Here is a 70,771-nt window from a genome sequence, read left to right on the forward strand (position 1 = left end):
TTCACTCTGTTTTTTGTTAGTGATTTTTTTTTTGTTGGATTCATTTTGTAAGGTTTTTTTTTTTTAAATACTGATAATTTTATAATCAGAGTTTTGGTTTCTTTATTATAATTCTGATATACTTTCAAAAGAAAAAATTTCATTGTAATTTTTTACAGCTATTTAACAATTTAAAAGTCACGTATGACTCTTCCGACTCACAACTCCACTGTGTTACTTTCCTTACATATTTTTTAAACTGTTATTTTTCAATTTCTTTTAGCTGTGGCAAAAAAAAGGATCCTATACCTTTCTGTTTCTCTTCAGCTTTAGGATTCTCCACGTCAGCAGACATCTGAGAGAAAACTGTTAGTTTAGAAATCATAAAGTTAGTTTAGAAATTTTTATCCCAAAGACAGTCACGTGTCCACAAGACAAAAAAAAAAATATTAAATTTTTTTTTTCGCCTATCTTTGCTCATTAGCATATATTTATTTTAAGAAAATAATAAAATAACATATTTTAAAAAAATGTTGATGAAATAATATAATTTGTAAATGTTATGATTAAAAAAATATAAAATTCAAACTCGTCATTATTTAAAAATACAACATTTTAAAAAAATTGTCAAATAAACTGCATAAATTATAATGAGAAAAGAGAATAGATAAAAAAAAAAAGTAATAAAGAAAGGTACATCTTCAATTAACAGAGATGCCCTGAGTTATTTTTAATTAGTGCACTCCTATTCTCTAATTGCCCCATTTTATTTCTCTGCTCCAAGATCTCTTACTTAAATGCACTTCGATTAGGGCTCAAGCGCATATTTTTTGGAGGATTCGTATAGAAACAACATATTTGATTACCAGACAAGAGCGCCATATACTCTCTCTCTTGGCGAAAAAGCTTTACCAGCACAACTACTTTTCTAGATATGCAGGAAGAACCATTGTTAGCCACATAGTAAAAAACAAAAAACATACTCGAATAGAACTAAACCGAGACCAGTCTCCCCCTGCCTGGTGGAACTCAGCTTCTTCTTGACTACCTATGTAAGCAAGCAGCTCTTCCTGCCTCATTAAAGCTTCACATCGAGCCTGCTCGGGAAGCATAAGAGATTTAAGCCATCACACAACTTAAGATAAGACTCCCCATGATAACATGCAATAGATGCAAAACAGAAGCAAGAGATGAAACAAAAAAAATGCATGGAATGCTTTGGAGAAGGGGAAAATAACCAAAAAGCAATATGAACAAGACTCCTCTCCCACCTTAAGCATAATAACTAGAATTCACTTCTATATGAACTCCATATATCTATGTCCTCATCACCATCACCAGATTTCAGTGGATCATGGTGGTCTTCAGAAACATTCTTTTCCTGATCTTCCTCAACTCCTACATCCTCATCCTGCTTGGGTTTTGTCATTTCATCCTGCAAGCACATCTATACATATCAGCAGTGATTTTTATATGTGAATATTGGCATGTGTGTGTATTTTTCAAAGGTAAAATCTGAGCCTGCAACCCTCCCCCTTCCTACTGGTGCCACTACTACAGATTAGATTACTGCAACTAAGCAGCAAGGGAAACAAAGGACGAGCCAATGAAAGACATAGTTCTAATTGTAAGAACAGTGATCGTGACCATCTAAGAAAAAGTCACCGAAGGCCATATCCAGGACCCACAGTTGGGCTTCCCTCAACTTCTAAATCAAGTGAAGATAAAGTTCTCACACTGGTACTATCCTATTATGCCTGTATCTCTGTATTGTGCGAAAACATTTAGAAAGCTGGATCCACTCTTCCATTTTTAGCAGGTAAGTCAAGCTCTTCAAAATTTATTGTAAGATATTATGTAACAGAAAACTATAACCCAAACAAAACCATATGATCGTTTCCATGTGTGTGTTTGCAGGTGGGACCTATTATCTTATAGTTGCAAACAACACAACATGCATACACACAGTAACTCCATGATAGAACACCTAGGCCATCTCAGAACTATCTTCACCATCCTACAGACTAACCTGCTGTATACCAAGTCCAATAAGTGTGTATTTTGCAGCTCCCAAGTTGAATATCTAGGCCATGTCATATCAGCAGCAGGAGTGTTGACTAATCCCTATAAGATCAAGGCCATCCTGAATTGGCCTCTCTCTGGCAACATTAAACAACTAAGGGGATTTTTGGGTCTCACTAGATACTATAGGAGGTTTGTTAAGGGTTATGGCATCATTTGCAAACCCTTAACACAGCTGTTAAAAAAGGATGCCTACAGATGGAACGAAAAAGCCACCTCAGCCTCCAATCAACTGAAATTCGTGATGACTCAACCTCCAGTCCTGGCATTGCCAGACCTCACTCAACAATTTATCATCGAGATAGACGCTAGTAGCAAAGGCATGTGGGCAGTTCTCATGCAAGCAGGCCACCTAATTGCTTTCATTAGTAAAGCATTTGGGGTTAAACAACAACCACTTTCCACCTATGAAAGGGAACTCCTTGCTATCCTCCTAGCAGTTACTAAATAGCGACATTACTTATGGGGTCAACACTTTATTATACGTACTGACCATATTAGTCTCAAATATCTGTTGGAACAAAAGGTGACTTGCCCATCACAACATGTGTGGCTCGCCAAACTCCTGGGGTTCGACTATGAGATCGAGTTCAAAAAGGAAAAGGACAATGTGGTTGTTGATGCCCTCTCAAAGGTGTCATGTGGAACTCTCAGTACCATGGCAGTCTCTTCCCTATCCACTACACTCTTGGAGGCTATCAAACAATCTTGGCAAAGTGATAAGGCGGTGTAGCTTCTCATTCAGGAACTCAACCAACAGCCTACCTCTCATCCTCACTACTCATGGGTCAACCAGCTCCTATGCAGGAAGGGTAAGTTAGTGGTAGGCCAACACGAACCTCTTCAAACTCAGATCATTTCCATATATCATGATTCAGCTGCCGGGGGCCATTCAGGCACTATTGTTACAGTCAAACGAGTGGCCAATGGGTTTTATTGGAAGGGCCAGCAAAAGCATGTTCGACAATATATCAGAGAATGCCCCATTTGCCAACAAACCAAGTCTGAAAATATACGTACTCCTGGCCTGCTACAACCCCTCCTTATTCCTACAAATCCTTTCATTGATATTAGTATGGATTTCGTGGAGGGGCTCCCTAAATCTGAAGACAATGAGGTTATATTTGTGGTTGTGGACAGATTTAGCAAGTATGCCCACTTCATGACTATTCCCTACCCCTATACTGCCTGTTCTATAGCTTGAGTGTTCCTCGATAATGTCTACAAATTGCATGGATTTCCAACCACCATTGTTAGTGATAGGGACACTGTTTTTCTCAGTCTTTTCTGGAAGGAGTTATTTGCTAGACAAGGCATCAAATTGTGTTACTCTACAGCCTATCACCCCCAATCCGATGGCCAGACGGAGGTGGTCAACAAGTGTCTTGAAAACTACCTCCGCTGCATGACAGATACTTCTCCCACATATTGGGTTCAGTGGCTTTCCCTAGCCGAATGGTGTTACAACACCAACTACCATACAGCTACCAAATCCACCCCCTATGAAATTCTCTACGGCTACCCTCCCCCTTTACACGTTCTCTATGTTCTAAAAGACTCCCTTGTAGACACCGTGGACAGTTTCTTATGCAAAAGAGAACAGATTCTACATACAGTTAAACGCAACTTACAGCATGCTCAGCATAGGATGATTCAACTTGCAAACAAACACAGAAGTAAAAGATAATTTGCTATTGATGATTTAGTCTACCTCAAACTACAACCCTATCGATAAAAAACTCTAGGCCATAGAAATTCTCAAAAATTAGCTTCAAAATACTATAGACCATATGAAGTCTGAGCAAGAATCGGTACAGTGGCTTACAAATTGCAGTTACCTACCTCTGCCTCCATCCACCCTGTGTTTCATGTGTCACTTCTGAAGAAGAAGGTTGGCAATCGGGTTGTCCACACCACATTACCTGCTTTGCCATCAAAACCTCTTCTTCTTCCACAAGCTATTTTGGAACGCAGGAGGGTCAAGAAAAATCTACAGGCAGCCACTGAACTCTTCATTCATTGGGCTGGTCTCACCCTTGCAGAAGCCACCTGGGAGTTTGCTGATGAGATTGCCTTTTCGTTTTTCCCAATTTGACCTTGAGGACAAGGTGCAATTGTTATAGGCCAATAATTAGCTATAGGTATACACGCGGGGGGGGATTCAAATTAGTCGATTGTAAAACGGTGCGTTACGAATAAGTCACTAAAGTCTTAAACGGTGTGTTTTAGAGTTTATATTTCTATTACAAAATTAGTTACCATCACGTGGAAAGAGAAGAAGCACGAGCCGGTTGTTAGGTTCCACTGTAAATATAATAGCATTCTGTTACAACAGAGGCAGGCATAAAAATAATATTGAATCAGTTCCTTTCTTACAGTCAATTCTTCCCACGCATTCTCTGTGTCCACCATTATTCCTTCTTCTTACACTTTCCTCACCTGCTTCTTCTCCTCCTCCCACCCTGCTTCGTATAGTATCCATTGACAACTTGTGCTCTATATCTTGACAACCAAGTAATTGCTCCACATATCTGCTACTATTCCATTGTTACAAGTCCATCATTGCAGGGCTTGTGCATTTAATCTCACCCTGTTACTCCTGGATTATATAGCTGTAGGACCCATATCATTGTTGCTTGCAACAATATAATAAAAATACAGGTTAAAAACATATATATAAAAAAACATCTTGGAAAAATATAAAAATTATTTTCCTTTCTCCACTTGATAAAAACGCAGTATTTGAACACAAAGTTCTTTTTTCTTATGCCTTTTTCTGTTTTTATTGGAAAAATGGAGTATTTAGGGTATGTTCGGTTCTCTTTCATTAAGCATTTTCCTAATATTCCAGAAACGGCACAACTCAGCTGACAGTATTAATAGCCGCAAAGGAAAAGATGTAATAATATGAGCTATTTGATGATCCCATAAGGAGAATCCTTTATTAATGCTTAAACCGGCTGGATTTCTGTAATATTGTGTTAAAAGTCCCCCAACAGATATATTTTGGATGTTTAATCATTTCAAACTCCTTTTCCTCCTCCCCCTCTGTACCAAACGAGTCTGTGCCACTCTGCATTTTTGCATTCAGCACCAAGTCAATACATACCAATTACCAAGCTGGAGAAAATTGATACATTATGATTGAGATAAATGAAGCTCCATAAGAAGGAAGAAGGGAGTAAAATGATTCAACTAATTGTTGTTTTTAAGAAATACAGGTTGTGGGCTACGGAAAAAAAAAAACAAGAAAAACAGGCAATGACCAAAACCCCGCCGATCATAATGCTGGAGGTAGATGCTAGGGTCTGGCTTTGAATGAAGTTCTACCTTTGACAAAAGTACTAACATTTGCACAAGAATGGAGTAAAAAAGAAATTCATGTTCTGTAACCCAAAAGATACTACAATCAATATAACCTAGCCGGCTTCATTGGATGCATTCAGCCAGAAGCAGCAGGAACTTGGACTTCAGAATATTACTGCTGTGACTATTCAGATAACTGGAGGTAATCTAACAAGAATGTAGCATTCCACCTAATTTGTTTTTCCAGGTTAAATTCTGCTGCATAAAGAAGTAATTTCGGTGAAGCCCAATATCCAACTAGAAACATTTTGTTCAACCACGAACCATCGAGATTGCTAAGATGAGAATTTGCCATCCGAAACAATCTACTAATCGGAAATACTTCACCCGGATATTTAACCAGAAGTCAATACAGAAAAAATCTACCTCATTTCCCCTGATTTGACTGGGTAACTTCCTTCTCATAATTGTTGCTTTCTATGTTGCTTTGCATTTCTAGTAGCTTCTGTTGTTCTTCATCGGTTTGCTCTGCTTTTACTTCAGGCACAGCCTTAGGCTTGCTTGTGGACTGTTGATACATGATGCCACCTAGCATACAAATAAGAAGTCCCACTGTCCCAACGAATGTTGAATGCTTGTCCCAAATAACCAGATTGATTACAACTGTCAACAACTTGTTCACCACACCAAGAACTGTATATCCTGTAGCAGAGATTGCTCTCCGGCAAGAAAACCCAAAGAAAGAGATGGCTAAACCAAACAAACAAGACAAACCAACTGGCAAAACCACCGCAAATGAGTGCCAATCTGACTCATCTGAAATTTCATGCTTTATCTTCTTAAGCTCCCCCATTATAAGCAATTCCAGCGGAAAGAGTAAGAGGGCCTCAAGATTGTTGTACAACACGAGACCCCATGTATTTAAACCAATGGTCATAACAACATGCTTGATATAGACAAAATCTATAGTCATGCTTACCAAGTAAGCTAGAGCCCAGCTGTAAGCCATGACTGTAAACTGAAGATCTGTTAGCACATATAGCACACTTCCACCAAAGATGGTAGAAAGAGACAACCATGTCTTCAATGATGGCCATGGCTGGTGTAGGAACAAGGTCTCTCCCATTGCAACAAAGATGGGGACTAACGAACGGAAGACAATGAAGGTATCAACATTAGCATGCAATAAGAGCTCACTGTTTGTAAAGAGTGACAGGTAGAACATAATAGCTGCAGGTAGGAACCGCCACATGGTCAAAAGGTTGAGTGAATCATGCTCTAAAACCTTGCACCACCCACAGACAAGTACACCTGTAGCGCTAGTGAAATACTGCAATGCAGTTAGTGCCCCAGGATAGGGGAATTTCATGATGGCCCACTTGTTGATGATGGAGAGCAGGGATGCTGAGATGCAATATCCAGCAGCTATGCCATAGATGGATGTTTGCTTGAGTAAGCCACTATACCAGGTTGCCAGGGTTTCATTAGCAGGAGAGGCGGATCCCGTACCTTTCTGCTCCTCTTCAGCTTTAGGGTTCTCCATGTCAGCAGATATCTGAGAGAACACTGATCAAGCAAGTGGAGAAGAAATCATAAAGTTAGTTCAGAATTTTTTATCCCATTCCTTCAAATTCAGGATTTTTATCCCAAAGGCGGCCACATGTTAACAAAACAACAAAAAGAATACCTACACTTTTTTATGGTACATTGCACAAAGAAAAGGTGAACAAGCACCTTCTTTTAACCTCTATCTAGATCCGTCAAGGAAACAAATTCAGTTAAAATCGAGAAAGAGTGGGGAAAATACAAGAGACAGCAAAAAAGGGCTAGGTTTCCGCAAAGAAGCAGCAAATTACTTCAAATTGAGCCATAAAACACAAAAATCCAACTCCAAAAACTTCAATTTGTCAACATGAATAAAACCCAAGTTACATTGAATCAGAAACTGGTTAAGCATACCAAATCAAAATCTACTATCTCCGTAATTAATAACATTTTCTCCAAATCACCAATAGCCAATGAACCCAGAATTCCAATTTGATGAACAACTCGTTTTTTACTTAATGTATTGAATTGCCAAGCTTATAACCAGCCTTCAACAAGCTACGGGCAGGGAGTTAAAGCATATTTCTAAACCCACATTTTCCCGGCAACAAAGCAGATGAGAAAAGGGTGTGCATGATCAGATCAAAGAAGGAAAGGAAGAAAAGATACCTGTGGTGTGGATCTTGCAATCTGTTAGCAGAGAGAGGGACCGCGTGCGCCTGGTTAGCGTTTAGATGGGGCAACAGGCAAGGCACTAGGCAGTGAGAATAAAACTGAATCGGCGACGTTTAATTCGATATTTATAAATTTGAAGTCTCCACTGGCCCAGTATGGAGGGTCGGTGGCTCGGTGGCTCGGTGCAGTGCACAGCTCCAGCTGAGTCCACGCACCACTCTCAAATCTCGATGTTGAAGTATTATTTTGTGCAGTTGCTTGACGTAGTTACAAAAGTAATTTATTTAAATCTCTTCCTTTTCTTATGATTTAATCTCTTTCTTTTGAATGGATGGTTACGTAGAATAATTTTTTTAATCTAAGAGTTTAAATTATTTTTTAATATATTCTCTTATTTATTTATTTTTTTAATTCAAAATCTGTATAGATACATACTATTTTATATTATTAATTAAATTTTAATTGAAAGAGAAACTAAAAGAAACTGACTATAGCAGTAAAATACGCAGAAAGATTAAAAGAAAATAAAAGAAACTTAAATAAATAAATAAATTAAAACCTGCTCTGTTTCCTAAGAGTTGAAATGCTTTTCAAATAATCCAAAAAGTACAAACCGTACTTAATTTTAACAAAAAAAAAATAATAAAATTTGTCCAAAAGCAGGTTCTCAGCCCCAAACGGGCTCTAAACCCAAGATGTATCTCAGCACATGGAAGCTCTATTCACGAGACCGCGCCTTCGGCATTGTGAGAAGATTCAGGCATAGACAACTGGACATGTGTGGACATTTTAATGGACAGGATATTTTTTCAATTATTGAAATACTGAGATATTAAATTATATTTTTAAAACTTTATTGAGATTATTGGGAGGTGGGTTTAAATTGTTGTGATTTGAGTTGATTTCTCATTCCTTTATTCCTTTTTATTTTATTTCAAAATCAATCATAACTTGTTTCAAGGTGACCTTCGAATTATTTCTTTTACATTTTGTACGTATCCTTGTTTAATTGTTTTGTGATTTATGTTTTTTTTTTTTCATTTTAACTCTTATTTATCTTACCTGGGTTATTAAACTTTATAGAGTCTATGGCTTGGTTTGCAAGTTTGGATGGGTAAATTGTCCCAGCTTGCAGGTTTAGCAAGTTTTTTTTTTTTTTTAATTGAACTTGATTATGTGATAATCTATTTTGTAAAAAAAAAAAAAAATGTTATTGAATTTTAAAAAGTTCAAGAGCCTATTAACAGGTATGGCAAGTTTAAATTTTTTATATACATAGAAATTCATTTTTTTTCAATTCATCATTTGATATTTGATTGATTGAGAATTGAGTTTCATAATTTGTTTTGTTAAATTTTTTATGCGGTTATCATAATCTTAAAAAAAAAGTCTTTGTGTTGGTTTGACATTTGATTTTGTGATTGTCTATTTTTATTATTATATAGTTAAATACACAATAATTTTTTAAAAAAGTTATTAACCCCGATGAAATTCTTTACCTAGTTTGCGGGCTTAACATATTAACTCGGGTTATCCAATCACAAATTTAGTGAGTTTACCCATCAAACCTGATTTTTTTTTCTAGTCCTTTAATTTTTTTTTTATTTTACTCTTATTCAATATTTGATTGGTTAAGAAATGAATTTCATGGTTTATTTTTTTATTTTATTTTCTATAGGATTATAACAATATCAAATAGATGTCTTTTTTTCAGGGTTGATACAAGCATCTAGTGTTATCATAAAATTAAATAAAAATAATTTATAAAAACAACAAAGTTATAAAACCCACTGAACTCCATTGTCCAAGTCACATAGTGTTTGACATCAATACAATTTGATATCATCTCAATAAAAAAGTAAAATTGTTGTCTTAAAGTTTTTTAAAAAGTATGATATATTTTTACCATTGGTCATCTAAGTTGTCTTCGAACCCAATAAATTAAATAATTCACTTTAGATTAGCTCACACGTGATTTAACAAAACTTCGAACAGATAAAAAACCAGGTTTATACAGGTTTTAAGATTGAACTATTTTATTGAATTTAATGATAATGGCAAAAAAAAACTCTATACTCTTAATATTATTTTTAAAATTTAGAAAAAAGAATAATTTTAATCGTAGTGGAGTGCAGGTGAATGTACTGTAGTGTGTTTGGTATTGTTATAGTTGTTGTGGTTTGAAAAAAAATTATTTTATAAAAAATACTGTTGGTTGAGATTGATTTGGTATTATGTATGTTTGGTAAAAACTGTGGTTGAAATTGAGATTGAACAAAAAAGTAATTTAATGTGTTTGGTTAATAATGCTTTTGAAATTGAGATTATAAAATAATTTTAAAAAATATTTATTAATATTGATGAGTTTTTAATTTAAATATTATAGATTTAACTATTGTTATTACATTATGAAATAAATAATACTTTATATAAAATATTTTTTATTGTTTCATTAAATTTTTTACAATTCCGTCACGTATGAAATACATCCGACAAGGACTACAGTTTTTTTGGTTTCTTAAGCGGCAACAATATCATGTAAAATATAATCAGAAATAAAATTGGGATTGCGATCAAATTTTACAAATGCTACGTTATCAACGATCTCTGTCTAATTTATATAGTGTCATTGAATAATGTTAAATACTAGTTTTTTGAATCAAAACATAATTGAAAAATAAAAAAAATAATAATTTTTTATTTTATTGGCTCAAACCTGATTCAATGCATTTTTCAATGTATTTTGAGTTTTGGATTGGAACTCAATTTGGCTGGTACCAATCCTACCACAACAGTGTAGTATTGTGCATGCATTCATGAACTGTGCATGCTAATTAATTCATTTATGAACAGTGTAGTACTTAATAATGTAGCATGAACACTGTTTATGCTAATTAATTTCATTAACAGTGCAAAAGAAATAGCCTTAACGCAAAAAACTTATGAGTTCCATAAACAGTAAATTATAGTTTTTATTTTATCAAACAAGTTGTATCTGCGTTTGAGACACAATCTCTTAAATAAACACTCTACATTTTTTTTTTGTATAGTATAGCTACATTAGAGCCGAGAGAAATGGCTGGCTAGAATGTGTCCATGTTTCAGTTCTATTTGGTTTGAGACTTCGACACGTGTTAATAAGACAGTAACTTGAATGTGAAACTGACCCTGACATCATAAAATAATAAAAACTCGTTTACTTGTATTTTTAATTCTTTTATTTCTGCCATCAAGCACCAATTTTTCCATACAGTGATAGTGGTGATTATATTTTATTTGATTTAATTTTTATTAAAAATAAATAATTAAATTGATTTTTTTTAATAAAAAAATTAAAATCAGTTTAAACTGATTAATTAGTTTCAGTTCAATTTTTTTTGAATAAAAATTGGTTTAAACTGGTTTGTCTTAATTTTTTTGATTTTTTCTATTTTGGCTTTGTTTTGACTCTTTTTTTTTTTTTTTTTTATTTGGGTTCGATTGGTTTTTTTTTCAGTTTCAGGCTTATAAAACCGAAACGGTTAGTTTTTTTAAAATTTGAATCAATTTAATCTGTTTTTTTTTATTTTTTTATTTTTTTATTTAATTAATTTTTTAGTTTTTTTCTCCTAGATAAGGGATCGGTTTCTTCATTTTTCTTTCTCCTCTTCTTGCTACCTTTTTCCATCTAACATTAAACATCCTAGATAATTCAACATAAATAGAAGATAATGTTAGGTGATTGTTTTTCTTTTCCGAACAATTAATCATTTATACTTGATTTCTGAATAGATAAGTTATTTATATTTTTTAATTATCTTAATTTCAGGCAAAGACTTTTCTGTATTTTCTTTCTCAAAGCTCGTCTGCTTCTACAACCTCCGGTGTGAGGCATATATAATGCAGACTTCGAGCATGTTAGATTTTGCTGACAATTTTTTTTTTAAATAATTAGTTTAGTATTTTTTTTAATTGTTTTAATATATTGATGTTATAAATAAATTTTTAAAAAATAAAATAAATTTTAATATATTTTTAAATAAAAAATATTTTAAAAAAATAATCATTACCTAATCTACCTACAACAGAATATTTTATATGATACAGTGATGACAACCTACCAATTTAGACCCCACACATAAATTGAAAACTCATGATGCCTCACTTCTTTCTTCTGTTTACTCACCTCCCATCAAATATGATTTACCATTGTTTACAGCAGGTGAAAATTTTATTGAAGAATGCCATGCTTAATCGGTACCAACAGCTCTTACTTGTAGAAATAATTATTTTTTAAAGTATTTTTTTATTTAAAAATATTTAAAATAATATTATTATTTTTTATTTTTTTTATTAATATATTCAAAACTCAAATTAGATAAAAGTTTGGACAGGTTTTCATTTTATTAAATTTAATAATATTAACAAAAAAACTCCATACTCTTAATATTATTTTTAAATTTAGAAAAGGAATAATCGGACTTGAAGTGGCATGTGAATATACTAGTATATATTATATGAATAGCTACATTAGAGCCGAGAGAAAATATAATGTTTCAGTTTATTTGGTTTTTTTTAATTTTGAATATGAATTTTAAATAGAATAAAAAAAAAACTCGTTTAGTTAATGTTTAATTACACAATTGTTTTTTTTTTAAAAGTATTTTTTTTTAAAAAATATTTATTTATTTGTTTTAATTTTAATAATATTAAAAAAATAATTTTTAAAAAATTAAAAAAAATATTACTTTTTAAATAAAAAATTAATTAAAAAAACAATTACAATCACATCCATATCTTTAAACATAATTTTTTTTTATTTGTGGCCACCAAGTTTCCCATGGATAGTTCAACATTTTTCTTTCTCCTCTTCTTGCTACCTTTTTCCATCGAACATTAAACATCCTAGATAATTCAACATAAATAGAAGATAATGTTAGGTGATTGTTATTCTTTTCCGAACAATTAATCATTTACACTTGATTTCTGAACAGATAAGTTATTTATATTTTTTAATTATCTTAATTTCAGGCAAAGACTTTTCTATATTTTCTTTCTCAAATCTCGTCTGCTTCTACAACCGGTGTAAAGCATATATAATGCAGACTTCGAGCATGTTAGATTTCGCTGCTTTAAAAAACAAAAAACTATTTTTTTGTTTTAAAATAATTATTTTAATATATTTTAAAATAAAAAATATTTTAAAAAATAATCATTACCTAATCCTACCTATAACAGAATGTTTTCAATGATACAATGATGACAACCTACCAATTTAGACCCCACACGTAAATTGAAAACTCATGATGCCCTCATTTCTTCCTTTTGTATACTCACCTACATCAAATATGATTTACCATTATTTACAGCAGGTGAAAATTTTATTTTCTCGAAAGGTTCCTGCATTGATGAATGCCATGCTTGGTTGGTCCAAACAGCTCTTGATTTAAAAATATCTCAATAATAATTATTTTTTAAAATATTTTTTATTTAAAAATATATAAATATAATATATATATATTTTATTTTTTTAAAATTTATTTTTAATATTAATACATCAAAACAATTTAAAAACATACAAAATTTAACTTTTAACATATATCTATTTCAACTTAACTTAATTAGTAAAAAACTATTGACCGAATAGAAAAAAAGATAAATTATTTGATAGGTGGTTTTGTAATAAGAATTTGAAATTAAAAAAATTATTTTTTATATAATTTTATATTCAAGTTTTATAATTATTATTATAATAATTATTAAAAATTTATATAATTATTAATTTTAGAATTAGTGAAATTAATCAGATGTATTTTCACGGTAATAAAAAAAAGAACAAAAGAAATGAAAAGATAAGTTTAGTTGACTAATGGATGTACGCGGTTGGCTCCTGGTTAGGCATGGTTTTTTTTTTTTTTTTTTTTTTTTTTTTTTTTTTTTTTTTTCGGGCAGTTGCTTAGACATGCTCCTTTCCTGATTGTGCGACCTTTGCTTTCTTAAAGGTTTCAGCATCTTCACACAGGAGAATTTTCACATTTGACTCTCCACCTAAAACCTAAACTCATAAATATCTCACAAACAAACAACATTCTGAGCTTTCACCAGCAACTACTACAACTGTCTTTGTGTTTCTTGATTCCTCTGCACCCAACAACCTCTTTGTTCAGCTTCATGTACTGCAAGGAAGTTTCTCTAGCACTACCTTGTGCGCCGAATAATGCCCATCTTGTTACATAACTCTGGTCTTTACTACTTTGGTTCTTGTTTACTGATTGCATTGTCTTGATTGATCGTGCTTTGGCTATCTTTTATCTGGATCTGATGACGATGACGATGATTTAAATATGACTAGTAAGTATTACTTTAATGTCATGATGAAGTGTGTGGTTGTCTTTTTGTGCGCTTCTTGTCTTGGATTCTCTCTGTTCTGGTGCTCGCCTACCATTCAACGGATTCTAGTAATATTTATTTGTTTTCATCTTGATTTTTCTTTTCATTTTTCTCTTACTTGTTGAAAATATTGCATTTTCTTTAATCAATTCTCTTCTCAGGGGTTGGAGTACTGTTCTTGTTTTCCTACCCTCCGGCTCTCTCTCTCTTGAAATGAACTGGGAGATTTTTCTTCATTAACTGGCTTTTATTAGTGTTATTATTTGTGGAGGCCCTCTTCGGGGATATGGAGTAATATTATAATTTTGAGTGCATGCATAGGTGGGTCACATATTCTCTAATTAACCTGCAATGTTGAGACCTGCCCACGTTCTCTATGCCGTTCTTTCTTCCTCTCCCATATAAGCTTAACACACCATTTTCTTTCTATTTTTGTTATTTCAAATTCACCCGCATGCATAACATGATTATTTGAAATTGGATTTTGATTTTCTCTTTTTATGTGTGCTTGTTTTGAGGATGTTTGCTGAATTCTGGGTGTTTTTGTGTTGACCTGTAATTGCATAAGGTTTGATCAATGTACAGGTATGTGATTGATTAGACCCGTTAAGAGAAAAACACGTATTCTTCATAAAAAAATGGTTCTTGGGCTTAGATCAAAGAACAGAAAAGGTTCTTCAGTGCAGCTTGATTACCTCATTCTTGTACAAGAAATCAAGCCTTGGCCCCCATCACAGTCTCTCAAATCTGCTCAGTCCTTGATGCTTCAATGGGAAAATGGTGATCAGAGTTCTGGTTCCTTCACTTCTAATGTTGGAGATGGGAAAATTGAATTCAGTGAGTCTTTTAGGCTTTCTGTTACTCTATGCAAGGAGGTATCCAGAAAAGGCACTGCCCGAGACAGTTTCCTGAAGAACTACCTGGAGTTTAACTTGTATGAATCTCGAAAGGACAAAGCAATGAAAGGTCAACTCTTGGGATCTGCAGTCATAAACCTTGCAGATTATGGAATCATCATGGATGCTGTAACCATAAATGCCCCAATTCATTTCAAGAAGTCTTCTAGGAGCATGGTGCCGGCAGTTCTTTTTGTAAATATTCAACCATTTGATAGAGATAGGTCCAGCTTGTCAAAACAAGTGTCACTGGACAAGGATGGAAGTGAAACTGTTTCAGAAGTGACAAATGAAGGGAATGATGATGAAGTTGAGATTGCCTCATTTACTGACGACGACGACGACGACGGTTCCTCACATTCATCACTACCTGTTTCCTCTTCTGCATTGGAGTCTAGAAGAGGTTCAACAGGTCAATCTGACAAGGTACTCTTTAATTTCTATTTAATTTCTTTATTCTTTGATTCCATCTCTATTTAATTTCTTTACAATACTTAAAGTTATGGATACGTGACTGGAAATTAAGATCTTTCGTTTTGTGGGATAAAAATAGAATGGATTTGGAACTCTAATTTATCGATTGTCATTAAATCCCATTTTTTAAATTCATAATATATATAAGAAGGTGGATTTGGTGTATGATAGTGCATAATGTCGCAGGATCCATATGCCAACTAGTTTGGTGTATTATACCACCAAACTGTGACCAAGCTCCATGTGCATTCCCATTCCAATCGCATATCCTCATTTTCTGCTTGTTGAAGATAGCTTTATAGCATTGAATGAATTCAATTTCAATCAGTCATATTTATTTGCAGCTTTTGGTGAGATTAATCAATTTATAGCTCATTCTATACATGTATTTTCACGTTATCCATATTTGTGAAGTGTATTTCCTGTCCTCATGTTTATCACATATTACTGGCATTGATATTTGCCAGCATGAAGCTTTGCATTTCTTTGTAAACTTAATTACCAGTTGCCTTAAATTGCAGAAGGGATCAGGAACAGAAAACATTGGCACAAGAAGGATTGATGGGGAGCCTGCATTGCCCTCAGGTGCAGCGCCTTCAAACCTAGAAGCAAAATCATCAGCTCAAGAATTCAAACATCCGAACGGAGGTTCTCCTCCATTGCCAACAGACACGTCCACTAATCTGCTGAATCCTGTAAATAATCCTGCAGAAAATGTTATGTTGTTGGATGACTGTAGTCAGTTGGATAAGAAGTCAAATCATGTAGGCTTGGGAGAGTTTCGAACTAAACAAGATTCTGATAGAAAACCCTGGAGATATGAGATAAATGGACTAGAGAATGCTACAACTGATAATTTAAAAGATGATCTTATGGATGTGAAAGAGAAAAGGAAGCTGGATGACAAGGGACAGGGTATTTTAGAGGTAAAGAAACCTGCTCTAGAGGAAAAATTTCCTGGTAAATTACCTGAAGATGCATCAAAAAAGCAAGTCAAATTAAGGAGCAATACTCTTGCACTCAACAGAACAGCAATTGGAGTGCAGGGTACCACCCGCAGGGATAAACTGAAGCATCTGAAGTCTGTTCAATTACAGTTTAACTCAGCTGAGGGCGAGGATCCCTTCATCAATAGCCAATTCATAGAGAAGGCAAAGAAGATTAATATTTCTGAAAATGTTAATAAAGGTGCCAAGGGCTATCCTCACAGTGAAAGAGAAAAATCAACAAAAGGGTCTTATGACAACCAAGGGGAGTCAAATTCTGAAGTTGAAATACTCGAGGAAGTGTTAAGCACAGCTGCTGCTAAGGATGGCCTTGCTGAGCAAGGAAATTCTAAAAAAAAGTTCCAGTTGATGGAGAAGGAAAAGGAAATTGATCTTCCTGAAAATGTTAATAAAGTTGACATGAGTTATGAACCATTTAAAAGGGAAGAAGAAACAAAAGGCAATTTTTCAGGAATCAAAGTTGAACTGGAGTCTAAAGTTGAAATGCTTGAGGAAGAATTGATGGAAGCTGCAGCTGTTGAGGTTGGCCTTTACTCAGTTGTTGCTGAGCATGGGAGTTCTACAAATAAGGTCCTAGCTCCAGCAAGGCGCCTTTCAAGGTTCTATCTTTATGCTTGCAAGGCAGGGTCCTGGGCCAAGAGGGCAAATGCAGCTAGAGCTATCATCTCAGGATTAATTTTGGTTTCTAAAGCATGTGGAAATGATGTTCCAAGGTAACGTCTCCTTCCACAAACCTAGCAAATTAATTTCAACTGATTTTAGTTAACAATAACCATTATGGATGGAAATGTTGATCATGGTTTACAAAATCGATAGTAGATGCACCAATACCTAGGGACACTACAACCAGTGATATGTGTCTTTACAGTGATGGAAATTATTCAATAACATCACGGGTAACTTAATTTCACCATGGAATGGGTTCCATATAGGAAACTCGCTTCTTTCTGCTTGATAAATTATTCATCATTTTCCTAAATATTCCCTGGATTTATCAAAAGCTTTATGTTCATTTCGACATTATGTTGAAAATTCCATCTCCTATAATCAGGTTAACTTTCTGGTTGTCAAATTCAATTGTGCTAAGAGCAATTGTAAGCCAAGCTGTTGAGAAGTTGCAACTTGCTTCAGTACCATCCAGCATTGATAATGGAGGTCCAAGGGGCAGGCAGGAGTCGACTCTAACTGAAGGAGAGAAGACTAATAAAACAGAAAGTCTTGATGCATGGGCAGAACCTCAACCATATATAGCAGCATTAGAGAAGGTTGAAGCTTGGATCTTCTCCCGAATTGTTGAGTCAGTTTGGTGGCAGGTCTCTACTTCTTCATTGCTGAGCAATTGAGGTCCCTGATCATGAGGATTTTAGTGTAGCTGAATGTGCTTATATTGGTTTTTGATTATGCATTTCAGACTCTGACGCCACATATGCAATCCACAGCTGTAAAGAGCTCAAACTCCAGGAAGACCCATGCTAAGAGGCATGGATTGGGTGATCAAGAACAGGGGAATATTGCTATTGATTTATGGAAGAAGGCTTTCAGGGATGCATGTGAAAGGCTTTGTCCTGTTCGAGCTGGGGGTCATGAATGTGGTTGCTTGCCTGTGCTGTCAAGATTGGTATGTTATACTTAAAATGGTGATCTCTTTAATTCACATTGAGAGTAAAACTCCTTAAATAATTCGTTGTTGTTTTCCAAGTGGAATTGAATTTTCCGTCTTCATGCATTTCAAGGGATATAATCTATGTAAAATTGTGCTGACGATCATAAATCCATCGTATTATTTTCATGCTGCTTTATTTAGTCCCATCAACAACATATTCTGGTCCAAAGGATTTTAGTCAATGAAATAACAAGTACCCTCAAGGTATATAAATTATATAATATATGATAGTACCATTATTTCTTTTCTTAGAACTATTAGTGCTCCAATTCATCCTCGTGAATGCAATCTGCAGCAAGACACCTACCTTGAAATGTTTTTAACATCACTTAAGAACAATCCAAATCCTTGAATTAAACGAACTTTGCTACATAATTTTAGATCAGTGATGGTATGTTTGTTCACATTCTTAGCTGGATGGCTTTGAGCTAGGGATATTGCTTCAGCCAATTTACTAGATGAAAAGATTGAAATTTACAGTGACCTGCTGAATGGTCAAGGAATAGATGCTTACTATGAACCCTCTTACTTTCCTATAGTTCTGTTTTGATCTATCCAGTTCTTAAGGGAATTAATGTATTCATAAGTGTATCAGTTACATTTCCTATAAAAATGGAGAGCATGTTGATCTTTTTCTTGTAATGGAAAGTGGTGCCCTGATCTATATCCCATATGATGAGGCAGAATGTTGATTTCTGAACACTTATTCCAAGTTCATATATTGTTTTAGCTTTCATTTTATGATCGCACAGCTGCAACATTGTTTTGATTTGAACTTTCTTCCTTTGCTTTTCTTTAGTCTTGCATCATCGCATGTAATTCCTATTTCCTACAAGAAAATGCAGTGTCATGACCAATTATGAAGAAGAAACATGGTGTATCGATTTATTTACTATAAGAAAGTGACGTGCTGAACTTTCTCATAAGAAAGGTATCTTGTTGATCAAATTCCAAAAAGAGGCTGCGTATTGATCATTTTCCAACAACAGAAGCTGTTATACTGGCTTTTGTTAATCTTATTTTCTACCAATTACTTGATTTCCATTCACCTTTTTTTCTTTTTTAAGAAATAACAGTTCCATGTTTTTCATCTTGAATATCTATGGATGTATTTCTATCACATGTAATTTATTTTGGCACTATGATAATTTGGGAAGTTGTCTGGTAGAACCATATAAATGTGACAGTTGCAGTTCTGTTTTCTAGGTGATGGAACAGTTGGTGAGTAGATTAGATGTGGCCATGTTCAATGCTATACTTCGTGAATCAGCTGAAGAGATGCCAACAGATCCTGTTTCCGACCCGATCAGTGATCCTAAGGTTCTTCCAATCCCAGCTGGAAATTCAAGCTTCGGGGCTGGTGCACAATTGAAAAATGCTGTGAGTAGACACTTGTTGCCTCAGGCTGCATGCATTTCATTGGAATTGATTTGTGCAATATTATCACATGGTCAGTGTGTGCAACACTAGTAACCTATTTTCCTACAAAAAGCTTTATTCACAGAATTCACCACTGAGAAATATTCAAAAGAATCTAACTCTGGATAATTGATCTTTCCGGGTATCTATTGGACTATTCATTGGATAGTACTGTGTTTGCGTACTTCTTCAAGGAGAATTGGTCAAAATGGTCATTAAGATGATGTTCAAAATACACAGTTAGGAAAAGTATTTGGCACTTATTAGTAGCTACTGAAAGCATGTAAGAAATCTGCTAAAGTTTGTGATAAATATGTGCTTCTTTCCAATGCAGGATCAGTTCTTTAAGTTGGCGCTATATACTTGCAAAATAGTTTTTTGGATGCTTATTGTTTAACACTATGAATCACATCAACTGTATTAGTTTCTTTTTCTGTCATGATGAAAGGATCTTGCTTTCTTGTCTTCATGTCACCAGGTTGGAAATTGGTCCAGATGGCTCACGGATTTATTTGGTATTGATGATAGTGACTCTTCAGAAGAGAAGGATGAACTTTGTAGCATCAGTCGTGTAAGTGAGACATCCTTCAAGGCTTTCCATCTTCTGAATGCTTTGAGTGATCTCATGATGCTTCCATTTGAAATGCTTGCAGATAGGTCCACTAGAAAAGAGGTAAATCCTAAATATTTTCATTGATAAATTGTCCCTGCTGAATCCCTCCCCTCTTGTTAGATTTTTTCTTCTCTATAAATGACATTCTCCATTTTCATTGTTTAAATTTGATTTTCTGAAGGTATGCCCTTCATTTGATGCTCCGATGATCAAGAGGGTTCTTAACAATTTTGTCCCAGATGAATTCAACCCTGACCCAATCCCAGAGACCATTTTTGAGGCCCTGGATTCTGAGGTCATTCCATCCCCAAGAAGCCATTGCTTTTTCGAAAACAAAAAAAGACATCTGCCTTCCCATTTCTTAAATATGCAATAAACTAACTCAATTTTTTATTTTGGGCTTCATATTGATATAGGATCTTGCTGAAGCTGGGGAGGAGTCTTTCACAAACTTTCCATGCATTGCTGTTCCCACAATCTATTCTCCACCTCGTGTAGCGTCTCTAACAAACATTATAGGAGAGGTGGGAGGCCAAACTCTGCAGAGTAGTAGATCAGCAATGCTTAGAAAGTCGTACACTAGTGATGATGAGCTTGATGAGTTGGATTCACCTATGACTTCTATCATTGAAAACTGCAAGGTTTTTCCCGCGTCGACAGCAGCATGGAATTCGATGCAAAAGGGAAAGGCGGGCCGGAAAGTTGTTAGATATCAACTCCTCCGGGAAGTATGGAAGGACGGTGAATAGTCTCTCTCAATTCTTTCATATGCATATGGTGTATACACGCATGGAATTTGAGTGGGTTGGTTCAGTTAACTAACGTCAGTGGATTTTGTATGGTGATTCCTTTAGAGCATGCAATAATAAATTTTCCAGTTATCACTTGCAAGTCTGAGTTCCGAGCCAATCACATCTCTACATGATCTCTAAAGACAACTTTATTTATGAACAAAAACAAAAACTAATCTACGAGATTCTTCTGAGAAAAAATAATGATGGAAGATATTAATCAAAGATTTAACCAGCTAGAAACTTCAATATGAAAACAAGAAACTAGCTTGTTGAAGTTTAAGGGAAGGAGATTAATGAATGTGGTGATTACTTATTTATTTATTTATTTTTGAGATAAACTCTTTTAGGAAGAGTTCAAGGAGGGTTTTAAGAGGGGTAAAAACAACAGTTCACAAGTGCAAATATCTAGCCAGTTCATCTAATTTTCTCCATTTCATTTTTTCTTAATAAAAATTTTAGCCAGGTTAATCAGGAGCAGCTGCAGCTTGCGATTGCATCAAATTTTTGTATGTAGGATTCATATCGAGTGGCTTCGAGTTCATCAAGGAATAAGATAATTTCTAGTACCAAAGAGGAATCTATAGACCATAAAGTACATCCCATACTGTGAGAATGGCATGCAAACCATTTCTTCATCTTTTCTTGGACCTGCCAAGAATCCCAAAAGAAATATTCCCATTAGCATAACAGTTCGTAGCTTAACAGAGATTAGTAAAAGTTGAACTTTACAAAGATGAGGAAAATCCAGCGATGTACAGAAATGCAGAATATTTATCAGATTTGCATCTCACAGTTCTTCAACAGCTTTATACAGCATGAGAGTCCCCAAGAAGCGTAGCGTGGTGATAAAGGGCTTGAGATCAACACAACAGGTGTCGAGTTCGAGTCAGAGCATGCACCTCTTGTAAGAGCCTAGGATAGCCGGAGTTTTACTCACTTTCCTGAGCCCATAAAATACACTTTCCGGAAAATAAGGTTTCCTTGAATTCAAAAAAAATAAAATTATACGGCATGAGAAGCAAAATTAGAGGCAAAATGTAGTCTACTATCTTGACAAATCAGGTAATCCAGTTTCTACAAGAACAAGTTTTCGATTCCCAATAAGCCTTGCATGCAAAATTTGACGACAAATTAATCTATGCTAAACAAAGATCCCAACAAAGCTCAAATTTATTGGCACAGAAGTTGAACCTTTTTCTTCAAAAAACTTAATCGCTAGATGCACAACATCCTTCGAAAATATATCCTCACAAGCACACACATCACTCATCGTAAAACTCTTAAGGAGAATGCTGATGAACTGTGTGCATTCTGAAAGAAATGGAAGTAATAGGAAGGAAGCAAGAGATCTTACTGCTTGGATTGCGCACCACCTATCAGACTGGGCGGTGCACCACAGTGCCCGTAACCAAGATACAGGACACGCTCAGGATTCTCATTATTCAGCTATAATTTTAAGGCTACCAGCACTTTTATCTCTCATTTATACACTAATTGGATTGCGCACCACCTATCAGACTGGGCGGTGCACCACAGTGCCCGTAACCAAGATACAGGACACGCTCAGGATTCTCATTATTCAGCTATAATTTTAAGGCTACCGGCACTTTTATCTCTCATTTATACACTGATTGGCATCCTAAAAAAATAATTTAATTTATATATCAAATTTAATCCTTATTTATTATTATTTTTTTTTTTTGCTATTTGTTTATCTCTAAGCTCATCAGCTAGCTCTTTCTCGAGGCTTTCGCTTGGAGATGGTTTCCCAGTCCTAAGGCAAGCACCATGAACCAGGGACCGGAACAAAATCTTCCACCTCCTGGCATGCCTGCACAGATCAAACATATATATATAACGCATCAATCCGGTAGATGGCAAGATAAAAGATGGTGTATAAATACATGCCAGTTATTTTACATTGGCCACTGCATCAGTTGTTATTGTAAGTTGTCTTTCGTGTCATCTTCACGAGTGATCAAATGCTAAAAAAAGTCCCCTTTTCATAGATCTGCGCCTTCCTTTATGCAGCCAGATACAGAATTATCTCGGGTGACAATGTACATGGGGAACTTTTCTTGGAATTGTGGTGTGTGATAGCAAGAATCTTTCTTTCTTCTTGATGCAGTCGTATCATAAGCATTGCTAAAATTGTATCCGGTTAGTATTTTCAAAAAAGAGAATAAATATACATAAAAATATAAGAATTTTATATTTTTAAAATAGGAATGATAAAAATACATGTTTTTTTTTTTTTGTTTTTGTTCTAAAACAGTAAGTAAATAACAGCTTAAATTAATTAAAAAAATAATTCAAAGGTGTTTCTAATTTCTAGGCCTAAAATACGAAATTCCAAGAACTGTCAAACGATATATTCTCCCTCTAAAATAGATGGCAACTGTTCAGTATCTGGCCCCGCTAATAGACGGATCTCATTCCCTGCGTTCTCTTCCTCAGCTTCACTTTATTCTTTGGTAATAGTTCGTTCTATACGTTAGTTTTTCTCTTCTTCTTATTTTTGACTTAACTTGAATTAATTAGTTAACGGTATGTTAATAACTGTTAATTTCAATTCTTTTTCATTCTTATATTTCAATTCATAAAGATTTAGGAAATAATTAAATGTGCTTTTGAGATTATTAATTACATGGGAAATATTCTTGTTAAATCTGTTTTCTGATTTCCCATGTCAAATTATTTAACATAAATTGTTTTCTGTTTTTTCTTCCATTTCCTGCAAAATGTTGGAGTATCTGTGATGGGTTCTTTCAAGGGAAATGTTTCATTTTGAGTCTAAAAAAAGGGAAACCAAACCTGTTGACATGTTTGGATTGAATTTCTCAGGAATCAACAGAAGGAACCTGCAGAATGAGTGCTAGGCGTCGTCCGCTGCATACATGTGGAGTTTCTTTCATGGAAATCGCTCGCAAAGCTTACACAGAAACCCAAGAATTCAATGGGCCGTTAGGTCTAGTGACAAAGAAGATAATCAGGTTAGCTCCATTTGCTTCCCTTCTTGTCTATGTGCTGCAGTATGAGTATCTCTTCTTGGCAATCCTCTCTTTTGTGGATGATCATATGATATTAGCCCTTGAAAGAAAGGTTGAGGCTATTTTCCCACCATCGAAATATGTGTTCAACAAGGTTGACAAGCTCGTCCAAATCGTAGAAACCCTTCCAGCAAGATTTGATTTTGCTGTTAACAAGTTACCCATTATCTTCCACCAAATTCCATTTCTAGATTGGGCACTGTCATGTGCTATCTCATGGCTGAACTTTTGGCTATCTATCCTGACTCATTGGGGATCAGGAACCACTCACGAAAAGGAGATTGTGGTCGATATAAACTGTAACGACAGCAGTATTGAACAAACAAATGTTCAAGAAGCAGATAATAACATAGTAGAGCTCCAAAATGAAACAAAGGGATATTTCAGTCCTATGTCTGCTACATCAGGCTCGGAAACTGAGGCAAGTAGTCCGAATGGTAAGAGATGCACATACAAGGACGCACTGGAGAAAGTTGTGAAATCCACATATAAGGATGCACTAGAGAAGGGGACGAGTGAAAGCACAGAGGGGAGCCCAAAGAAGATGATCCGGTCCACAGTTAGCAGTGAAGCAACTAGTCCTAAAGGTGAGAAAAATGAGAGCACGAAAGAGAAAGAATGCATTGCTGACGAGGAGACAGAAGAAGCCAGTGCTAGCAAGGAAGAAACTGGAGAAGGAGGGGATCATACTACGGTCATGGAAGATGATCCAGTCAGTTTACCTACAAATAAGAAGCCAGAATGCATCAACAAGGGAGATCCTATTTTAGCGCTTTTCGAGTCTGCTTGGCATATATAAAACCTGGAGAAAACGGCAACGAAAACTGCTGCTAAACGTTCTACTTCATACCAATGGTAAAGGAAGCTTATGTGATGTTCTACTTGATCCAAGTGACTATGAAAAGGGGGAATCTCTATATCTTGGTCTGACATTGTTGAAGAGTCAGCATTGAAGTAAGTTCATGCTGCATATATTTTTGTTGTTTGTAGGTTCTGCCCTAATATTTTTGTTCTAGGCGATCGTACAAGCTGTATTCCATTTTTGTACATGATTATTTGGGGACAAGTTCACGGTATATTTGATTGCAGAACTTGGGGCATTGATCCTTGCTTTGTACTTGGGTTTTGGCTCTGTTGAAATGAGTGGTGTTTCTGGGAATCCATCCTGAAAATTCTAATGATGAGTGTAAGCACTTCTAACAAAAAGTAGACGGTGATAATTTCAGAAACAATATGAAAATCTATAGAACATTTCTCCTGTGAATCTACAGATACGTCACATTCCTTGATCTCAAGAAGAACACAGCTTCCTACTATGCAGCTAATTATCTGAAGTTCAGTTTGTCTTTTCATGCCCTTCTTTCACTCTTCTCTTTTCCTTTTTGAAGATTAGAGATATCTCATGGAACCAATTTAACAGGACAAATCTTCGAGCCCTATAACTACTTACTATGGATTGTTCTTATAATTATTATTTTTTATGGTGATGGTCATCTGGAAGAAGTTGATGGTTCTGTGCTAGTTCGTGAGCCACTTTATAGTCAACAGAGTTGGATTTACATCCAGGGCAATGCTGCCTCCTCTCAAAGCACGCCCCTTGGAAAGAACAGATGGTCGTTTGGGTTGAAGCCCCAACAACCAGACTTCTGCTAATCGTTGAAGTCAGAACGTAGCACCGACACAATCCATGCACACATTTTTTTATTTATTTATACTTTCTCTATAAATATACTTTTTTATGCACGGTTGGCATTATTTTTTATAGCCAATGATTTACAGTTCAAACATTAATAGCTTCTTATGCAATCAGACATTTCTTTTCTTGACCAATGATCACCAAGTAAACTTAACTAGTCATATTTACAGTCCTCGTTACATTAAAACTTGGTTTTTTAGACAGACTTTCAGTCATTGATGAGGTCTATAAACAAAGCTCATATTAAATTCACATGTCTATGTCTAGGTCTAGGATCACAACTCTTGAAAAACCTATTTTTCATGTGAAGTTTTTTTACTTTATTAATCATCTTAATTACTAATAAATAGAATATAAATATTATCAAACTCGATTAAAGGATAATATAAACTTAATCTAATACACACACACACTATTAATTTATTTTATGTTGAATAATAAATAGAACTTGGGAAAAAATAATTGAAATACAATAATAAAGTATGAATATTTAATTTTTTTTATCTAGTAGATGATAAATAAGATATGGTTACAGTAGAAACTCGACTAATACTTATGCTTTGCCATCTCTGGTAAAGTTAATGGCAAGACTACGGAACGGTCCAAGTCATTGACCCAGACAGGTCACCTACTATGAAAGAATTGCTCGAGAAGATTGCATCAGGTGGCTTCAACTAGAAGCTATTTTCACTATTTTTTGCTCCATAAAAAACCATGCAGGGAAATCTTCGTCCATCCCAAATCACCAGCTTGCATACAAATCTTCCATATCAAACATGTTTTCTCTACCAGCCATGCCTTCAACAACATCAGTTTTATCAACTTACACCACCTTTGCAGCATCCGCAACGCTTCCTCCGGTCTGTGCTCAAAGAAGTTCAGACGATGACTAGCCAATTAATCCCCAAAAAACTGCAAGAGAAAATTTCATCAAGTCTCGGACACCTTTTCGGAAGCATCTCTTCTCAATTGACTCTCGTCATCAATGAATACAATGGCCACTCCATCAATGAAATGTACCGGGCTAGGTCTTCTTGAGCACAAGAATCACTCCCTCTGTCGGACAGCTCAAGGTTTCCAAGGATCCAGGGGACAGAAGCCTTTCAGTCACAATCAACAAGGGCCAACAGGTTATTGACACATTCGAGGGAATGGAGCTAGCTTGGGAATTCGCATGTACTGAAACCCAACAAACGGTTGTTGATGTTGAAAGCTGGTCCCAGTCATCAGGAAAAACAGAACATAGATCAATTCTGCTTTGCTTCCACAAGAATAACAAGGAGAAGGTGTTGAACACTTTTCTTCCATATGTACTAGAAAGATCCAAAGCCATAAAAAATGAAAAAAAAGTGCTCAAGCTGCAATCACTTGGAAATTCCCGGGGTGTCAACCTTCACCATCCGTCCACTTTCGACACGTTAGCAATGGATCCTGTACTCAAGAAGGAGATAATGGATGACCTGGGCAGATTTGTGAAGCGAAAGGATTTCTACCTAAAAGTAGGAAAACCATGGAAACGTGGGCGCTTGTTGTATGGCCCTCCTGGAAGAGGCAAGTCGAGCTTGATAGAAGCCATGGCTAACTACCTGAAGTTTGACATCTATGACCTGGAACTTGCAAGTTTGCATGGCAATTCAGATCTGAGGAAATTGCTAACCAGGACAACAAATCGATCTATACTTGTAATTGAGGACATCGATTGTAGTATTGAGTTGCAGGATCGACAAAATGGAGGGTACAACCAGGGTAAGAGCCAGGTGAGTTCGTTATGTTTGCTTCTCTTCTGTACTAAAATTATACAGGATATTGTTTGTGGTCCTCTAATTAAGATTTTTTTTTCTTCTCTTGTAGAAGTTAACTTTGTCTGGACTGCTTAACTTCATTGATGGTTTATGGTCAAGCTGTGGAGATGAGAGGATAATTGTGTTCACAACCAACTACAAGGACAAACTAGATCCTGCATTGCTGAGACCAGGCAGGATGGACATGCACATACACATGTCCTACTGCACTCCTTGTGGATTCAAGATTCTTGCTTCTAACTACCTCAACGTTAAAGAACGTAGCCTTTTCAGTGAGATTGATGAGTTGATTATGGAAGTGGAAGTCACTCCAGCAGAGGTTGCAGAAGAGCTCATGAAGAATGAAGATGTTGATACTACGCTTACAGGGCTCATTGGATTTCTAGAAAGGAAAAAGGTAATGAAACGCAAACATCCTGATGTTGAAAAACAAAAGGAAGTGGATGAAAATCAGAAAGAAAATGAAAACAAAAACGAAAGCCTGGTTATGGAGGAGAAATGTGAGAAGAAGAAAGCCGAGCCAAGTAGGAGGAAGAGAGCAAGAAAACCAAAAGGAAGAACTTGAATTGTCATTTATGCGCGCGCGCGCTCTCTTTTAATACTATAGAAGAAGTTAAGGTTGATTTTAAAAGCTGTCAGTCTGGTACTGTTATATCCAAAATTCTCAAGTATATCAATAAGTACTTATAGTACAATAATTAATCTTAGTTTTGGTATCCTAGATTTTACACGAGTGAATTTAGGCATTGTTGGTTGCCTTGTGGCTACCTTCAAGTTTTGCTCAGAATGTAGGAATCTAGTTCAATGCACGCAAGCTCGCCTGAGAAATGGTGTTGCTAGGATACGGTATATATAGTGAAGAAAAAAAATGAAAATTTAAGCAGCATTTCAAGGGAAATAACATATACACGTTGCCTTCATAGTCATGATGACCATATCCCAGCGACACCGTTTTCCAACATCTCCTATTTGTAAACCTGACGAGATTTCATTCAAGAATTCTTTCTTAATTGTATTTCTGATACTGTCACAATACTTATACAATCCTGCCTCTACTAGCTGTCTTTGGAAAGAAATCAAATACTATCCCATAACAATCGGGATTTACATAAATAGAAGATATACTAGAATATTACATGTATAGTTTCCTATTGTGTGTAGGTTTGTACAGTTCATGCCAACACTCCCTCTCAAGTTGGTGAAAAAATGTCTTTGATACCAAGCTTGTCAAGAGAGCTGTGAAAGTTTTTGTTGGAGACCGCTTTTGTAAGCATATCAGCAAGTTGATCCTCTGACCTGACGAAGGGAAAACAAATTACTTTTTCTTCTAGATTCTGTTTAATAAAATGCCGGTCTATCTCAATGTGTTTTGTCCTGTCATGCTGGATTGGATTCTGAGATATTTCAATTGCGGCCTTATTGTCACAGTACAAATTCATCTCTGAGTTAGGAGCAAAGCCAATTTCTGAGAGTAGTCTTCTAAGCCATAGAAGCTCACAAAGCCCCTTTGCCATACCTCTAAACTCGGCTTCAGCACTTGATAGTGCTCCCACTTTCTGTTTCTTGCTCCTCCATGTAACTAGATTACCTCCGACAAACGTGAAGTATCCGGATGTAGATTTTCTATCAGATAAGCTTCCTGCCCAGTCAGCATCTGTATAGCCTTCAATATCTACGTGGTCATTTTTGGAGAACATAAGTCCCTTCCCTGGCGCCGATTTCAAGTATCGAAGAATTCGAACAACTGCATCCATATGATCTTTGCTAGGACAGTGCATAAATTGACTGACTACACTCACGGCATATGAAATATCTGGACGGGTATGAGATAAATAGATTAGCTTACCCACCAGTCGTTGATACCTCTCTTTATTGGTTGGTTCTTGATCAAGGTGCTCCCCAAGTTTCTGATTCTGAACTGTTGGAGTATCCGCTGGCTTGCAATCAAGCATTCCTACTTCAGTAAGTAGATCAAGTACATACTTTCTTTGTGATAGAAAGATGCCTTGTCTTGATCTAGCCACTTCGATTCCAAGGAAATACTTAAGTCCACCCAAGTTTTTCATTTCAAAGTCCGTAGCCAATTGCTTCTGCAGGTTGTAGATCTCTTCTGTATCATCTCCTGTAATTATCATGTCATCTACATAAATTATCAAGGCAGTTATTTTACCTTGTCGTCATTTTAGAAAGAGAGTATGATCTGAGTTGCTTTGTAGAAACCCATACTTTCTCATAGCCATGCTAAAGCGACCAAACCATGCACGTGGTGACTGTTTCAACCCATATAAAGCCCGTTGTAACCTGCAGACAATTCCAGAGGAGGATGACATATAACCTGGTGGGATATCCATATATACTTCCTCTTTAAGATCTCCATGAAGAAAAGCATTCTTCACGTCAAACTGATGTAAGGGCCAATCTAGATTTGCAGCCAGGGATAGCAGCACTCTGACAGTGTTCAGCTTTGCAACCGGGGAGAATGTTTCCTGATAGTCTATTCCGTATGTCTGAGTATAGCCTTTGGCTACTAACCTTGCTTTGTATCGTTCAATTGAGCCATCTGCTTTATGTTTAATAGAAAACACCCACTTGCATCCAACAGTTTTCTTCCCATTCGGCAGCAACACAAGATTCCAGGTTCTGTTTCGATTTAAAGCCTCCATTTCTTCTTGAATTGCTAATGACCATTTCTGGTCTGCCAACGCTTCATGGACTCCGCAAGGGATGAGGTCAGAGGATAGTCTGTGTGCAAAGCCTATAAGGGGTTCGGACAATCCCCTTGTCGTCATGTGATTAGAAATAGGATACTTGAAATTTTTCCCTTCACCACCTGGAGAGTAACGAGCTGGAGCTTTGCCTCGGTTATGCCTGAAAGGTAAGTGGTAACCAGTAGTAATATCCAAAGCATTTCCAGAAGATAATGAAGGAGATGTTACCTCAGGAGTATTCTCACGGGAAGGATTGTCACTGTCGGGTACATCAGGGAGAGGGGTTGTTATACTAGGAGGTCCAGATTCTTGTTCTTGTTCATCTTCAACTGTAATTTCCTTATTCATACTGGTCTCTGCAGCCGGTGATGGTGCTACTGTCACCTCAAGTTCCCCACTCATTATATCAACTTCAATCGGCTGGATATCTGCAGCTCCATTCCCAGTCGGATATAGAACAGAAGGTGGATATATAACAGTCTGTTCGGCTGTCTCTCCATTCACCATAGGTGCGGCTGTTTCTACTGTCATCATATCATCCCACCGATTCTGCTCTTCATCCAAAGTCTCCCTCTGAAGAGGAGAAGTTGATTGTGCCAAATAAAAATTTTCTGACTCCACAAACGTGACATCCATTGTAACATAGACCCGTTTTTTTGTTGGGTCATAACAACGATATCCTTTCTTGTTGGTACCATACCCCAAAAAAAATACAACGAACTGCACAAGGTTCAAGTTTGGTTCGTTGATTTTTATGTAGATGAACAAATGCGACACAGCCAAATACACGTGGTTGAATAAGTAATAGAGATGGTAAAGTAACATGTTGTGATAGAACCTGTAACGGAGTTTTGAAATTCAAAACCTTAGAGGGCATTCGGTTCATCAAATAAACAGCAGTAACAACAGCATCATCCCAATGGCGACCAGGTGCTTTTGAGCCAATCAATAATGCACGTGCAGTTTCTAGAATATGTCGATTTTTCCGTTCGGCTACTCCATTTTGTTGCGGAGTTTGACTACATGAAGACTCATTGAGAAGACCATTTCTTTGAAAGTATTCTAAGAAATCTTGATTCATATATTCTCCCCCATTGTCAGATCGAAGAACAAGGATTTTTGCTGAAAATTGGTTTTGAACCATAACATGAAATGCTTGAAATACACCAAATACCTCATCCTTTCGTTTCAATAAGTATAGCCAAGTCATCCGCGTACAATCATCTACAAAAGTCACAAACCATCGTATACCCGAAACAGTTGTAATAGGGGAAGATCCCCAAACATCAGAGTGGATCAGAATAAATGGAATATCACTTTTATTAAAACTGATTGGAAACGGTACACGATGGCTTTTGGCAAAAATGCAAGTCTCACATCTGAAATCTGAATGTCTCAAAGTTGAAAATAATTGCGGAAATAAATGCTTCACGTAGCTAAATGAGGGATGTCCTAATCGATAATGCCATAGCCAAATCTATTCTTTGCTTGCACTAAATGTGCGACTCACAGTATTAACTCTGCCTGAACTGAAGTCGTCCATGTAGTATAACCCCTCTCTCTTAGTACCACGCCCAATGATCTCCTTCGTAAGAATATCCTGAAAAAGACAAAATTGTGGATACATTAGTGCTACACAGTTGAGTTCTTTGGTGGCTTGACCCACAGATAATAATTTACTGGACAGAGATGGTACTAATAGAGTATTAGACAATGAAATTGATGGGGATATATCTACTGTTCCTGCTCCTGTAACAGGATACATAACCCCATTAGCATTGAATATACTAGTTCGCCTTGGTTCTGTCTGTTGCACAATATCCTCCGGACAAATGTCATATGATCAGTGGCTCCTGAGTCCACTATCCAGTCGTTATTAACGCCTCCCTTAGAAACAAGTAAGGCACTACTGTTGTTACCTTGATTGCCAGGAGGGGCAGTCATGAGTTCATTTGAATTCACCAGTGGAGCAAGTGAAAGCTCCGGTTCTTTAGTCACAGGTTGTTCCTCCTTAACCGTGGATGTTCCTCCTGTGAATGCACATTCTGCATTAACCATGGCTGCTCTTCCAGTTCCACCGGCAGACTCTTTAGACTTTCGTGCCTTAAGTTCTGTCCACCATTCTGGATAACCATGCAACTTAAAACATGTTTCACGGGTATGTTTCATGTTCCCACAGTAAGAGCATCCGTTACTCCCTCCTTCCGTTTGTCCTCTAGCCTTAGAAAAATTCAGTTTTCCCCCATGTGATGAAGAATTCCCCGGTTTGGCCACCTGAAGTGTAAACTGATTCTGTGAACTGTTTCTCATTCCTCTAGAGATCATAGCAGCGGCTGGAATGGTTCCATTATTTGACAGCATGACTGTCTGCCTGATATCTTCCCTTCTAACATATGCATACGCCTGTTCCACAGATGGGAATGGTTTAAGTTGAAGAACGTCGCTTCTGATCTTGTCAAGCCTGTCATCTAATCCATCAAGGAAAGTATACACTCTATCCTCTTGCAAGAGAGTGTTATATTTTTGTATGTCATGAACACACACCATCGGGTTCGGGCGGCGAAAATCAATCTCCCTCCAGACGCCTTGGAGACAGTTGTAATATGTCTCAATTGGTTCCCACGATTGCTTCATTCTAGTCACCCGTCTCTTCAAATCATACACTTGGGATGCATCAGTTCCATCGAAATAGGTTGTAGCAATTGAATCCCATACCTGTTTTGCCGTGGGAAATCGAATGAAGTTGCTGACTAATGATGGATTCATTGAGCCAATTAACCATCCCTTCACAACAGAGTTCTCTGTCCTCCATCTCCTGAATGAAGGAGCAGCCGGTTCTGGTTGTGGGAAGTCACCATTTATATATCCTAGCTTGTCTTTTCCTGAGATAAACATCTCGACAATCTGGGACCATAACGCATAATTGGTACCATCCAATTTTATACCAATCTGTGTTGTTGTAATATCCTGCATTACTGCTGGAGTCTGATTCTGGTTTATGGCTTGATTCACTCTTGCCATAAGGTCTTCAAAGTTTTCAGTCGTATTAGGTTGCTCTGATTCCACCAAGTCGGTTGGTGTTGCCATCACCTCCATTATCAGATGTTGCTAGCAGAGATCAGACAAAGGATCTCGGCTCTGATACCATGTAAACCTGACGAGATTTCATTCAAGAATTCTTTCTTAATTGTATTTCTGATACTGTCACAATACTTATACAATCCTGCCTCTACTAGCTGTCTTTGGAAAGAAATCAAATATTATCCCATAACAATCGGGATTTACATAAATAGAAGATATACTAGAATATTACATGTATAGTTTCCTATTGTGTGTAGGTTTGTACAGCTCATGCCAACACTATTTTCTGATATAAAAATTGGTAGCTGTTGGGAAATGGTGTTGCTAGGATACGGTCACCGTGACTCATGAGAAACCATTGAAGGCAGACATGTATTTGTTCTTTCCCTTGAAAAGCTACTTAAATCTGTGAGTCTTCTTTTCGTTGTGGTTCTTGTCAGCTTCCTCAGGACATATTGTCACCTTTCTCCGATCAGCCATGACTTCACTACAGGGCAAGAAGCCAACGAAATAGCATTTACATTTAGTACAGGAACACGTTCCAATTGATAATCCTACTCTGCATGTTCTTAATTAAATCCTTTAATACCAACCTCTTAACAGTAAACGCCGAAGTTCAATAAACAAACCCCATCTATCACAGCATTTTTTTGACATAGAATGGATCGACTTCCATGGAATTGAAGTACGTGGTACGTATCAGAAGTTCCAGAAGAATTGCAATAGCATGCGATGAGCCAAGTTGTTGACAAGACGTTGACCTACTCTGTAAGAAATATTGCTCGAGAAGATTGCCCATCCATTCTACCACGCATTTGACCAGGTTAATGCTATCCTTCAACCATCGCTGACCCGTGACTGGAAACATATACCATAAAGCTTCATGTTTTTATGTCACCAGTCCACAATGTAATTGACCTGTGGCTTAAGATTTTCTGCAGAAGCTTTCTGATATTGGTCAGAGGCCTGCACAAGTTATATTCCCAATTCTTTCCGCTCGCAACGGCAGCACAGTGAGCAAATCAAATAGAGAAAGCTCACTCTCTCCAAAACCATCACTTTGGTGACAAATCCCTCGTGTCGAACATGTTTTCTGAACCAGTAATGTTTATCCGAACTGTGCTCAAAGAAGTCCAGACCGTGACCCACAATTTAATACTTCCCCATAAACTCCGAGGGATCGCCATATACTTGGAGGCTTTCTTGGAGATGATGTGTCTCTGTTGACTCTCATCACCAACGAATGCAATTGACTCGTCCGCAATGAATCTACCAGGCCTCTAAAGTCTACTTAATCACTAGAATCAACAGAGCAATCAAGCATCTTAATGTTTCCAAAGATCCAGGGGACAAAGTATGTAATATTTTGCAAAGAAAACGAAAGGTTTTAGAAAGGACATGGCAACAATACCCTTGTAAGAGTAAGTTTTAGGCATAAATGATTGAAGGATACTTTGGTAATTTGCCTAACAATTGGTAAATATAAATAGGAAGAGAAAATAAAAAAAAAACAAGAAGAATCAGATTTGAAGAGAGAAAACCGAGAGTAAAGGAGTGAAGAAGAAGAAGAAGAAGAGAGAAGGAAAGAGAATTGGAAAAAATAAGTTATAAGGTAAGATTTATGCTTTGATATGTATAATTATTGGTATTAATTAAGATTTCAAATTTGTTAAGATTTAGAGTTTTGCAGTTTATGTTTTGAGTTAGATTGATGAGTTGATTGAAATGTTATGGATTAATTGTTATGGGTATTGGTTTAATTGATTGGTTTTTAGATGATTTTGTTAAGAATGATGATTTTGAAATTAATTAGTTTAATTGATGTATTGGGTGTAAGAAATTGAGAAAAACCCCTTGCTGGAAAAGCTGGACAGAAGTGTATTGAGGTTGAGGATAGTAAAATTTCAATTTGGTCCCTTATTTATAAAATTACAGTTTAGTCCTCAAACTTTGAAAAAATTGCAAATTGATCCCTGGTGAATAACTCAAGATTTTGGCCAGGATTGAGGATGAATTAAAGGCTAAATTTCAGTAGAGTTATGAATTTATGACATTTTCAGTTTGGTCCTTCAAATTTGGTAAAATTACAATTTGACCCCTAAAATCCTTGAAAATTCCATATTGATCCCTAGAAGTAATTTTAGTTTTTCATATGGGTCTTGAAGAATATTTGAGGTTTTTTGGGTAAACTATTATCAAATTTTATAATTTGTTTTCTTTTGAATTAGAATTTTGGATCCTATTTGATTTTTAAGCTTTTGCAAAAAGAAATTAGTTTGGTTCCTAAACGTATAGCATTATGAATTAGATCCTAAGTTAAGTGTATTAAATCAACTTTACGTTTTTTTTAGTTTGTTTTTAGTATTTGTTTTATTTAGATTTCTTTCAATTGTTGTATTAACTTACATGTGTATATTAAACGTTATCTACTTACTGAGATGTAACTTACCCTCTCATTATTTATTTTTTTTAGGCTTATAGCTTTGTTAACAGATCATTTTTGTTGGACTTTCAGAACCTGTTTTTTTTTTTTTGTAATTAATACTTTTTCATTATGTTTTGTTAGCGCTCCATAAATTACTAAAATTATATTAAAACAATCAACTTATTTTATGAAATTAATTATGTTATCAATGTTACGTAGAACTTTGTTTTGATTATTATAAAGAAAAAAGTTTGTATGTTTGTCTATGTTTGCATAGATAAGGAAACCTGGAAATGGGACCTATCTATATACCGGTCATGGATTTGAGGATCAGGTCGTGACAAACATGGTATTGGAGCCTTAGGCTAAAGAAACAGTTGTAAACTTAATTTCATAATATTTGGCGCATTAGGATCCATATCATTTTATCCATTTTCATTGAAATTTTGAATTCTCATCAAGCATGTTTTCTTCGACTCTTTAAACTTTATGATAGATATATTTTCCTATAATTCTATGATAATTATCATGTTATAGTTTTAGCATAATTTAAGTGTTCTAATTTCTTATAGGAAATGTTGAGAAATAGACAAATAGCTGGTACTGGTAGAGTAGGTGAAGATCAAGACGATGTCACTATTCTGCAATTGAGGACTACAAGACAAAGGAGGGGTGGTGCACCCGCACCTCGATATGTTGAGGAGATACATCCATCAGTAAAGGAGGAATCTCAAGAGTTAAAAGTGGAAAATATTGTTAGTGAAACAGGTGTAAGGGTAGCTAACCCTGAGTTTGTTACAGAATTTCAGCAGCTTTGCAAGGCTATGCGAACTTGGATGGAGTTTAGTATGGAAAGAGATCGGAGAAGGGATAGAGATATACCATCATCATCCCATATTGTTCAAGGAGTCAATGTTTCATTGAATGACTTTATGGAGTTAGCACCCCCTACCTTTACTGGAATGGACATCTCAGAGGATCCTCAAAGGTTCTTGGATGATATATGGCGACGGTGTGAAGCTTTAGGGTGTACAGACCATCGCGCTGTGAGTCTAGCATCATTCAGGTTAGAGGGAGATATGGCCATCTCATGGTTTGAGTCTAAAAAGAGAGAGAGGTCAACGGAGGCTAAGTGGACATGGAAGGAGTTTAGCACTATATTCTTGGATAGATTTCTTCCTCAGAGTGTTAGGGATGCTCAACTCTATGAGTTTGAGAGGCTATCTCAGGGGAGCATGACAGTGGATGAGTATGATCTAAAGTTTACTCAGCTATCAAGGTATGCTGAACATCTTCTACCTACTGAGGAGTGCAGGGTGAAAAGATTCATTCGAGGACTTAAATCCTCAATGTATATGGTGATGGTGTCTCAAGTGTTTCCATCTTACACATCAGTTGTTGATAAGGCTAGGTTAATTGAGGCACGAGAATTAGAGGACATGGTTGCAAGTCAATCTAAGAGGTCCAGGGAAGAAAGTCGGGTTTTTAGACAGCAGAGACCGAATGCAAGTCCTTCTAGGGAACGTAGTGCTTATCAAGACTCATGGGTTCCGAAGAGGTTTAGACGGATATCTACAGCTAGTGGCTTAAGCAGTCAGAGCGGTGGTAAAAATGCTCAATAGTCAATGTTTAGGTCAGACTACACCTTGTTGCTTTTTTGTTCCATCTGGAGATGGTTTTTCATGTCAGCATTGTGGAGAAAGCCATACTAGTGTACAGTGCTAAAGAAGGACTGAGGTTTGTTTCAGTTATGGCTAGATAGCTCATAAGATTCGAGAGTGTTCCAAGAGACAGCCGTCAGCTTTAGGAGCATTTGCTTCAATTCAACCTCTTATTCAAGTACTATAAATGGGACAATTTGTGGCTCATAGTGGAAGAGGTTTTGGTGGCCGAGGTTAGAGAGGTTGGGGTGAAGGTGATAGAGGCTAAACATAATCGGGTTATGAGTATGTTAAAGTCTTTTCCTTGACTCAGTAGGATGCTCAGGCATCCAACATGGTTGTTTCAGTTATCTTCATGTTTGCTCTTTTAAAGAAAAAGTTTTATTTGGCACGGGTACAACTCATTTGTTTATGTTCCTGTATGTTGCAATGATATTAAATAGGCAACTAATTGTATTAGAATCCTCTATTTCAATCTATGATCCCTGTATAAATCAGTATTAGTGGAGTTTGTGTATCCGGATTGTGGTATTAAATTGGAGATGGGATTTTTATGAGAAACTTAAATGTATTAGATATTGTTTATTTTAATGTAATTTTAGGGATAGATTAGTTGTTAAAGCATAGATCTTTAGTGAATTGTTGTGGTAAGAAAATAGTTTTTTATCTAGATGAAGAAGTTGAGTTAGTAATTCATGGAGATAAGATTTTGCCTTCATCAATTATGTTATTGATCATCTCAAGATGAATGGTGCGGAAAAGAGGTACAGTGTTACCTAGCATATATGGTGGATGTAAAGAGAGAAATTTCTCGGTTGGACCAAGTCCCTATAATTAGGGAGTTTGTCGATAACTTTCCCAATGACTTACCTGAATTGCCTTCATATAGGGAAATTGAGTTTTGCGTTGATTTGGTTCTGGGCACTAAACCAATATCAATAACACTATATAGAATGTGCCAGCAAAGTTGAGGGAGCTAAAGGAACAACTACAAGATTTGTTGGACAAAAAGTTTATTCGGTCGGGTATGTCTTTTTAGGGAGCCCCAGTGTTGTTTGTTAAAAAGAAGGATGAGTCATTGAGATTGTGTAAAGTTTACAAGCAAGTGAATCGGGTGATAGTTTAAAGTAGATACCCATTTCCTCACATAGATTATTTGCTTGAACAATTATAGGAAGATCAATTCTTTTTTAAGATCGATCTTTGATCTTGGTATCATCAGTTGAGAATAAAGGAGGAAGGCATTCCAAGGATAACCTTTAGAACTCAGTATGGTCATTGTGAGTTCTTAGCGATGTCTGTCAAGTTTTGAGAACAAAACTTTTATAAAGTGGAGAAATTGTAATATTTTGAAAAGAAAAGGAAACATTTTAATAGGGAAATGACAACAATACACTTGAAAGAGTAAGTTTTAGGTATAAATGATTGAATGACACTTTGGTAATTTTCATAACAATTGGTAAATATAAAAAGAAAAAAGAAAAAAAAATACAAGAAGAATCAAATTTGAAGAGAGAAAACCGAGAGTAAAAAAGAAGACGAAGAGAAAAGGATAAAGAATTGGAGAAAATAAGTTTATAAGGTAAGATTTATGCTTTAATGTGTATAATTATTGGTATTCATTAAGATTTTAAATTTGTTAAGATTTAGAGTTTTGAAGTGTTTTGAGTTAGATTGGTGAGTTGATTGAAATGTTATGGATTGATTGTTATGGGTAATGGTTTAATTGGTTGGTTTTTAAATGATTTTGTTAAGAATAATGATTTTGAAATTAATTGGTTTAATTGATGTATTAGGTGTAAGAAATTATTAAAAAAAACCTTGCTAGAAATACTATATAGAAGTGTCTTGAGGTTGAGGATGGTGAAATTTCAATTTGGTCCCTTATTTATAAAAATTACAGTTTAGTTCTCAAACTTTAAAAGGAATTGCAAATTGGTCCCTAGAACATAATTGGAGATTCTGGATATAATTGAGAATGAATTATCGGTAAGATTTCAGTATAATTATGAATTTATGACATTTTCAGTTTGGTCTTCTAAATTTGGCAAAATTACAATTGTTGGGAAGAGTAATTTTAGATTTTCAAATGGGTCGTGAATAGTAATTGAGGTTTTTTTGGTGAAATATTATCAAATTTTATAGTTTTTTTTCTTTTGAATTAGAATGTCAGAAACCATTTGATTTATGGTTTTTTGAAAAAAGAAACAATTTGATTCCTAAACATGTCATATAGGGTTATTAGTTAGACCCTAAATTAAATATATTAAATTGACTTTATGTTCCTTTTGAGTTTATTTTGATTATTTTTTTATTCAAATTTATTTTACTTGTCATATTATATCGTGTATATATATTAAACGTTATCTACTCACTAAATTGTTGAACTCACCCTCTTGTTATTTTTTTTTTCAGGTTTATAGTTTTGTTAGCAGGTCATTTTTATTGGACTTTTATAATTTGTTTTTTTATTATTGTAATTAGTATTATTTTTTTTTATTATTCTTAGTTATTACTCCACACAATACTGAAATTATATTAAAACAATCAATTTATATTATGAAATTAATTATGTTATAATGTTGTGTAAAATCATGTTTTGATTATTATAAAAAATTTGTATGTTTGTTTGGGTTTATACTTGGAGATATAAAAAAAAAACATAAAGAAAGATCTTATCTATGTGGCAGTTATAAAGCGAAGATTTACACCATCACAAAATAACAATCAGAAAGGATCAGCAGATTACCGACACGTTTAAAGGAATTAAATTTGTTTGGGAGTTTGTATGTACTGAAAACCAACAACTATTGTTGATAATGGAAGTGGAAGCCGCTCCTGTAGAGGTTGCAGAAGAACCCACGAAGCTTTCGATGCTGCAGTCACAGGGGCCAGGGCTGCTCGAAAGTAAAAAAAATTATATAAAGCAGTAAGAAAATAAAGCGCCCACCGTGGGGCTCGAACCCACGACCACAAGGTTAAGAGCCTTGCGCTCTACCAACTGAGCTAGACGGGCTTGTTGACGTAATCTTTTGACAATAATTAATAATCCAATATGAACTTATCATTACATTAAATTCTTGAACCCTGATATCGAAGAATCCACCATTGATTTCTTTGAGATTTTGACTTTGATAGTGGACTCTGGTGTGAATTCTTGTTTAAATGAAAGCTCGTCCACGAGGACTCCTCAGGGCTCGGACATAAGGATTTTTTTTATTTTAATTTTTTTAATACATTTTTAAATAAAAATTTAAAAAACAATTACAACCACACTTTCAAACCACCTCTAAAAAACCATAGATGCAGCAGCTTCTTCCACGTTCTATGATATTAGATAATTGGCGGTGATGTGGGATTTTAGCCTTTAAAAAATTAGGGGTATGAAGACGACACAAAGTTGTTTTACTATAAGGCTAATCTACCAAGGCTTCCATTATAATTTGCATATATGGTACATGCATTCCTACCTGAAGAGGAAGGCAAAGAAAAGAACAAAATCCATGCTTACAAGGGCCTGTACACCTCTTCTTCCCTATGAAAAGAAAAACAAATAATGCCCCCAAGACAGAAGAAAGGAAAAAGACAGAAGAAATTTACAACACCAACTTAACACTGGTAAACTGAGTAGCTCTTGCTCTTCCAAAAAACGCTTATAGCTTTCCCCATCTTTCTTCTTGAGACAGATTTGCATAGCGGCTTTGTTTCAGGAGCAGGCATGGACATGGAACTACTTTCAATTCGCTGAAAGCGCACCTCAGCAGGTGATTGATCTTGCTGAAAGCACACCTCAGCAGATGGTTGATCTCGCTGCCGCTGCTCCCGAAACAGCATCAGAAGTTTCTGCGCTTTCTCTTTCCCTCTTGTGGTCCCATTCACCGAGATTGAGACCAGCGCAGGTATAACTCCTTCTTGCAGGACCAATTGACTACCCTTCTCACTCCCATTGCACAAAATGTAAAGGCAAGCAACAGCCTGCTCCTGCTCTATGGGTTCGCCAGTGTCTAATATAGTCGCTAGCCCGCTAATAAGGCCAGAGGCAGACAGCATTTCATCTTTTGCTGATTGACTACAAGCTAAATTTATCAGCACTGCTATAGATTTTTCTATCCATGCATGATCACCAGGGACTGCAAGAAGGGATTGGAGGCCACTGATGATGCCAGCTGAAAGGAGATTCGGAATATTGGTGGGGTGGGAGGAGAGATTATAGAGGGCATGAAGGGCATCAAGCTTGCATTGCGCTCCAGTTTCACCTTGAAGGATTTGGACTAAAAAAGGCACAGCATGACTTGAACCAATGATGGACTTCGCTTCTTCAAGGCAGGAGAGATTTAGATAGAGAGCTGTTGCTGATCCATCAGTGTCAGAGTTGGAAATCATATCCTCCAACAATGAGATAACACCAGAAGCCAACATCATTTCCTTATTTCTGGAACAGAGTAACAGAAAAGGAGATCAATTACACTAAAATTCATGGCACATCTTCGCACTTCATAGATCTATGGAAAATGAATCAAGAACCTAACTCCCTATCTCTAGCAGAATTTTCTCCGTCAACAAGAAGATCCACAACGATTCCAGTAATAAAAAGCATGTCACTCAATTATTACTAACACCTCTTGATTTTAATAATGATTCTAATACCTAATTAAGCATATCATAGTACTACTACTACACCTACTCTGTGTTAATTTGATATTTAGTGACTTCACACACCTGTTATTGTTGACGCCAAGGTTGAAAAGAGCCATTGCTCCAATTTCCTCAGCTATTGGATTCCTAGCATGCACAGCTGACTCTAGAAACTGCAATAGTGCTTCAACAAACCCATTGGCCCCCATAAAAATCCTGGCCTCCTCATCATCCTTCAAAAGAAGCCTCACTTGTTCTACTATTTTGCATTTTTTCTTCAAGTCTTCGTCACTATTCAAGATGGTCAGAAAATTCTGATATCTTTCAAATACATTATCCTCAAAGTCATCTTCTGGAACAGAATCTTCCTGTTGCGGTGATAAATTTTCAGTTTCAGTTTCTTCAGCCTCCTCAATGAGACCACTCCCTTCCAAAGGAATTACCTTGACCCCTTTCAACTTACCAGAACTGACAATCTCCACAGATCTTGAATTTGCAGAGTCAAGCTCGGACATTGCCAGCCTCCAATAGTTGAGGTCAAGAGACTCTGGGGGGCCATCAGGTGCTGGGACTCCATTCTGTTCACACCAACTAGCAACAAGACCCTTGACACAATAATTGGGAGTCAAGGAGAGATGAGAAAGCTTTTGTTGAGTCTTTGGACAGGTGTCATGCCCGTCACTGAACCATTTCTCAATGCAGATCCTTTCATACGTTTGTCCAGAAGCAATGATGACTGGATCATACATCAGGTGCAATGATATAGGACACCTCAATTCTTCAGGTGGAAGAGGCATTTGCCCAGATTTACTAAAGTTTGGCTTGAAGTTTAATGAACTAAGCTTTGATAAATGTCGCTCAAAGGCATGGCCATCACCACCAGGGCCTCCATCTTCAAAAGAACCCTCAACAGTGGGTGAACAAGGTGCTGAACCCTGTGAATCATTGTCATCTGTAAGGTCACTTCTAAATAGCTTGGAATATTTCCTCATGAGATGTAAGAGATAAGCAACAATTGATTCCTTCCGCTTGTCTTCCTCCACACGAGCTCTTTCTATAAGTTTCTTAAGAGCTCTTCTCTCTGTAAGAGCTGCTCTAGAAGAGGTAATACCAAGTTTAGTAGCAGCCTCATGAAATGATTCTAGCTCGTTAGTGTCATTACAGTTGTCAAATTTTCTCCCCTGCTGAAGCAATACAATCATCTCATCACCAACCTGCTTCTCTAACGGATCAAGAGAGAATTCAGTACCCTCGAGTTCACTTACAATCTCCAAAATCTGACAAGATTTCAAATTACAAAGGGGATCAAAAGGTGTTTCTAAATAATACAGGCACAAGGAACAGGGCTAGAAAAAGACCACAAAACAATTCCAGGACAACATTGTGGTTAATTCAACGTAAATGACATATAATGTTGATGAAACCATTGGAGATGAAATATTAACATATAGAATGATAGAATTCTTGTTGATATACAGCAAGGACATGAATACTCAAAATTTTGATACATCATTTCTAAGTTCACTTTGTTTAGACAACCCAATTTATGACTGATATCATTTTCAAATTGACCATCAAGAAATAGAGTTCAAAAGGGAAATTACTACCTCGCATCCAATTGATTGTGGAACAATATCTTCAACACGCCTAAGACTATCTACAAGAGCAGATCTTGCCTTTTCAAATTTTAAAAGGACAGAATCTCCAGTTATAGCCTGTGTCAGAAATGCAATTCCATCGGAAAACTAATATCACAGAAAACAATAAATAAAAACAGAAAAAGAAAAGCAAATTTTAGTGCATCTATAAAAAAAAGGATTATCTTACCAAGTAAAGCTTACTACATTCTGAGCAATGCCGGAGAACATTCTTGGCTTTCTCAAGGGCTATATGCATCGAACATAATGCTTGAATGCCAGATTTACTCCTAGGTCTTGCAGCTTCCAATGAAGGGAAAATGGACAGGATTTTGCAATAAATTACAGAGAGTTCCTTGCACATTTCTCCATGCAGCTGAATACAGGTAGAAATATTGTCAATTAAGTTAAAGTTCATTGAAGACCTTAGAGAAAAAGTGTTTTCATGGGCTAACAAAAGGGTAACAATGTGAACATTACAAATAACTATATTGTAAATAAGACTCCCCCGAGATGAACAGAAAAAATATGTCAGCCTAGATGGAATAACTTCTGGCACAAAGAGAGAAAACACCAAGCACCAGAAGCAAACAAAACAGAAGCATATTCAACACAATCAAACCCAAGTCCACTAGGCAATCACCATAAACAGCAAGTGCCATAATTTAAAAGCAGGCATTGCATTTTCCGTATACATCAGGAAACGAGCAGAATCGTAAAAATTAGAGAAACAAATATGCAGGCTGCTCAGCCCAGATGGAATCGGGGGGTTCCTTAAGAATAGTACACAAAAACACCGAATCCAAGATTTTTCTTAAGAAATAAAAAACAATACCTTGGCATCGCTTGCTGCAAACAAATTTTCTTCAACCTCAGTAATATCCATAATTCACATTCACCGTGGAGAATTACAATACAAATTTATATCAACTGAAAGAAGAACAAAACACATTAGTAAGGCAAAACAAACCCTCCTGTGTAGTTTCCAAATCAAACAAACACAATTTGGCATCATTAAATAGAATTAGAAGCCAAAATTCACACTCCCGTTCTCTTGGATAAGAAAATCCAAAAAAAACTGACTTGAAGACCATTAAAATGATAGCACGAATTAGCAAACCCACCCATTCGAATAAACTCTCTTCTAAACTCAAAACACCTCAGCCACCAGAAACGAATTAAGAAAATAAGATAAGAGATCATTCAAATTTTTTTTCCAAAAAAAAGGAGGAAACAAATATTAAATAATTATAATAACATCCTCAAACATGAATTGACACATGTAGCATCATTCTGTGAGGAAAAAAGAAACAAGAACATCATTTGATTAAGACACTTTATCAAACCTAAAGAACACAAAAAAATAAAAATGACCACAAAGCAGAGAAAAAGAATTTAAAAACAACAAACACGAATAGATTTAGACATTGCATAGAGAGAAAAAGAAAAGAACTTGCCTGATACTAAATGAAATCAGAATCGAAATATTTTTCTTAAAGATTGATTTCGAAAATGACTTGAAAATCCTTTTACCAGGAAAAGCAACACAGAAACGAGCGTCATAATATCATTTCATTTTCCTAAAAAAAGAAAACACACAGCCAACCAATCATAACAAACCACAAAATAACTTTATAAAACACGATTTGACCACGGATGCACGAAACAGAAACGCTCCAAAAACAGAAAAACCAATTGTAATTATTATTTTTCAAGAGGGAAAATAGTAATAACAAACCAACAGCTAAAAATTAGGGTTTCGTTAAAAAATAGAGGATAAGAAAAACCTTGCCGGGATAATCGGGGCGGGTCAGGGAGGCTCTATAGAAGAGCATTTACAAAAAGCGAAAAAAGAAAAGTTACGAAAGAGAGGATTGTGGGTAAGGTTTCTATTATGATGATCTGTACAGTCCCATCTCGTTAGAGCTGGAGCTCAAATCGGTTGCGTTTTGAAGAGAGGAGGAAGAAAATAAGGGGACTTTTTTTATTTTTATATTTTGGTTCAAGTGGGTGTCTATGGCAAAGGAATAGATAAATAATAATGTAATGGAACGTAACGCACTGCTAAGAAATACATAAATAAAAATAGTAACTGTTACTGTAATACAGTTAAGAATCCAAGTAGTTGATTTGTTTATAAGATGAATTAAATAAAAGTTAGTTTATTTGTTTTTTGAAATGGGGGAAGGGGAAATGAGGGGTTTGGGAATCGCCGCTTATTTATGTCTTCTCCCAAGTTCACCGGCCGACAATGCCGACCTCCTTGTTTGTCGGTTAGCAGATCTGTCACAGATGCTATCAGATTACCATATTGTCCTCCTTGTCAGCATCTAAACCCACAGTAGTCTCTCCTCCCTTGTAGCTGGGCTTCGCTTTTACTTCCTTTCCTGCAAGAGGCAACTAGCAAATCTGCTTCACCGTGTAACCATCAAATTATAATTAGCTAGTGTTTTATAATAGAAAACATAAATATAAATTAGTTAAAAATATTTTTAATTGAAAGATAAAAAATTAAATCTACATTGAAATGTTTTTGAAGGAATTTTGTGTTATTTAGAAACAGAAAGTCAAGCTCCACCATCCAAATATAGTCAAGAATCCAAATAAATTTTTGGATTTGCCTTTACATGCTATATTTAAAAGGATAAGGATGTAATTTTTACTTAAAAATATTTTAAAATATTATTTTTTAATTTTTAAAATATTATTTTTTTATAATATTATATCAAAAACGATTCAAAACAATTTTAAATTTAAAAAAAAAACGGTTTAAACGTGTTGCTGAACAACTTCTATGATTAAACATTAATTCAAACAAATTTTTATAAAACAACACAGAAAAAACCCTCTTAAATTAACAAGAATTAATTATTTAGCAATTACACGTACTATTGTTAAACCTACGTTAGTTTTATATACACACACACACACTCTGTTTTTGTGTAGGCAGAACAATGAAGCAATCTTAGAGCCTGTTTCTTCAAGCTATTGTTTCTGCTTTTTGAATAGAAAATCATTATTTTACATGCTTTTCAATAAATAAATAAATAATAGAAGCAAAAGTTTAGAAAACAGAGTCTTGATCAACGCAAGAAAAAACAACACCACATGAATCCTTAGCTATCAAAGGTAATTTAAACCTAGTATACTATATATATGAAATAGATTAATAAATGAAGTATTAAAGAAAACTTACCAAAAATTTAAGAATTTATTTCTTGTTCCAAGATTAATTACCTCAGTATTGTTTTAATTATCGAAACTAAAAAAGTATTTCATAATATCAACATCCTTTTAAATATTGTCAAATTAATTCAGAGATATAAATATTAAAAAAAAATAGAAGAGAACAATTATTTTTTCAACAAGATAGAACAAGCAACTATTTCTTTTAGTTACGGTGTGAAGCAGTTACAACTGCTTTTTAACTTCTTTACATGCTTTAATGAGGTATATTTTTTATGAACGAATTACACCTAATCCAAAAACAAATATTAAATATATAATATATAGATAAAAAAAAAAAAAATGATGGTCCCATCTTATGATGTAAACATTTCACATAACAATCATGCAATCGAAAGCAAAAATTGGCAGCCAATTTAGAAAGCGTTTGTTTTTGCGTTTGTAACTGCATTTTGGCAAATTTTAATTTTTTTTTTTTGTTAAAATTGAGTTATAGTTGTACTTTTTGGATCGTTTTGATGTGCTGATGTCAAAAATAATTTTTAAAAAATAAAAAAAACATCATTTACATGTATTTCAACACAAAAAGCTATTTAAAAAGCAACCGCTATCACACTGTCCAACACACTCTTACAAAATTTGCTTACACCAAATGACATGGATACATCATACAAGTATTCAAGGTCATTTCACATCACTAATCAATTATAATAGCAGTCTCCATTTTACAGATAAGGCAATGAACTTGATCGGTTCTTGTCTCTTATTGTCCAACCATATCATAGGTCTTAAATTTGAACCTAACCTCCTCCATGACTAGTCTGGTTCTGGCACCCAAGACGCGACGGCATGCCTCCTAATTTGGCAAAAGACGGCTCGTGAGAGGGATAGGCTTGAAAACTAAGAAGGGGGGGTATTTTTGTCATTAAAGAACATTTCTGACTTGATTGGCAGCGGATGTCTCCGTTGCTGGAGTACGGAAACAGAAATCCCCAGTTATGAAACGCCACGTGGTCATTTTTTCACCATCGATTTTAACATGACAGTAATTACTCGCCACCAGATCCATACTTCACGGAACCTTCTGTAGTTTTCTCCCCTGTCGACGGTGAAAGATATATCACTAGGCCCGCATACATATAGAAGAAAGAACAGAAAATACCCAGAGAGACAAACTACACGTGCTGCTCATAGCACGAAAAGGTTGGCCATTATTTTATTTTATTTTTATTCTATTCCATATTTCAAGTATATTGAAAATATATTTTACCTCCTAGGTCAAAATAATTGTTTTTTTTCTTCGAAAATATAAATTATTCTAGCACCATGGAATACGAGAGGTTGCTCGTACGTAGCTGTAATATGAGCCAGCTTTTTTGTTTTCAGTTAAGCTTTAAAAGTGTGGTTTAAGAATTTTTTTTTGATTATTTTTTAAAATATTTTTTATTTAAAAATATATTAAAATAATATTTTTATTATTTTTTAAAAATTATTTTTGATATCAACGTATTAAAATAATTTAAAACACTAAAAAATTATTAATTTAAAGTAAAAAAAAATAAAATTTAAATTCAATTTTAAAAAAAAAATGATTTTCAAACACAAAAACAAGCATTGTTTAAAAAAAATATTTTCAAGAAGAATTAACAAGGGATATGAATACGCCAGAATAACAACAATATCATAAATAAATAAAATATTAATTTTATATATTGTGAAAGAAAAAAATAAAATTTTTAGATGAAGAATCCTAGTAGAAGTTTTTTAAGAAAAAACTAATAAACTTAAAATGATCTATACAGGAAAAATCATATAGAGAGAGATAGGAGATGGATATATATATATATATATATATATATATATATATATATATATATATATATATATATATATATATATATATTGAATCGAATCGAGGGGTGGTGAGAAAATCGATGGCCAAATAAATTTCAAGTTATATTAATTAAAACCTAGTAACACTTCCTCGATAATATAAGGACAACCAAGCTAATCAAAGTACATGAACTGTGTATGTGGTAATACAAGTTAAATTAATTAAAATCTCATTGGAATGATACTTCCAATATAATATAAAGACAACCAAGCTAATCAAAGTACATGAACTGTGTACGTGGCAATACAAGTTAAATTAATTAAAATCTCATTAGAATAATACTTCCTGGATAATGTAAAGACAACCAAGCTAATCAAAGCACACCTCGTGCCTCGCCATTATTTAACTGGAAAGAAAACAAATTACTATTGTTTCTCGTTTCTCTCGGGAGAAAACGATGTGGCCTTTGTCCAATCAAATTAATTTCTAACTAGCTTTGCACTTTGACAATTTGATATAAATTATATTTAATAATTTTAAATTTTAAATTTTAAATTAAAATAGTTTATTAACATGATATTAGAGTTATAATAATTAAGTAGTCATGAAGTTAAATTTTCATATTCCTTATTTATTTAATAAAAATTAAATATAAAACAGTGTAGTCATGTATAAGTTTCAAAGTTCAAAAGACTTTCACTTAAAAAATTATATTAAAAAATAATATATATTATATATTAAAATTTCACATAATATCTTAAGATTTTCAATTGAATTGGTTATTTTACACTTTATCCAACTTTGATACTCATTGTTTATCTAATTTTACATGATTGTGCATTCTTGTTTTTTTAAAAATAAAAATTAACATTTATTTTTGTATTTTTCTTGGAATATGTAATGTGATCAAAAGATATTTCACGTTTAAAACTAAATATTTTAAGCAATTTTTATTATAAAATTAAAAATTATAAATAAATAAGAAATACAAATGTTAATAAAAAAAACATGTCTCAAAATTCTATTTTAGACATGTGGCACATTTTAATCATATCATGTTTCTTAATCTAGCATGATTTAAACTTAACTTAATTCAAAGATATATCCATTTTTTTTTTTTAAGAAACAACACGTGTCGATTCAAAGGTAGTGTTTCTATCTAAATGGTAGGTCCCATGCCATGCTGTTGTGACTTGTGAGGACCAATTTATTAGTTCGTGTAAAGCATCAAACTATACATGTATTTAAATAAGTTTTGATTTTTCTAGAACTATGAATGTATTATCGAAGTAAGGTTTTTCACAGTCATATATATACATTCACAATAATTTTTTACTGGCAGATAATTTTAATATGATAAGTATATAAACACAATAAAAAATTAATAAAATACATATTTCCTATTATAATTGATTAAGAGTCTCTTTGGGTAACAGTGGTGACGATTCAAAGTAATTTTTATTTGGAAATATATTAAAATAATATATTTTTTTTATTTTTAAAAAATTATTTTTAAGATCAACATATCAAAACAATATAAAAACATTAAAAAAATAATTTTTAATTAAAAAAAAAGATAAATTGAATTTTAAAGGAACATGGTTTCAACCGCGTTTCCAAATACACACTTAATGTTAAAGAAATCATCCATAAAATCATGTCATCAAGAATTAAGCATCTTTTAATCCATACTAGCTAGATCCTTTAAATTATTGTGTGTTGATAAAAAAACATAGAACTTTCACTAATTATTAATGTTGACCGGACTAAAGACTCTTTGTATATATATAACTTAATTTTTTTCATCTTCATTATTTATAGATGTGTTTGACTTACTACTAAAATTTAATGGATTCTAAACCTTAGATGTGTTTGACTTACTACTAAATCTAACCTTAAAAATGTTTTTCAACACTTACATGATTCAAAAGTAAATGATAATATGAAAATCATACTAAACCTCCAATGATAGTTAAAAATATTTAATTACACGTACAAATGGATATCCAATTATGAATACGCCTCCGCAAGTGAATTTCCACCTGTTTTTTTTAATTTTTGTATAAAAATAAGATTGTAATTGCTTTTTAGGTTGAGTACATTAAAATAATATATTTTTTTTAAAAATATTATTTTTAAATTAGCACATCAAAATGATTTAAAATATATAAAAAATTAAATTTTTATAAAACACGGTTTAAACCGTATTTCCAAACTATTCGTAAATCCATAAACAAGTCGTGTGTCTTCTTTATTTCAATAATTGAGCTAAAAAAGAAAGGTTTCTCTCCAAGATGGTTTTCTCACATGTTGGTGTCTTCTGATTCAATAATATCTCTTACTGTCTTTTAATTCAATTTCGGGGCAACCATCAACGATGTCATTGCAGTGGAAAATGTATTTTACATATACTAATTTTTTTTTTATTAAAGAATGTTGTTAAATCACCAAACAATTTTTTTTTTTAAATAACATCTTTTATTAATAAAAAACACAATGCAACTTGAACAAAAATACGGATGAAAAACTTTAAAATGGACGAGAATTCTTAATAAAAATTTAAGTAAGAAGTATAATGGACGCAATAAAATTATTTAATGATAAAATTAAGACTGCCTGTATTTTTTAAACTAACCTTCAATATCTGGTAGTAAGATCTTTAATTCAAGTTGCTTGGAACTATGGTTTTGTCTGTGGTTGGATAACAAAATTAATTAAGTGCTTGTGCTATTAAATCCATACTTCAATAATGGAAGGTGATAGCATGGTGTGAGAATTTTAAATCCATATTTCAAAATAGTTCTCTCTTTATGGATTTGTGACCCTTGAATGCTCACTTGTAGAGGGAAAGCGTAAAAAAATACTCAAAAGAGTATTTAATTCTAAAAATAAAGTTGTTTTTCTTGTTTTAATATGAAATAAGTGTTTTGAAAAAAAAAAATACTAGTACTTTAATTGTGAATCCCTTACTTACATGATAAATATTACTTGAACATGCATTAATAAAAAATAAATATCTCTTACATCAACGTTAATAAATAATAAATATCTTTAACATAAACATTAATATAATAAATCATGAAAGACTCTTGTATATTTAGGAGTGTATGTAAAGTAGAATTCAAGCTAAAAAACTTGGGTAATACAAAAATCACAAGGGCTAAGTGTTTAACTTAGACCACAAGACAAGATCCATGAGGTATTGGAACATGTATCGAGTCCAAGCACTCGACCAAGGCCCACGAGTGCTCGATGCGGTCAGGCCTAAAATCTTTTTATCAAAAACTCCCTTGTGCGTGTGCCATCGTTCAAATAGGTTTATGTCAATGAAAAGTTCCTTAAAAAATAGAGAAAAAAACTAGTGATAATAATCACTAATTCGAAATTGAATTTGAGAAGTAAAGTAGCAAGAACTGTGAAAACTTTTTTTCCTGATCACGTGACTTTTTATCATTTCAATCACAAGGGATATGGGATAAATTTTGTTCTATCTTACCTCCGAAGTCAGGCATCGATCCAACCACCGATTGATTTGCAAGCCTTTTCTGTTCGCATCTATCTACCTTTCAGGCAAGATATGTGTGATTTTAAGCAAGTCTTCTCCACAGGTTGAGGATCATTGGCCTTTCTTTCGTTGCTTCTACTTCACATCAATCCTTTTGACCTTATACGGCAATCTATATATTGACCTAAGCTCCCGCACTTGCTTAATTAAGCATATCTGATACAAGAGGGTTTTTTTTTGTTCTTGTTTTTTTCCTAGAAACATCTTTTTGTAAAATCTTCTCGTCCTTTTATCTTTATCAGTCAAATCCTTGAGAAATTCTACAGAAATTTCAATCAGTATTAATATCCTTTTTTTTTCCTTGATAGATTTCGTATTCAAACTTCTTCTCTTAAAAAAAAAAAAAAAAAAAGAGCTATATACATATAGAGAAGGACTTCTCCTTATTTTGTTCTGTTTGTTTTTATGTTTTAAAAAAATTAAATTTTTTTTTAAATTTAAATTAATATTTTTTTATGTTTTTAGATTGTTTTAATGTGCTAAATTTAAAAATAAATTTATAAAAATAAATAAAATATTATTTTAATATATACTTTTTAAAAATAACCACTTAAATAAATAAGACGTGAAGTATACGAAGGACAAGTCGTGAAGAAGGTGTCAAATTAAGATAAAAGAATTTCAAAAATATTACTTTGTATTTATACACACACGAGGGCGTGTAGAAGGGATTGATGAACGAAAGGAATATAAAGCAAATTGATGAAGTGACTTTGAACTTTAAACTAATCAAAATGACCATGATGTAATAAATTTGCAAAAAAAAAAAAAACGGAACTATATTAAGATGAATGGACGAAGACTTGGAGTGATTTATAATTTTATATTAAATATTCAGTTGGGTAATTGATACAGCATTATTAAAATAGTTCTATGGCACACAAGGAACACCTGCAACACGTCTTTGAGTTAAAACACCATGCAGCATAGGTGAGTAAAAAAACTAAAAAAATTAAGAAAATTGAGAGAAAAAAATAATTGAAAAAACTAAATCGTAAAAAAAAATCGATTAAACCAATTAAAATTTTAAAAAAACTGACCGGTTTGGTATCGGTTTTATAAGCTTAAAACCAAAAAAACCAAGCCAAAATTGAAAAAACGAGCCAAACCAAAAAAATCAAGCCAACCCGGTTTGAACCAGTTTTTGATTTTTTTTTTAATTTGATTTGGTTACTTTTTTTATAAAAATTGAACCAATCCGAATTTACTCACCCCTACCATACGGCTATTCCATATCATATGAAAATAGTTTTTGAAATGGTGGTTGAAGTTATATTTTTTAAAAATTTTATTTTTTTTTTTATATTTTTAAATTGTTTTGATATGTTAATATCAAAATTAATTTTTTTTTAAAATATTATTTTAATATATTTTCAAGTAAAATATATTTTTTAAACAATCTCAAAGCAAACTCCAGCATGCGACAACTGTTTTTTTTTTAACCACATTGAGAAAATATTCCCAAGCACATGGGAGAACAATTTTTTTACCATGAAGATATTTTTTCCCCCAAGTAACGAGAATGATAAAAAAATCGAAAACATTGAGCACTGCAATATTTATTGAGTGGGGACTGTTCAGCAAAAATGGGAATCCATACTTGCCACTCGCGTCTAGCATGACAATGCGCCACCAGGTTTTCAAGAGGAGTGTGAGTCAACTCACTGCCCACAAACTTGTACGCATGTCATCGTCTCAGGTTGTTGAGCACTAATCTCGTCTAGAAAAAAGAATTCCATAGAGCAGACAATGAGTTCTTTCGTATATCCATGGTCGAGTAAACATAATACTATATATTAAGATTATTATAGATTATAGTCTCCGAGGTTTGAAGACCAGTTAATGCAGGATAAATAAACAACGATAGAAAAAAGAGAGTAAAAACTGCACGATAAAAATCATATTGCTGCTGCTGCTAAGGCATTAAAATTCAATTAATATAAAAAGGAAAAAACCAAATGATGCATCACTACTGGAAAAAAAAAACATTTAATTAAGAAGTAACTCCATTGTCATTAGTTTTTTGCTTCAAAAATTAAATTATACCCCTGCTTCATACGAGCATCAATATATAAACTACTCACTTATTAAATTAAAAGGTATGAATGTATAATTAAATTTTAAATTTATTTTTTAATAATTATAAGTTTGAGTTCGAGTTTTTTTAATATTATTAAAAATTTATATGATTGTTATTTAATAATAATAATAAAAATAGTTAATTTGCGAGATGATATGTACACGTGGATGCCATTGATTTTAAATATGAATCGGGTAGGTGGGCAAAATGGTAAAGCGATTCGGAGATGTAGGGCCAGCAAGCATCATGCATATGGCCGAAAGCTGAAACAGGTGGCCGGTGGGTCTTGGCTCCTGGGAGCATGGATAACAAATGCATGATTAGTCTTCGAATCCAAAAGGTGTTTGGCGTCTAAATTGCATCTAATTAACGTGCGGCTCCATAATTCTACAGTGCCTCGAGTCACACAGAGCCTTTGACCACATTTTAAGCACCTAATTTGCCACGAGAAGAAAAGATTCACCCTATAATATGATTACATTGAACTATTGAAATAATAATTAACAGCTTGCGTGTATTCTAACACTATGTTTAGATTACTCTAAATTGAATTAAATTTGACCTTAATGAAATTTTATATTTGAAATTATTTTTAGTATTAAGAATTGAGTTTTAAATACAATTTAATATTTAAAAACATCGTAAAAAGAAATCAGAATCAGAGATTAATCCTTTTGATTTACAATTTCAAAATAAATAAACTTAATGTTAAAATTAACTTTTCTAAAATATTTATCTAGCTTTTAAAAAAATATATATACAATTGAAAAGATAAGATTAAGGTAATAAATGTGATATAAGAAACAAAATAAATTGAATTTTATCATTTTTAAATATGTAAATTTAATTAATTTATTTATTAAATTTAAATAAAATACTATAATTAAATTCAATTACAATAAATAATCAATAATTACAAACAACGTGTTAAGCCGTGCCGTCATCTTGGTTGATCCTTCACTAGTTGCATGATATCCTTGAGCAAAACAACTTGGATTCATGCAATTAGAGTACTCTTTTCACTATGAATTTGCCTCTAATAATTATATCATCTCTCACTCATTCGACCAATTATGCGAATTGATACGACTCCATAGAAGAAAGGTCTTTCATTTGTGCAAACAAAAATAAATATATCGGTTTGCAAACAACTGCTTGTAAAAAATAATATTTTATAATTTTAATGTAAAAAGTTACTTACAGGCTAAAATTATTTAAATAGTGTTAAAATTCTTTAGCTTTTGATCTTTGATTTTGATGTAAAACATTTTAAGAATTAAAAAAAAAAATTGTCTGTTAATTCTATCTTGAAACAAATTGTTTAGTTAAAGGTATTTTACTTAAAAAAAGTTTTAGGAAAATAAATGTGAAGAATATGATGTCAAGAGGTTTTTACTCGACAATTAATTAACATTGGTAATTACCATTCATTACTTATAAATATAATGATGATAAAATTAGCTTGAGTTTCGAAAATTTTAAAACACTAAAAATTTATATGATTGTTAATTTTAGAACTTGTGAGATTAATTAAAGTACATAAGCTAGCCCGGACATCTATATTAATAAAACAAATGATAATAAAATTAAGATACTTTCTTATTAATGTCTATAAAATATAGACAGGAGACATGCATCACTATTTTAAAACCTATAGAAATTCAATTAAAAATGGCATATTTATTTTAAAAAAATAAAAAATGTTTTTTTATAATAAAATAATAAAAGAGAGCACGATTTCAAGGCAATTAAATAATAAAAGAGAAGTGTCGTGATGCATGGATGGTGCTCATGGTCATGCATATGCAAACTTAATTCCTTAGACAGCATCATTAATAGGAGGACCAGGGGTGAGCCCTACACGTACTGGATTCGCGTTGACTGCTTTCTTTTTAAAGTGGAAATGAGTGGTTCTTACGACTTTTCAAAATCTAACTTGTCTGCTGCTTTTACTCATCCTCCAAACCCTATAATTTCTTCTCAAAGGTTAAAATCTTCTTGCCGCCGTCCTATTTCACCGTGACTCTTTTATTAGATTTCACAATGTCATCGCCCATGAGCACGTGATTTTTTCTTTTTTAACACAAAAAGAAAAAATCGATAAATAACATAATTAAAAAAATATCTAGTAAATTAACATATTTGAATAAGTTGCAGATGATATTTGCAATTCATTTCAAATTAAAATCATTTATCTTTTTTCTTTCTTTTATTTTCTTTCTTTTCCCTGCTCCTCCTCTCTCAACACTGGTCAAGATCTCTTTTTCCACCACTAAAAATACCCCCGGCCCTAAAACATTCTCCTTTATCTAAAACAATCATCTTTTTCTCTATTTAGAAAAACTTGCTACAACCAAGCTTTCTCTCTCTACCAGGGGTTGATGTTGGATTTTCCGGCCAAGCCAACCACCACTGGTTACCCTCACCACCCACATTTTTCTCTTAAAGATATATCAATACTTTTCCTCAATTAATTTGATATAATTTATGTTTAATTAATGTTAATTTGGTTTTATTGAATTAACAAGTTTTGAATTAAGAATTATGATAATTAGATGTAATTGAAGTTGTAAATTAGATAAAATTATGTTATTTTGTTTTATTATCAATTATTTTAGGCTCCTTAGATATTTCTTAGTTGATAGTTTGATGATTTTGTTAAATAATCAACAATGTTTTGTTGTTGATGATGACTGTGAATTAAAATAATCATGTGATGAGATAATTAATGTCGATTTTGGTTAAATTATGAATTATATTAAATTTTATATAAAATAATAATACTAGCTATGAAATACACGAGTTTGTTTGATAATTTTATTACGGTACCAAATTTTGATGAGTGTAAAGACTCGCCGATTAATTTGATGAATGTATGTATTCGTTAATTAATTAATGTTTTATTGATAATTGATATACTTTGATTAACCTCAAGATATTAATAAAATATAATCGTGTTTGGTTGTGTTATTAAACAGAATCTCTAGTAATTCAGGAATATTATAATTCCATTATAATATCATTGTCAATACCAACAATGGTATTACTTATAATGGAGGAAGTCATGAATTTCTATCTGCTAAATCGAACATGTCCCTTAATAAATTATCGAGAATGTTATATGGTCTCCTTGGCTATAATATTTTTGAAATAGAAATTGAAATTACCTGGAAGAAATTGCAAACTTGGGTTACTCAAGCTTATTATGTAGATGGACCGATTTGCAGAGAAACTTGCGAAATTAGACAGCATATGTTATTTTTTATATATTTGTTTTAAATTATGTCAACTTTAATGAAATTGCAAATGCCAATGAATTTTTTATACAAGACCTTAAGATAGACATGGTTCGGACTAGAGGAGCTCAGAAAGCAGCAATAGTTATCTATGAAGGCATCGATGATATGGAACGTGTTATGGCCAACACCATGCTCAATTTATGTTGTGGCAAACTCCAAGAAATTGGGAAGATTAAGTGTCTTGAAGCAACATTAACAAGAAGATGAGATTGCTTATCATAGGAGTGGAGATGTTGGCCCATTGACAAGCATCCCATGCACATTCATGAGTGTCCAAGTCCGTCCAAGAGCTGGGATAATATTGATTCTCCTTAAACTTATATGGATATTACAAAACTGACCTCGAGTTAGACGAGAAGGGAGATTATTAGATATAATTACATGTTATGATAATTATGGATAGATGTATAGTCAGTTTAATTTTTAATAAAATATTAAGTTGTTTTAAATGTTAGTGTATATTTGTTATATGTGATTTAATATATTATTTGTTGCTTATGTAAATTGTGTTTTAATAGTCGAGAATTGGTTACTTGTGATTGTGTGAATTGTTGTTTTTATCTTGTAGAGAGTTAATGATAGAATAGACTCTTCCTAGATGTCTATGTTAGAGGAGTTGTAAATACTATCTGTGAAACGCGAGTCATGAATGGCATATACGACTCACTCAACTGTGCTAGATTCCTAATTATTTATGTGTCTTTGATGCTTTATAAATTATTTTTTAAAATATGCTAACTTACCAAAAAACTTCACATATACGAGTATGTTGAGAAGGGATTTTGCTTTTAGCTTTAAAAAATAATAAATTAATTTTTTTAGTGTTTCATGTTTATTTTTGATACATAATGTTAAAAAATAAAAAAAAAATTAATTTATTTTCAAACAAAAATCTATTTTAAAAAACACTGTACATACATCACAATGTCAAACACACATATGGCAATTCACGTTTCTAGTATCATTGTCAACAACTAAAAGAAATTGAATTTCAATTTTGCCTTTATCACTTTTATAATTTAAAATCTCCTTTAATGATGAGCTAAAATTGGTTGAGCTTTCACATTGGGGAATTTTTAGGGGTAAAAATGAAGTTTACCCAAAAAATTCAAATGACATGGATAGCTGCTTCATTACAAATTTGTGGTTTTGTGTATTTAAATTTAGATCTGAAAGAAGAGATGAGTTAAATTACCTATTTAAATGACTCTGTGCTACCATACTCACTGTGCGCAATAAGCTGTGTAATGTAAATTATAAGCATTTACAGAAAATAAAGGCTATCTTTCTGTTCTTATTTTCTTGGGATAAATCAAGATGTTTTGTTTCCTTTCTAAAAAAAATATTAAAAGAAGGGTTTTATTAGAAAATATATTAAATAAATAAAACAACAGCAATAGCAAGAAATCAAGACTGGCTACAATAATGGACCTGGAAAACGTCTACGATATCTGACATGCATTCCCTATAATGATTTTTTTTTGGAACTGCTATAACGATAATTAAATTTTTTATTTCATAATCCAACATTCCTTAATTAAACTCTCTCTATGGTACTCTGTAATCTTGTATCCGGCTTTAATTGCTAGTACTCACATTTCAATGTGTTTTTAATGAATTAAATCTTAGCTCATGAAATATTGTGTGCTTGGAAGAGTGTTTTTTTTATTTTAAAATATATTTTTTATTTTTTTAAAATTATTTTTAATATTATCATATTAAAATAATCTGAAAACATAAAAAATATTAATTTAAAAAAATTATTATTTTTTTAAATTTTATCAAAAATACTTTCAAAACTTAATGCCAAACACACCCATGTCTCGCTAAGGTTAATTTATTAAGTCACTTATCCTATATTTGATTTAAGTTGAGTTTTATCTATAATTAATTTATAAGTTGATTTGATTGATTTAATGAATTAACTTGTAATCCAAACAAAACTTAATTGAAACCTAATTTTTTTTTTAAAAAAACATGGTTTCAAGATTAAAAAAAAAATAATATTGAAACCAGGTCATTTTAAATTAGCTTAGATTAACCTTCCCTGGGTTAGAACTATTTATTAGTAATATCAGTTTCCAGACAGATTTTTCAAAAACTGCTCAAGATAGGCTTGGGTTGGGTGGAGACTCCCTGCAAACGTCTTGGTTAGAACCTGAGAGATGGAAGGGATGTGAGATTATGGCCTTGAATGGTAGAATTTTGTAAAACCTGTTATTAATTTAGGTGTTGTTTGATATAGCTGTTGTAAATTGATTTATATTTATTGTTTTATATTTTGACCGATAAAAAATCATAAATATATTCTATTAAGAATAATTTTTTATTTAAATTAAACATTTGTTACCAAAATGAAGTTTTTTTAAAATTTTTCCTTTTAAAATTATTTTTTATCAAACATAATGATAATTTTATTTTATTTTATTACAAGGCATACCCCCCAAACTCTTAGCATTTACAAATTAAGTGGTCCAATATTTATTTTTTAGAAAACAAATAACCAAATTTATGAACTTCAAGAAATGTAACTTAATTAGTTATATTTTAATTTTATTTTCTAGAGGTCATCAATTTAAGTTTTATAAACCTCAGGATTATTAGATATTTATATAATTATTAACTTGTGTATAAGATTAGTTGAGGTGCGAGAATTGATCCGAACACTTCTATTAATAAATAAAAAAAAAACAACCAAATTTATTTTTATTTTATTGGGTGGAGAAAGCTTTGACTCTTTATAGCGGCGGGCATTATCGGTGGGGCCAGTGAAATGGTTGTACCACCACAATATTAATTATGGACAGACACTTGATGCAAAAAAATGAAAAATGAAAAAATAAAATTATGGACAGTCACTTGATGCATGTGAGGTGATCTTCAAGTCTTGGCAGTGTCTGTCCATGTTCTTCGCATGACAACTACTGCGCAAAGCTGAACAGTAAAATGACTGCTTGTAATGGTCCGAACTGCCAATCTTAACTGCCGGCTCTATCCTTCAAATGCACATGTGGTCTCTTAGGAGAATAAGGGTAAGGAAATAATTACCATGTCTATAAGAACTAATACTGAGATTAACCATTTAATAGATGGTTTAATGGTAAGAGCTTGGAATTAAGAGATTTGTTCTTCCTGTAATTTCAGGTTCGAGGCATGTGGTTGTCAATATTGATGATTACTAGAGACTTACATGGTCATTAATTTCAGGGTCCGTGAAAATTAGTCGAGGTACATGTAAGCTGGCTCGAACACCCCACATAAATAAAAAAACAAATCTTGAGATTTACCCCGCTCAAAGCTCGGCTCGGGTCACGATTTATATAGATTGATCAATGAATAAGCAAGTCAACCCAAATTATGTTTTTAAAAAATAAAACAATGTTAGTTTTGGTAAAAAAAAAAAAAAACTAACACTAATTTGAAATAAAACTCAATCCATGATAGATTCTAAATCAAAGAATCATCAACACAACTCTGTAACTTGAAAATAAAAATGCCTTTACTTTCAAGTTTCAATTAGGAGCCATCTCCCTTGTTGAGAAAATTGAATTTCCTTATCTATTTATTGGATATAATGTGCTAGATGTGTGTATGTAGTCTCTCTACGTATTTAGATTAGCACCTACCTTGATGCTCGTGTTATATTGCGGGCTTGATTATTATTATTGTTTTTTAAAAATAATGTTAAGCATTGAAATGCGATAGAAAATGACATAAAAAATAGACATGATAAACTTGTATCTTTTATAACCAGGACCAAGTTAACTCTAAATATTCTATTAAACCAACAACTCAAGTTATAAGATTCAAATAACCCGATAAAAAAATTAAGAGGATTATAAAACCCTTCTTTTAAAAACAAACATGACCGATTCATTAGACTTTAAGTACCTAATCTGAAAAAACCATGAAGTTTAATTTTTAATCGATCAAATATTAAATAATGAAATTGAAAAATAAATTTTAATCATACAAAAGAATTTTAAAAAATAGGAATTAAAATATCAAATAAATTTTATATTTAATTTAAAGTGTGAAAGTGAAAAATAATCTATCTAGTAAAAGGACCAAGAACAATTTAAAAGAATGAGTATTAAAATTGATATAAAAAATATAAACAATGTTGTAAGCAAAAGGTGAAATTGAAAAACAATACCTACTAATATCAAATCAGACCACCAATGTAGATACATGTTGTACCAACAAGAAGAGGACATGGCGATATAGTTTTAAGACCTGGCCTGGTGGCTGACCCGGTCCAAGGCCCGGGTTCCGGGTTTTGATCGAGTCACCGGGTTGGCCAGGTCAATTTTTTTAAAAAAATCAAAACGACGTCATTTTAGTAAAAAAAAAAAATCAACGGGTTTGCAACCGGGTCTTGATTGGATCTTGTCGGGTCACACCGAAATTTTTCTTCCCTAATTTTTTCTTCAACCCGACTAGGTTCCAGCCCCGGATCAACCTGCTCGGCCAGGTTTCAAAACTATGCATGGCGGTGCTTCAAATCACACGATAAAAAAGCATGTTGGGAGATGTTGTTTGAAAGGCATAGACACCTCCTACTCGCCCTCGAGCAAACCCATTTTTTTTTTTTTATTTAGCCAAACATCAAATTTCTCTCGACTTTGTAATTATAAGAAAATCATTGTTAAAAGCCAAAAATTCCCGGACCGTGGCTTAATTTTTTATTTTAATGGTATTTTTATAGTTTTATTATAAATTTTATTTGTTTATTATTTTTTATATTTGTACAAATACCAAAGTTTCATTCAGCTTCCATTAACAACTAAAAAATATTGAGAAAATTCAAAAATTCAAATAATGATATCTAAATCGTTTGACCCTACAAAAAAACGAAAATACTTATGTGCCCTCACTGTATGTGGTAATGAAAGATAAACCATGCAAAAAAGAGCTACAATACTTTCCAAGTTTTAGTTCCTTTTCATGCACCCAATGAACACTAGAATATTTTAAATAATTTATCTCTATACTAAATTTTTTCTAGTTTTAAAAAATGGCTGTACGGATAACCCAGTGCAGAGGGGAAATAAATCTAAAAATGGACTCTTCTCCTTCCTAATAATTTTGGTGATTTTTTGTTATTTTATATGATTATTGAAGTGCTCCTAAGAATGACAAGCCGATAAACTGAGAAAGGGTTTTAAACTGGAAAACATAGACTTATTTCTAAATAATTGGGTGAAAACCCAAACCCAAATCCAATTCCAAATCCAACTCCAAGTCCAAGTCCGCTTAGACTCGGTCCAAAAGCTCAAGTTACTGGATTTCAAAAGGCCCAAATAAAAGCCCGGTCCAGAGCCCCGCCCTTGCCCGGTGAACAAGAAAAGTTCTAGCTTTATAAAACCCAGCAATCTTAGTACTATTAAACTCGAGATCCAGTAACCAGTAATCATACTCGATCTCTGCACGTATTTCTGCTCTTTCTCGCTAAATCCGAAGGTATGTTACACAAACATGCATCACTTTTTTAGGGTTTTACAAAATCCCAATCACATGTTTTAGCGCCTTTAGCAACATTTAATTCGTTAACTCTAAGCTTTATATATGTTTGATGTGATAAAACAAGAGATTAAGGTTTGGGATCTCATGTTTCTAAATTTGTGCGGTTAATTTTGACGAATTGATTTTTCAGTGACGGGAACTAGGGCTTTTAGTGCTGAAGTTATAGTGTTGCTTGCTTTTTTAGATAATGAAGTTTGATACTAGTGGTCTCGAATCCACTGCCTCGGTCTTTGGAACGGCCGGTAGGGAGCTTGTTGATGGGTTTTCTGCTGCTGCTGCTCCAGCTTTTGAGCTACCCACGACTAAGGATGTAAGTTTTAGTTTTATTTGTTATACTATTCTATGTTTGCGATTTGTGTGGAGAAAGTCAGAATTGTTAGTGGGTTGAGTTTTATTTCGTGTTTTTTTTCCAGTTTGATGGCTTCCAGAAGGAAGCTGTACAGATGGTGAAGCCGGCTAAGGGGACAACTACGCTGGCCTTCATCTTTAAGGAGGGTGTCATTGTTGCAGCTGATTCTCGTGCTAGCATGGGGGGCTATATTTGTATGTTTATTCATTTGTTTGTTTGGATAAAATTCTGGTTTATTGTTTTGTTAAATGTATGTGGGGGAGGGTATGTTTGTATGTTTATTCAATTTATGTTTGGGTAAAGTCGTGGTTTACTGTATTGTTATATATATGTGTGGTTGTTTGTGGAATCTTGTTTTTTTTTTTTAGATTAAATGCTGCTGGTGTAAAGTGTTCCATCAGATCTACTGGCTTTAGTAATAGGGAAACCTGGACATGTTGCAATTTTTTTTGTAGGATGAACATCCATTCCACTTGGTGTTGGTCATTGTCTTGGTTTATTTCAAGTTATGTTGTGTAGCCATCCTCATCGCTTGCACGCCATTGACATCGCTTGCATGCCATCGATAGATGTTTCCAGCATTAATATTGATCTTTCCCATGGTTTCTCCAGCGCTACTTTTTAATCTTTCCTCATTTTTTTTTCAGCATCACAGTCAGTTAAAAAAATCATTGAAATCAATCCCTACATGCTTGGTACAATGGCTGGTGGAGCTGCTGATTGCCAGTTTTGGCACAGAAATTTGGGCATTAAGGTTGTACACTTGTGTTTGTTTCTCTACAGTTTTCCTACGTCCATGGACCTGTTATCTATTAGTAAGAACTCCTGCAATGCTAGAATTGTTAACTAATAATAGATATCCTTGTGGGCAAGGCAAAACCTTTGGGCATGAAGAATTCATAGGCAAAGTTTTCCTGTTTGTAAAGATTTTGGAGTTATGTCTATTGACCTGATAGGAAACAGCATATGTGGTGTTTTAAATCTTTGGTAATAACCAGGCTCTATTGGCCAAACCACCTCTCGTTTTCTCCCCAATAGATGCATGAAGTACAGCTCACTAGATTGCTTAGTGAAGTCCGTAGTGGTTCATGCTTCACTGGGCTAGTCTTGACAGCTTTTGGCATTATCATATTTTCTCTTGTTTGCACAGTCAATGGTCTTACAATTTTGCTACTAAGTTTGTGTTCCTCAGTCACTCAAGGACTGTCAAGACTGTAAAACTAGTTCAAAATATCTTTTGAAATGAGGGTGTCAAATAATAACATCCCAGCTAGATGCTCTCCACACGTAGCCAATCTATGTCAGGAAAAATGGGGAAGGCAGTGGAAAATTTTATTCATTGATTTGATAATGTTGTCAATTTAATCGCAGAAAATTTCTATCAATGCCCCATCCAATGCTTTCAATGTCCATTGCAAATGTAACTAAATTATGCTTATAAATTTTTAAACTGAGACCTGTTTTATTTCGCTAATACTTTCCTGTTTCATAGTAGATGAAGTGAAGTTGTACGATAAAGATACATGTTTTTCTCTACGTGAAAACTCCACTTTCAATTAAATTATCTATTGAAAACCTTAGGCAAATGATTTGTCAGGCTAGGCATAGGAATATCCTTCCAGAATACTTATTGAGTAGCCAAGTCTAATGAAGTATAGTTACATAATCACAAAGTCGTGGAAAATTAGTTTAAGTGCTTCCATGTGCTTGGATGTATTTGCTTCCTAACATTGAATCTGGGTTAGGCTACATAGATTGTTTGATGTTCATTTGTAATTGTGTGCTTTTATGCTCATTGCTTATTGGATTTTTTTTGGGTATAATTCAGTGCCGACTACATGAACTGGCAAACAAGCGTAGAATTTCAGTTACAGGGGCATCAAAGCTTCTGGCAAACATTCTGTTCTCTTACCGTGGAATGGGCTTGTCTGTTGGGACAATGATTGCTGGTTGGGATGAAACGGTAATGACATGTGAATGTTACCTTGCCATGTTTTCCTTTAGTAACTTGCATAACCTGTGGTATATTCTCCTTGTTGCAGGGTCCTGGACTATATTATGTGGACAGTGAAGGTGGAAGGCTGAAAGGAACAAGATTCTCGGTTGGATCTGGTTCTCCATATGCATATGGTGTACTGGATAGTGGGTGAGTGCACTTTCCTGTTAATGAATTTTTCTTATTGTTGACTGTCATCTGACAGAAGTATTCCTGGAAAATAAGTTTTTAAGCATTTGTTGATTAGATAACTAGCCTTTAGCTTGAGTCTCTGTCTTGTTCGAAACATCTCATGGAAACACTTGGAAAATAGGACAGTGAAGAAGAAAGAAAAGAGCAAGAAGCGCATGCAAATGCTGAAATAAATGTTGAGGATGATTAATACCCCTGTAAAAATTATGTGTTGGCTAAAAAAAGAAACAACTTATAAGAGATGCTCAAGAATTGAGAAGACAAGATTGTAGGATTGGCTGTGAGAGCATAAGAAGCATATTGTTCATTGTGGACATTTCACTCATGATTAAAAAAAATGATTGGGAAGTGGATTGTCTATGGTCCAACACATTTCATCCAGAGTTTAGGTGGTTATATATGTATCTTTTTAGCCTCCCTCCCTTTTTCCGCTGAAGAAAATGTTGTGGAGTAAAATGTAAAAAAAAATTAAATATGGAGCACATAAAAGAGACTCAAATATAAGTAGAAAAGTCCTCAGATGCCTCTGGATATCAACTAGAGAAGTGCCTCTAAAGTCTAAAGGCTCCTGCTGCATTACACTGGTAAGAAGTGAGAAAATATGTGATCCCAACAGTAGTTTTTGTGCTTGTTATTTTTGATAATGTATCCTAGATGTTACATAAGTTGACATGGTGTTGGGTAAGACATGGTGCATTGGACAACAAAACAACACCATCTTTCTTTCATTGCTTCAGCGGAGCAGTGTTGCTGAAGTTTTATACCATTTCCCTGCAGTTCTGTAAAATATAGTTCACACTTTTTGTTAACATATTCTTACACTTGTGCCAGGTACCGATTTGATATGTCAATTGAAGAAGCTGCAGAGTTAGGTAGAAGAGCTATTTATCATGCAACGTTCCGTGATGGGGCCAGTGGTGGAGTTGCAAGCGGTACCCCCCCCTCTCGAGTCTCTCCTCACATTTGTTTGCTTGTGCATGTCTGTGTACATGCATGCTTTCATGAGCTAATTTGTGGTTTCAATTTGTGCTTTGCAAACAGTTTATTATGTGGGAGCAAATGGATGGACGAAACTATCTGGCGATGATGTCTCAGAGCTCCACTACAAATACTATCCAGTTGTGTCAGCTGAAGCTTCAGAACCGGACCAGATGGTTGAAGCATAAAGTAGGGGCCTCACTGCTCTTGTTTCCAAAATGTAGCTCTGTTTCAATTTTTTGTTGATGGCATTTCAAATTGTCAAGTAGACTTTCCTCATGGAATCCTGGTATTTTAAAATTCTCGTGTGCTTAAAATCTTGAAAATGAAATATATTGGATTTGGTTCTTGAGGAATGCGATTCTAGATATGCCTAAATACACAATAACAACTTGAGAAGTTTGTGTTTAGAATGTGGGGGCTCCTCGGCTGGTGGGTGCTATTATCGTGTGTGTAATGAGTGTTAAACTGAAACCTATTTTGGGGTAATAAATGTCATCAAAGTTTCTCATATGATCACATTGAGTAACCAAACCAAATGCTATTTGAGGGAAAGATTTCTTGCCATGACGCGTCAATCGCATTCCTTCAATGCAAAGCAAAGGATTTTGTAATCCAATCCTAACTCCATGTTTATGTTCTATAGGTCGGAAATTGCCGTCACGCACTGTTTACATCTTCGTACTACAGAAAAGACAAGGTATTTCTGCTTCCTAACTCGAAAGTCTGGCGATTTCCGACTCCAAATTATTCATCTCTCCTGATGTTCATTTCGTGTGTATGAAGGGACCAGTTGGAGTAAAAATCAACATCCGACATGTTATTGCTGCGTGAGGTATCACTACAGTGCCTGCCTTCACTTGACATGCAATGCAGATGTGTAAATTATGTTGTATTTATTCTCAAAATCAAGCTCGATCACTCTTGATTTCTTGAAACAAGTCACAAGAAAACAATAATAGGAGCTGGAAAGAACATCTGTCTTTCTCTTTATTAGCTTCGAAGCATGCTCTCATGATTGAGTGGGATATAATCATTCAGCTCTTTCTCGTAAAAGAATTGTAACATAATACTAATAATGCCTCTACTGGAAGTTAACAAATCGGACAAGTACATGGAAAATGTGAGCCAGGAGTGTCAGTCAAGTTATTATTATCATTACCATGTTAATATTTTTTAGTGTGGGGAAGTGGAGGTGGTTACATGAAAGAGATTGATCCGAGGGGGAATTTAGAGATGGAACGGCTTGGTTAATCCTTGGACGGATTAAGGATTATACTTTGATTAGTGGCACAAGAAAATCGTACCAAATGCATGTATTTTTTATAGGAGGGTAGACCAACCATCTACCAACCAAATCAAGTATATTATCTTGTCAACCCTTTAGAATATAGTTGAGTGTAGATACACTGGTTAAGGTATATGTTTGTTCCATAAAAGTTACCAGTTCGAGTTATATAAATTTCAGGATCACTGGAAGCTTTCATTATCATTAACTTCAGAGTTCATGAGATTAATTAAGGTACACACAAACTGATTCGAATATTCACATTAATAATAAAAAAAAGTATATTATTTTAATTTTCATTGACATTTTTTATGACTCAGTGACACAATCCCTCTCACGGATTGAAAATTGATTGCTTTTAAATTATATAAAAAAAATATAGAATAGGAGGGTTGGAAAGTTATTATTTTTTAATAGCATTTAATAAAATATAAATATTTATTATATATGCATTAATAACATAACAACATAGAAATATAGTAGGTGTTTAGGAGATTTTTTATACTTACACAGGTTTAGTTAACTAGGACCGAACTCTTTTTCTAAATTTAGCTTATGAAAATTGGGTTAGGAATATTGACTAACACCTGAGTTTTTAAACCGGATTTAATTTGGGTATATGAAATCTAGTAGTGAATGATTTGGATAATCACGTACAAGATCTTCAACTGATCTAATTCATCGTCCTGGAAAATGTTTTTTGCAGCATGTACCGAAAAATACTCCTCTTTATCTGTAGTATTTATTATTTGGGATCATAAAACGACAGCAACTTAAAGCATTGTAAAAACAAAAAAGTAATATGAACAACAGGAACAGTTAGCTGGTCACTACGTTAGTATGTTTTCTGTGTTGTTTACGTTGTCTGTCCTCCAGATTTCCAGAATGGTAGTTGCCTACGGATGAAGTATTTGTAACTTGACGAAAAGTCTGTACCTTACAGATCGATCGTAGGTCCCTTTTAGTGGGTTAGTATTTGTTTATTTTTTTATCTTTTAAAAATATTTTATTTTTTTATTTTTTATTAAATTCAAATTAATATATTTTTAATGTTTTCAAATTATTTTAATATTCTAATATAAAAAATAATTTTTTTAAAATAAAAAAATAACATTAATATATATTTTAATATAAAATTTATTTAAAAAAACAATCATAATCACAAAACAATTTCTTATTTGTTCTCTTCTTGACCAGGATGGGAGCAGATGTCTCTGTCAAGAAATATAGGCATAGAGACTTGCTACTTGACATGATACAATGTCGTTTATCTCTGCGAAAGAAGACTCCAAAATTCTTGCAAATCCCAAAAACTCCACTTGAATAGACAACAGTACTTGTTTCTGCCCATTACAGTGATACTGGAAACTATGAAGCAGACGTTCAGCGCTAAAAAAAAAAAACATTCGATTTAAATTTCTTATATGCTGCTGATTAGTAGGGGATTTTTTTAAAGTATTTTTTTTAAAAAAATATTTTTTATTTTTAAAAAATATTTTTGATTTTAATATATTAAAATAATAAAAAAATATAAAAAATAATTTTAAATTTTTATAACATACTGCTTGGAATGCAAATTTAAATGTCCCATCAGTTTTTGTATTTATAAAAATATTTTTTAACTAAAAAATATATTAAAATAAAATTTTTTATTTTTTTATATATATATTTATTAAATCATTGAAATACATTAAAAAAAATTTATTTCATTTATTTTGAAGTAAAAAAAACTTGAAAAACAAAATAAATCACAAAAACAAATACTTCTTAACTTTACAGGTTAAGCTGGCCAACGTTATAATCTGAGTCCAAAATATATTTAAATCCTCTCTCAATTCTCATGAAAACAAACCTTTTTGTGGTTTCTCCATTAAGAGATTAAAATAATTAAGGATCAAACTAATTGGTGATCAAGCAATCAAAAACACCAGCTGGTCATCAAGAATTATCTGTAGTCTCGTAATAATCACCTTCAGCTCGCGAATTCTTTCGGCTAACAAATCACTCAAGAACAGGCCATGATCGGTGTACCCCCATGATTACCTCAACAGCAAGCTAAAAGCAGGCCTTAAAAATGGCAGAAAGTCACACAAAAATTATCCAAGGAAATTTCCACCGCTTCCTCCTTCCAGGTCATGCAGACAAGAAGAGAAACATAGACGCATAAAAACATCAGTGTCATGCATGAGACCAAACTCTCTAATTAGAAAGCAGTTGCGTCATTGCTTTTCTTCTACTCCCCTCGGAAGTCCCTTCTCCGGTGGACCCCATTTTAATCAAAATCTCGTCTTTCTCAAGTCTCTTCCTCTCATAAATCTCTCACTTCCAACCAACCACCTCCACACCCTCCAGCATCACTTGCCTTTCTTCTCCTTCTTATAGTTTCCACTTTAAGTATATCCCACTGATCTCTCATTTTACTCCTCTCCGAAACAAACACACCGTGATGAAGAGAAACCTCTCGTTAACGCTGCTCTTTCTCTTCTTTCACCTCCTATTCAGAGCCAAACCCAGCCACTCCCTCACAGCTGATGGCTTATCCCTCCTGTCCTTAAAATCAGCCGTTGATCAAGCTTCTGCTGGCTCTGCTTTCTCTGACTGGAACGAAGATGACCAAAATCCATGTCGCTGGACTGGCATTTCCTGCATGAACATAGCCGGGTTGCCGGACCCTCGTGTTGTTGGCATTGCAATCTCCGGCAAGAGTCTCCGCGGCTACATTCCATCCGAGCTTGGCACCTTAGTTTATCTTCGGAGACTTAATCTCCACAACAACAACTTCTACGGTTCAATACCTGACCAGCTGCTTAACGCTACTTCACTTCACAGTCTTTTTCTCTACGGTAACAATCTTTCTGGTTCTCTCCCGCCTTTCATCTGTAACCTCCCTCGTCTTCAAAATCTTGACCTTTCCAACAACTCGCTTTCGGGTTCTTTGCCTCAAAATTTAAATAGCTGCAA

General features: G+C 34.0%; 7 protein-coding genes, 1 non-coding gene and 1 pseudogene across 17 annotated transcripts in view; 6 read left to right on the forward strand and 3 right to left on the reverse strand.

Annotated features, from left to right (window-relative positions):
* Positions 1–5,227: 5,227 nt before the first annotated feature.
* LOC118048800 (GDP-mannose transporter GONST3) lies at positions 5,228–7,799 on the reverse strand. Its single transcript, XM_035058619.2, has 2 exons — positions 7,582–7,799; positions 5,228–6,933 (listed from the first exon to the last, which is right to left on the reverse strand). Exon 2 carries the CDS (start codon positions 6,908–6,910, stop codon positions 5,795–5,797), a length of 1,116 nt encoding a protein of 371 aa, XP_034914510.1. The 5' UTR covers positions 6,911–6,933; positions 7,582–7,799; the 3' UTR covers positions 5,228–5,794.
* Positions 7,800–13,534: 5,735 nt separating this feature from the next.
* LOC118048798 (uncharacterized) lies at positions 13,535–20,919 on the forward strand. 3 transcript variants are annotated; one of them, XM_035058617.2, is made up of 9 exons: positions 13,535–13,917; positions 14,542–15,278; positions 15,851–17,046; positions 17,385–17,646; positions 17,745–17,951; positions 19,203–19,376; positions 19,894–20,088; positions 20,210–20,323; positions 20,445–20,919. In XM_035058617.2, the coding sequence occupies exons 2-9, from the start codon at positions 14,595–14,597 to the stop codon at positions 20,775–20,777; spliced, it is 3,165 nt and encodes a 1,054-aa protein (XP_034914508.1). In that variant the 5' UTR covers positions 13,535–13,917; positions 14,542–14,594; the 3' UTR covers positions 20,778–20,919. The 3 variants fall into 3 exon arrangements, with proteins under 3 accessions (XP_034914508.1, XP_034914506.1, XP_034914507.1); XM_035058615.2 differs by having other exon boundaries at positions 13,536–13,917; positions 15,848–17,046; XM_035058616.2 differs by lacking the exon at positions 13,535–13,917 and adding an exon at positions 13,938–14,277 and having other exon boundaries at positions 15,848–17,046.
* Positions 20,920–23,173: 2,254 nt separating this feature from the next.
* On the forward strand, positions 23,174–24,989 carry LOC118048799 (uncharacterized). Its single transcript, XM_035058618.2, has 2 exons — positions 23,174–23,296; positions 23,667–24,989. Exon 2 carries the CDS (start codon positions 23,691–23,693, stop codon positions 24,669–24,671), a length of 981 nt encoding a protein of 326 aa, XP_034914509.1. The 5' UTR covers positions 23,174–23,296; positions 23,667–23,690; the 3' UTR covers positions 24,672–24,989.
* Positions 24,990–25,482: 493 nt separating this feature from the next.
* Positions 25,483–27,949, forward strand: LOC118048918 (AAA-ATPase At3g50940-like; annotated as a pseudogene).
* A 6,704-nt stretch (positions 27,950–34,653) lies between these two features.
* Positions 34,654–39,916, forward strand: LOC118048797 (uncharacterized). 2 transcript variants are annotated; one of them, XM_073411867.1, is made up of 3 exons: positions 35,715–35,933; positions 36,157–38,827; positions 39,661–39,916. In XM_073411867.1, exons 1-2 carry the CDS (start codon positions 35,931–35,933, stop codon positions 37,204–37,206), a joined length of 1,053 nt encoding a protein of 350 aa, XP_073267968.1. In that variant the 5' UTR covers positions 35,715–35,930; the 3' UTR covers positions 37,207–38,827; positions 39,661–39,916. The 2 variants fall into 2 exon arrangements, with proteins under 2 accessions (XP_034914505.1, XP_073267968.1); XM_035058614.2 differs by lacking the exons at positions 35,715–35,933; positions 39,661–39,916 and adding an exon at positions 34,654–34,771 and having other exon boundaries at positions 36,157–37,806.
* Positions 39,917–40,188: 272 nt separating this feature from the next.
* TRNAK-CUU (transfer RNA lysine (anticodon CUU)) lies at positions 40,189–40,261 on the reverse strand. Its single transcript has one exon. It is a non-coding gene; the product is annotated as a tRNA-Lys (tRNA).
* A 384-nt stretch (positions 40,262–40,645) lies between these two features.
* On the reverse strand, positions 40,646–45,693 carry LOC118048796 (U-box domain-containing protein 6). 4 transcript variants are annotated; one of them, XM_073411866.1, is made up of 6 exons: positions 44,353–45,693; positions 43,708–43,893; positions 43,488–43,595; positions 41,965–43,157; positions 41,035–41,677; positions 40,646–41,001 (listed from the first exon to the last, which is right to left on the reverse strand). In XM_073411866.1, the coding sequence occupies exons 1-6, from the start codon at positions 44,401–44,403 to the stop codon at positions 40,855–40,857; spliced, it is 2,328 nt and encodes a 775-aa protein (XP_073267967.1). In that variant the 5' UTR covers positions 44,404–45,693; the 3' UTR covers positions 40,646–40,854. The 4 variants fall into 4 exon arrangements, with proteins under 4 accessions (XP_073267967.1, XP_034914501.1, XP_073267966.1 ...); XM_035058610.2 differs by having other exon boundaries at positions 40,646–41,677; positions 44,353–44,447; positions 45,305–45,691; XM_073411865.1 differs by having other exon boundaries at positions 40,646–41,677; positions 44,353–44,447; positions 44,975–45,691.
* A 17,097-nt stretch (positions 45,694–62,790) lies between these two features.
* LOC118048794 (proteasome subunit beta type-5-B) lies at positions 62,791–67,518 on the forward strand. Of its 4 annotated transcripts, XR_012170795.1 has the most exons (10): positions 62,946–63,079; positions 63,192–63,317; positions 63,421–63,550; positions 64,004–64,110; positions 65,185–65,319; positions 65,399–65,502; positions 66,376–66,476; positions 66,586–66,711; positions 67,169–67,222; positions 67,309–67,518. XR_012170795.1 is itself a non-coding variant. In XM_035058607.2 (8 exons), exons 2-8 carry the CDS (start codon positions 63,195–63,197, stop codon positions 66,708–66,710), a joined length of 825 nt encoding a protein of 274 aa, XP_034914498.1. In that variant the 5' UTR covers positions 62,791–62,944; positions 63,192–63,194; the 3' UTR covers positions 66,711–66,878. The 4 variants fall into 4 exon arrangements, 3 of the variants coding, with proteins under 3 accessions (XP_034914498.1, XP_034914499.1, XP_034914496.1); XM_035058607.2 differs by lacking the exons at positions 62,946–63,079; positions 67,169–67,222; positions 67,309–67,518 and adding an exon at positions 62,791–62,944 and having other exon boundaries at positions 66,586–66,878; XM_035058608.2 differs by lacking the exons at positions 62,946–63,079; positions 67,169–67,222; positions 67,309–67,518 and adding an exon at positions 62,860–62,944 and having other exon boundaries at positions 63,138–63,317; positions 66,586–66,878.
* A 2,429-nt stretch (positions 67,519–69,947) lies between these two features.
* Positions 69,948–70,771, forward strand: part of LOC118048793 (receptor protein kinase-like protein ZAR1) — a 6,392-nt gene continuing 5,568 nt past the window's right edge. The window contains exon 1 of the mRNA XM_035058604.2: positions 69,948–70,771. This exon is cut by the window's right edge and continues 995 nt beyond it. Within this exon, the coding sequence (XP_034914495.1) occupies positions 70,257–70,771 (515 nt within the window). The 5' untranslated portion in view covers positions 69,948–70,256.

The sequence above is a fragment of the Populus alba genome, chromosome 10, assembly GCF_005239225.2.
Source record: "Populus alba chromosome 10, ASM523922v2, whole genome shotgun sequence".
NCBI lineage: Eukaryota > Viridiplantae > Streptophyta > Magnoliopsida > Malpighiales > Salicaceae > Populus > Populus alba.

Bases quoted from the DNA above. Each gene is read 5' to 3' on its own strand.
- LOC118048794 (XM_035058605.2), top strand. From the start codon at position 63,050: ATGTTTGATGTGATAAAACAAGAGATTAAG. The intron at 65,320-65,398 runs GTAATGACATGT...TCCTTGTTGCAG, and splicing joins TTGCTGGTTGGGATGAAACG to GGTCCTGGACTATATTATGT. The intron at 66,477-66,585 runs GTACCCCCCCCT...CTTTGCAAACAG, and splicing joins CAGTGGTGGAGTTGCAAGCG to TTTATTATGTGGGAGCAAAT.
- LOC118048800 (XM_035058619.2), bottom strand. From the start codon at position 6,910: ATGGAGAACCCTAAAGCTGAAGAGGAGCAGAAAGGTACGGGATCCGCC.
- LOC118048798 (XM_035058615.2), top strand. From the start codon at position 14,595: ATGGTTCTTGGGCTTAGATCAAAGAACAGAAAAGGTTCTTCAGTGCAG. The intron at 17,047-17,384 runs GTAACGTCTCCT...TCCTATAATCAG, and splicing joins TGTGGAAATGATGTTCCAAG to GTTAACTTTCTGGTTGTCAA. The intron at 17,952-19,202 runs GTATGTTATACT...TCTGTTTTCTAG, and splicing joins TGCCTGTGCTGTCAAGATTG to GTGATGGAACAGTTGGTGAG.
- LOC118048799 (XM_035058618.2), top strand. From the start codon at position 23,691: ATGAGTGCTAGGCGTCGTCCGCTGCATACATGTGGAGTTTCTTTCATG.
- LOC118048796 (XM_035058610.2), bottom strand. From the start codon at position 44,403: ATGGATATTACTGAGGTTGAAGAAAATTTGTTTGCAGCAAGCGATGCC. The intron at 43,596-43,707 runs GTAAGATAATCC...TTTCTGACACAG, and splicing joins AATGTAGTAAGCTTTACTTG to GCTATAACTGGAGATTCTGT. The intron at 43,158-43,487 runs GTAGTAATTTCC...AAATCTTGTCAG, and splicing joins CACAATCAATTGGATGCGAG to ATTTTGGAGATTGTAAGTGA.